The sequence below is a fragment of the Dermacentor andersoni genome, chromosome 3 (assembly GCF_023375885.2).
Source record: "Dermacentor andersoni chromosome 3, qqDerAnde1_hic_scaffold, whole genome shotgun sequence".
Taxonomy (NCBI): Eukaryota; Metazoa; Arthropoda; class Arachnida; order Ixodida; family Ixodidae; genus Dermacentor; species Dermacentor andersoni.
Window position 1 is genome coordinate 187714813 of NC_092816.1, and position 72089 is coordinate 187786901.

Genomic DNA, 72089 nt, shown 5'->3' on the forward strand with positions numbered 1-72089 from the left:
AAGCATGCACAAAATAAACATTCAAGAAAACATAGCAGTAAGGAACACACTTAGGGCTTTAGCGAGGGTGCGAGTCCGGGCTTGCCACGAGGGCGGGGACGCGTCGCAGTCTCGACGCGGCAACGCGGCGACGAGCTGGCAGAAGGAGTGGCGCCGGTCTCACCAAAGGTCGTGGCGTAGGTTGACTGACCGGGCGCCGGGAGCGCGCCAGCTCTGGCGAGGCGAGGCAACGCTGGCGGCTGGGTGGACGGCGGCGGCGTTCTGACCGGACAGAGAGCTCGGGCCCGTAGCCCGACTGCTCCCCTCTCGCCCACGGCGCGGAAGCTCGAACGCCGGCCTCGGGCAGCAGGCGGCACGGCAGACGGGGGTGGCGTTCTGGCCGGGCAGCTGTCGTAGAACTCGGGCCCGAAGCCCGACTGTTCTCGTCCTGCCCACTGGCGCAAAAGCTCACCGGCCTTGAGGAGCTGACGGCACGCTCAGGTAGACGGGCGACGCACAGGAACAGGTTGGCAGGAGGCCCCGGGCGGGTGAAGTCCTAGTGGGCTCGGGTCCGGAACCCGACGGCCCGTCTTCAACGCCCGCTCCGGTGGTTGACCTCCTCCTGCCGTCGTTTCCTGGGACTCTCCTGGCGTCTCCCCGGCGTCTCCCTGCGTGTCCTCTTGCGTGTCGCCCCCGTCTGCCAGCGCACCACGCTTTTTCTTGTGGTATGGCCGATTTGGCATTTACTGATTGGCTGCCCGACGCCCCGTGGTCTTTTCTAATTGGTTGCTTTTTTCTTTTTGTTTTTCCTGCGCCGCGCGTTCACGTGCCGGGCGCTCTTCGGCGTCGTCGTTTTCCTCCCTCCAGCTCGGCGCGCGTGCACTCGGCGTCGTCTGCTCTCGACCGTCCCGAGCCCCGCACCACGTCGCGCACCACACATCACATATAAGCCCCTTTTTAAAAAAGTTTTTCTGAAGAAAAACTGCCGCTCAGTGCGCGACATAGTTCACAACAGTACATTATTCATGGTCTGTCCACGATATTGTGCACCACACTATAGTCATGTTCTACCCACGAGATTGCGCACAACACTACAGTCATTATCTGCGCTCGAGATTGCGCTGTATGGTTTAAACGCACAGTTCACCGAGTGGCACAGTTCACTGAGCATACTACATTACAGGAAAACAATTCAAAGAAAGCATACCAAGGAAGAAAAAAAAAACCAAAGAAACTAGCATCAAACACTAACAGCGTAGCATTACGATGACATAACCTTGCTAGGGTAACAATAACATCTAGAGGCGTAGGGTTGTAGTTTCCCCTGTATCCTACTCATGTAGTCCGCCCCACGACGTTTCGCACGTTGACCTTCTTGAAGGTCATCGCCAAGCTTAATTGCTTCTGTACCCGGGCCCTCATTTGTTGTGAAGGTAGGTATAGGGGTGTCTGTCTCGCCCTCCTCCACCACGATGCATGATGCTGACTGTGGGGAACTCCCCGGTTCACGCTCTTCATAGCGCTTCAGCATGTTAATATGGAACAGTTTTGTGGTATGTCCCAAGTCCAGCCAGTAATGAAAGTTACTTTTCTTTCCTGTGACCAAGAAAGGCCCCTTCCATTGCATCGACCGTTTGTTGGCCGTCGTTGGAAGCAGGATAAGGGCACGGTCACCAACTTTCAGCTGGCGTATCTTGCTCTTAAGATACGTTCGCTGGCAAGTGTCACAACAGCGTACGTATCTTCTCTCTGCTTCTTGGACTCCTGGCCAGTAGAAGGATTCTCGAACACGATCGATCGTTCTCTTGATTCCTTGGTGTCCTGCCATCAGGCTTTCGTGCGCCCAAGTGAGCACTTGGCCACGCAATTTTTGGGGCACTACCACTTGTTGGATCGTTCTGCCCGAGGACAGCCGGCAACAACGATATAGCACTCCCTTTACTACTTCGAATGAGTAGGATGCCAATCGTTTGCCCTGGAACACTTGACCCACTTTGTTCCTGCAAGACTTTAAGGTCTTGTCTTCGTTCTGGGCCGTGGTAAGGTCCTGCCTGGTTATTTTCAAGGCGCTGATATTGATAATGGATGTTTTCGGCTGTTGGTCTCGGCCCTTGATGCCGACCAGCAAATCATCCGGGGAACGGTCTTCTCCCTTCGTTCTTTCCCCACTTACTATACCACCTTCGATGGGCTTCTTCAGTCTCTTTGTCCAGCTTTTATCTGGATCGTGAGGTTCTCGTGAGCCTGGTACATTTCCGATAATGACATCGTATAGAGGAGCTGTCATACACTTTACAATCGCTGTACCAGAAAAATAAGGTGAATTAATTTCAACCTTGGCCTCGGGAATTTCGATGCTGCTGCCATCCGCCAGGACCAGCTTAGCGGTGGTACCTGTCAGAGCCTTGTCTGGTACGAGGGAACGACGCACAACCAGCGTGTTGCTTCCCGTATCTCGCAAGACTGACGCGGTCTGTCCGAAGACGAAGCCCTTTAGCACTGGCATCTTGCGTGCCACATTCCTCGTGGGAGTCTTCACCGTGCTAACTACGTCTTGTTCAACGACTACTGCGTTTGACTCTTCCAGGCGCTCTTCTGGCGACAATAGGCAAGACGTCCTAGGTGGATCATTTTTCTTGGTGCAGGCTTTGACGTCATGCCCGGGCTTACGGCAATACCCGCAGTAAGGTTGCCTCTGCTTAGATCGGCAGTCTGATGCCCCGTGACCCAGTTTTCCACATACGAAGCATCGCATTGGAACTCTCTCAGATGGGCTTCTGGTTTTCTCCGTAGGGTTACTGCCTTCCGATTTCTGCCGGAACACTAACAAATTGGGCTGTCTCTGAGCCTCTAGGAAATTATCGGCAGCTTCGGCCATGTCATCTAGATGGCGGTAGCTCTTCTCGCGCAGGAAGAGTCCTAACCGATGATGACAGTTGTTCAGAAACTGTTCCGTCACCACTAGGTTGCGAAGTGCCAAATACTCTTTTTCGGTTTTGGACATTTCCACCCACCGATCAAAGAAACTCAGTAGCCTAGTTGCGTACTGCTTTCCAGTTTCGCCATCTTGGGGTTTGCTCTGTCGGAACTTCTCCCGATAGCCTTCTGCCGTAAAACGAAAACGCTGGAGCAACGCCAACTTGGCTTTATCGTAGTCGAGGGAGTCTTCCGGAGACAGACGTCCAAAGACTTTCAGAGCTTCTCCGCTCAAGCATAAACTTAGAGCCGTGGCCCATTTGTCTCTAGGCCATTCTTGTCCGGTGGCGACGCTCTCGAACCTTTTTAAATAGGCATCCAAGTCGTCCCGGCTTTCGTTGAATCCCGGCATCAAACTGTGAGGATTCACGCTGAATGGGGCACTCCCTCCTGGCCCTCGGTCAGCTGTCCTTGCAGCGTCCGTTGCCGCCATTTGGAGGCGCAATTGAAGCGTTCGCTCCTCCAATTCTAGCTGCCGTTGGCTCGTCTCGCCACGATTGCCCTCAGCTTCCGCGACTTTAAGTCGTAACTGTAAATTTTTCTCCTCTAATACAAGTTCCTGCCTTTTAGCCTCGCGCTCCGCTGCTCGCTCTTCTCGCGCCGCAGCCCGCTCTTCTCGCGCACGCTCTTCCTGTTCGTTGAGCCATGCCCTCAACTCCGCACCTTCTAGGCCCATGCGTTCGGCTAGCGCTAACAAGTCACTTGTGTTAGCCATAGTTCCTAACCGCTAGAAAAAAGATCCAAACGAACGGCTTTGTCCTGTCGCGGACGCCAATTTGTGACGACCCCAAATGTGGGGTGCAAAGGTTCGTGTTCTCAATGTTTTAATGGTTCTCTTAGGCGGAGCCTCCGAGAACCCAATTGAGGACAAAGCCGTTGGTTGGAACACACACACAAAGACTTTAATCAAAAATAAAAAAGGCAAAAAGCAAACGGACCGAAACAGAAAGCATGCACAAAATAAACATTCAAGAAAACATAGCAGTAAGGAACACACTTAGGGCTTTAGCGAGGGTGCGAGTCCGGGCTTGCCACGAGGGCGGGGACGCGTCGCAGTCTCGACGCGGCAACGCGGCGACGAGCTGGCAGAAGGAGTGGCGCCGGTCTCACCAAAGGTCGTGGCGTAGGTTGACTGACCGGGCGCCGGGAGCGCGCCAGCTCTGGCGAGGCGAGGCAACGCTGGCGGCTGGGTGGACGGCGGCGGCGTTCTGACCGGACAGAGAGCTCGGGCCCGTAGCCCGACTGCTCCCCTCTCGCCCACGGCGCGGAAGCTCGAACGCCGGCCTCGGGCAGCAGGCGGCACGGCAGACGGGGGTGGCGTTCTGGCCGGGCAGCTGTCGTAGAACTCGGGCCCGAAGCCCGACTGTTCTCGTCCTGCCCACTGGCGCAAAAGCTCACCGGCCTTGAGGAGCTGACGGCACGCTCAGGTAGACGGGCGACGCACAGGAACAGGTTGGCAGGAGGCCCCGGGCGGGTGAAGTCCTAGTGGGCTCGGGTCCGGAACCCGACGGCCCGTCTTCAACGCCCGCTCCGGTGATTGACCTCCTCCTGCCGTCGTTTCCTGGGACTCTCCTGGCGTCTCCCCGGCGTCTCCCCGGCGTCTCCCTGCGTGTCCTCTTGCGTGTCGCCCCCGTCTGCCAGCGCACCACGCTTTTTCTTGTGGTATGGCCGATTTGGCATTTACTGATTGGCTGCCCGACGCCCCGTGGTCTTTTCTAATTGGTTGCTTTTTTCTTTTTGTTTTTCCTGCGCCGCGCGTTCACGTGCCGGGCGCTCTTCGGCGTCGTCATTTTCCTCCCTCCAGCTCGGCGCGCGTGCACTCGGCGTCGTCTGCTCTCGACCGTCCCGAGCCCCGCACCACGTCGCGCACCACACATCACATCGCTCAAGTAGTTTTTAACGAGCTCTAGTACGACTCCACGCACACCATATCTAAACAGTTTGCGCCGTAGGATATGGTATATTATTGAGTCAAATGGTTTCTTTAAGTCGAAAAATAAACCAAGTGTTAACCTTTTACTCTCAATGTTTTTAGGTATGCTATCTTTAATACAGCACAACGCTTCTTCAGTTGATCTATTTTCTTGAAATCCATATTGGCTACAAGACAAGATTTCGTGTTTGTCAAAGAAAGAAATCAGCCTTTGGTTAATCACACTTTCAAATATTTTGGACAAAATGGGGAGCACCAATATTGGTCGGTAATTTGATAAATTATTTCTGTCACCTCCTTTAAATATAGCTCTTACTCGTGCTATCTTAAGTTTATGTGGGAAAACACCGGTTGTTAGCATGAGATTAACAATGTGGGCAATTTTCCCCGAAACAGGGTGAAATGTTCGTTCTAATTCTTTAAAGCCAATTTCGTCAATTCGAGGGGCGGCGTTACTTTTCAGCAGCCTTATGGACGCTTCCACTTCGGTAGGAGATGTTGGTTGCATGAATATTGTTTGTTCTAACATGGGTATAGCTGTAATATTAGTCTCACAATCAGTGGCATTAGGCTCTTCATAACATCCTCCATTTATGAAATTGACATTCATTGAATTAGCCAGATCCTCACCACAAGTAGTTCTACCATTTGTAGTTATTTCATTTATATCACCAAAGTGCATTTACCATTTCCCACACCTTCTTAGGGTTGTCATATATGTTCTCAAACTTTGCTGTGTAGTAATTATTTTTAGCTTTTCTTAAATCATTGTTCAGAGACGAGGAGGAGGAATAAACTTTATTAGTAGAAATGAGCCGACGGTAAAATCGTCTGAGGTGGGCGGCGTCCCTAGTCCAGGATGCCGTGGGCCTGAGCCGATAGCTTGGCCCTGCTCACCAAGGGATGCTGGTCTTCAGGGCTCGAGCTTATCAGCTGGGCCTCCCACTGCTCGACGGTTGCCGCGGTGATGGGCGGTGTCGATGGGTTTTGTTGACATTCCCATACCATGTGGTAGAAGGTATTGGGCGTAGAGCAGAAGGCGCATTTGTGAGTATAGCTCGTAGGCTACATGGCGTGTAGCAGGGTGCCGTGCGGGAATGTGCCGGTCTGTAGTTTTCGGAAGATCACCGCCTCTTCTCTTGTCAGCTTGGGATGCGGGGGTGGATAGATCGTCCTACCCAGTCTGTAGTGGCTAAGGATATCGGCGTATCTTTTCGGGACGCTATCTTGTTGGTCTACCGGTGCTCGTGAACCCGGTTGGATAGCCCGGAGAATGTGATCTCGGGCAGCGGCATTAGCCGCTACATTACCAGCCAGGAACTCGTGTCCCGGGGCCCATACAATGTACAGTTCTGGAAAATTGTCTCGTTTTTCGAGTATGCTCAGGGCTTCTTTGGAAATGCGGCCCTTTTGGTAATTTCTACGTGCTGTTTGTGAGTCGGTGATGATTGTGATTTGATCTTCCTCTCGCTGGCCCGTAGTGGCCGCCAGGGCTATCGCCGTTTCTTCCGCGCAGTCGATGTCTGGAGTGCTTACCGAGGCCGCTGCTACCTCTTATCATTGGCGGTTGATCACGTTGATAGCATGGGCCGCTCTGTTCTTGTACTTTGCCACGTCGGTGTATCAGACTTCTCCTTGTTTTGGTCCTTCGTAGGCCTTACGTAGAGCTTTCACTCTCGCTCGCCTCCTTTCTCTGTGGTATTCAGGGTGCATGTTTCTCGGGATGCTGGCCACCGTGATCTTCTCCCTCAGGGGTACACGAACCCCCTGTTTTGTGGACTCATATTCGACTGAGTAGAGCAGTCTTATTAGCGTGTCCCTACCCATGCTGGTGAGCTTGAGTCGCTCTATCTGGCTCGTCTTGTGGGCCTCTACTAGTTCCTCCCAAGTATTGTGGATGCCCAGGCTGAGTAGCTTCTCCGTCGACGTCGTCGGTGGAAACTCCAGTGCCAGCTTGTAGGTCTTTCGTATTATGGTGTTCAATTTGTCTCTCTCGCTGTTCTTGAGACCCAGGTACGGGGTGCCGCAAGTGACTCTCCTGATTAGCAGGGCTTGTATTAATCTGATTGTGTCCTGCTCTTTCAGGCCGTGCTTTTTGTTTGTCACTCTTCGCACCAAGTGCGCGACTTGGGTAACTGTCACTTGCAGCTTTTTAATGGCAGCGAGACCGGCACCGTCCTTCTGGAAAGTGAAGCCCAGAATACAGAGCGTGTCCACCTTGGGTATGTTGACTCCATGTAGTGTAAACGTTGGGTCAAGTGTCTCCGGCGGAGGCCGCCCTCTTGTCCTCTTTTTCAGGATCAGGAGCTCCGATTTTTCCGGCGCGCATGAAAGACCGCAGCGGTGTAAATAATGCTCGGTCCTGTCGATGGCTTCCTGCAGGACGTCTTGTTGTTCGCCCACCGGTCCCGTGCACGTCCACATGGTCAGGTCGTCTGCATGCATTGCGTGACGGATACCCCTGATGTTCTCCAAGAGGTTCGGCAATCCCCTCACCGCTATGTTGAACAGCAACGGGGAGATCACCGACCCCTGGGGGTTTCCTTTCTGCGGTATTTGGAACTTCTCGGTCGTGAGGTTCCCCAGGCCTATGGTCGCCGTTCTACCCATCAGGAAGTCCCGGACGGAGTTGTATGTCCGCCATCCGCAGTTGGTATGTTGTAGGCTGTTTAGCACTGCTTCGTGTGAGACGTTGTCGAAGGCTCCCTTCACGTCGAGCGCCAGGATGGCACTCTTGTGGCATGTGCTGAGGCCATCGATGATTCCTTCTTTAAGCTGAAGTAGAATGTCCTGGGTGGAGAGGTTAGGCCGGAAACCGAACATAGTGTTCGGCAGGTGCCTACCCTCTTCCACGTAGGGCGAGAGACGATTGTGGACCATGTGCTCGAAGAGTTTTCCCGAGCATGACGTGAGAGAGATCGGACGCAGGTTCTGTAAGTTGATGGGCTTGCCGGGTTTCGGGATCATCGTTACGTCCGCGTGCTTCCAGGAAGCCGGTATACTGCCTGTCTCCCAGCTTTCATTGATATACTTTAGTAAAGTCTCCCTCGCCCCGTCGTCCAAGTTACGGAGGGTCTTGTTGTTAATTTTATCCCTGCCGGGCATCGTGTTTCTTGTGAGATTTCTTAAGGCTGCCATGATCTCCGAGTTGGTGAAAGGTTGGTCTAAATCTGGATTGGGTTCCTCCTCGAACTAAGTTAACGAATACCTCGCGTGAGCTATCATTTAAGTTTCATAGAAATGATACCTGCTCCTCGGCCTTATTTTCATATCGAGTAGTTAGTTAGTCGAAAGAGTGGCAGATGGTCGCTCATATCGGAAGAAAAAACACCCGGTTTTATATAATCTGTGCTGAGGTTTGTTATACAGACATCCAACAACTTATCACTGTGTGTTGTGATTCTAGTGGGTATACGTATATATTTGGACACGTGTATGTTGACAACAGGGTCGTAAACTCTCTAGAGTACGGGTCTGAGGATTTCAGGTCGATATTTATGTCGCCAATAATGAGAAATGTGCCTCTATTGAAAGCATTGTCACATAACAGCGTCTCAAAGAAATCAAGAAAATTTTCTTTTTTTCCTAGGGGTGGCCTATAGGCAACTGTTGTTAGTATCTTGCCAACGCGTAAGGCTAAACATTCCACATCGTCAGTCATGACAGATAGGTGAGGCAGCTTCTCACGTGTAAGGGTGTCCTTAAAATATATAGCAAGGCCCCCTCCCTTTTTTACGCTACGGCACAAATGCTCAGAATGGTACCCAGCTAGACACGGTACTTCATTTCCGTGAATCCAAGTCTCTGAGAACATTATCACGTCAAATGATACAGTACAAGAGCCTAGAAAGTGGGTAATGTCATCAACTTTATTGCTGATGCTACTGCTATCGATATACAGAAAGCAAAAATTATTTTATGAGAGAGAGAATTTAGAATTAAAAGCATCAATCATGTAATAATTTATCTCATCTTCTAGCACGGCCATGACAAAATGAGGGCCAAAAATGTTCAGAACACGCTACGCTCGAAAGTAAGCCACTATGAATGCGCAGTCGTATCAGCACATATCTTACTCAGATCTGCTTGTGTGGCGACACGGATTACAGGCGAGCCTTCATCTTTTCTTACCAAAATTTTCCCGCCGTTTGTCCAGACAAATTTCCAGTTTGCAGCTTTCTATTTTTGGATTGCGGTTGAAAGCAGCGCCAAAGTGGAGTGCCTCTCGTCGTCACTAAGACGAATTGAAAAAGAAGTCGGTGTCGCTGTTCAGCTGGCCTTTAAGCATACATCTGCACATTTCACTCGTGTGTAAAAACTTCCTTTGCTCACAATATCTGAATTTTCTCAATTTCTTGCTCTGCTTTGCTGAAGGCCTAATTACTATTACTTCTTGTTGTGCTCTTTGTTTCTGTTTCCATGTACATAAATATAGCATATAAACAGATATAATATAGGCGTACACATATATTATTGTTTCAGCTACCTGACCTTAAGCGCCCATTCATTAAGAGGTGGCTCCTTTTTAGTCCAACACGAAAACATCCCGTTTACCAGTGATGCAATTGTGTTCGCTGTTTTCAATTAATGAAATCATGCAAATTAAGTGGTTTGAAATGTTGGAGTGCCAAAACATGCGACGTCACTGAGCTAAAGCAACGCAGCAATCAATTTCATCAGGCGAATTTGCTTTATGCGGAAAAAGCAGCATTGTTGGCACTAGTGGACAGCACTTATGTGCACATTCAAAGTGCGCTTATACCCAAACGCGGTTCGAAAGTGAGTGGCGGTAAGCGCGCTTAGTTCGGTGGATATATAAAAGAAATATACAATGACCTTGTATCCAGGAATTTTGCCACCGAGGGACCTTAGCATTGTTCATCGACTGTGTTTGCACTGGCTTAAAATAGGATGCACGCAGCTTCGAATTAAGCTGTGGACGCCTTAGTGCCCTGCCGTGAAGATGGGAATCCTAGAAAAAAAAAAACGTCCCACTTGTTTCATTTGTGCCGTCTTTTTTCGCGACACTGACAGCGTCACAGTCTAAGCCATATTCAGGGGCCTCGACTATTGGCGGGTGGCAGAGAATGGCACTCATTTCCTTGCACCACCTCCACTTTGTAAGTGCCGCGCCGCTCAACATTGGTAGCTCTCTTTCCTAGCGAAAAAAGTTTTTTAGCGCACAGCTCCTAGCCACCCGTTCCTGCAGCGAGCGTCGGCATCGTCCCTCGGCGTCCTCGTAAGCGAACGAACGATAACAGCGATGGATAAAATAGCAAATCAGGAGCGTGGATGAAAGACGGCGCCACAGTGTTTTTGTCTTCTTCATTGTTTATTTAATGTTTATTGTTTCCTATGACCATTCAGCCAACAGGGAGTCCCATTTAAAACACCTATGATGATACGTATCATGCATTGATACAAGGACCGGTCCACCACATTACCGGCTTCGATTAGAGTTTCCAGAAATATCCCTGTATGATTGCACTATTATATTATCTCTAGAATATTCCCAGTTTGCAGTTACTCTACTATCCGGGATCGGCCAGGTTTATTCGGAAAAGAAATCAGATGGACAGCCAGGAAACCAGGGAAGGGCGAGCAAAGGAAGCATCGCTATAAAAAACTAACGCGATAACGTTAGCGCATTAGTTGGGAGGTAAGCCTGTTTCTTTCTGCATAAGTGGTGCGAGACCTACGACAAAACATGAAACAGCTTAAGCTAAAGAAAAAGCTGATATCCTTACAAAACCTTATGCCCTACGTTTACTACCATGTGCATTATAGGTTAACCCAAGAATCGCACACACTGTAGAAAATAAACATGTCTAAAACGTAATCACTGCACTTCGGGCCACCCAAATTCGAGGTTTATTGGCCTCAAATTTCATTGTCGTGAGTAAAGCGTGCTAAACTACAGGTGTCACACAATCAACTCCGGGTGCTTTCTGCCGGTACCGATTAGTCGTAACATACTGCGCCTTCCTTTTGTTTTTCTTTGCGTGTATTGTTTACACCTTGCACAACAATGTGGTCTTGTGTGCCGAGGTTCAGTTCCGAACTAAACAACCTCATCAAAAGCTGTAAAAACATCTTCGAAGGCTGTCGATCTAAAGACTTCTATAGTGCAAGAAATCGCTAAAACAAGTTTTCTACGCACAATTTGTGCCTAAAGGGGACAAGCCCCCGTCCTCAGACAACATGCAGGATGCAGCTTCGAAAAGTAGGTCGGTATAGCGATTACTTTCTCATTTGATTGTTTTTATGCCGTTTTGAAGAAGTCTTGCCAACCTCGTACACAGCCTTCGGGAGTGTTGTTGTTATTTCTATTGGCTATCAAGTGTGTGGTTCCTACCCACGATGAGGGATTGGCCGCGGAATGGGTGGAATATTCCAAATGAATATGAAGCATAAGTTCCTGAATATTTATGGAATTGGCATTGAATAGCGCAGAATTATCTGTTAAAATAAAATCAGGAAAGTCTCTTGGTTAAGATATTTATTAAAGTCGCGTGCTGCCATTTAATTACCTTGCCACAGTATAAAATGCATTCTGGCAAAGCATCATGGCCCACAGGAATTGGGTCAGCACGGGAATCTCTAGTATATGTCCACCTGATTACTTCTCCTATCGCAGCTCACACACGGTTGCACAATACTAGGTGGGATTTTCTATTCACAAGAATGCACATAACTGCAGAAGACTGGGAAGTAAAATACCTTTAATTAATCAGTCGCCGTGTATGGCTCGCACACAGGCACATGAACACATTGGCGTTTTTATTTTCGTGTTTATTTAATAATCATAATCACGTCCTTTTCTCATCTCACGAACAATCTCCATCAGCGCCTGGTAAAAAAAATAAGGCCTGGTACAATCGCCTCCTGGGACTTAGCCAATGTTCCTGTAAAGAGAGTCAGCGTGAGTGTTTAGCAAGCAGGGTATGGAGGAGAAGAGATTGAGCCAGAACAAGCCGTAAGATCCCTGAAAAAAAAGCATTCCACGTAGAGGTTCGTTAAACCAGTGCAAACATTCAGCATCTGCCGAATTCTATCAGAACGCGGCACAGCGAGAACACTTCAGGCGCTCCTCCCAAACCCCTGATGCTGTTCTTGCATATACACATTTTTGACCGATGTTGCATTCCATGCGCAAGGATGGTAAATTTGCATTAGAACTACCGATACTGCCAAAACGAACATACTACTGCTCATGGGCACTGATATGAATAGTTAAAACAGCCTGTACACTTACCTACTACCGTTGATAGGTCAAAGACTGTTAGGAGAGAAAAAAAGGCGCCGTAGGTAACTACTGAAATTCCTTCCATTCACATGCTTTCCTAGACTCGGTAAAACATCACCACCCTGATTGTCTTACCAGGCAAATTTGCTAAGGTGTCACGAGAGATCGCCAATCCCCACAATTACCGCGGAATAAAATATGGCATGTCAATGGCCATGGTGCGCATTATTAGAACACTACAATGTCTGTAAGCGGTTATCTTGCACTTTTATTGTGCGTATATTATGTGACAACACGTTTTCCTACAACTCGTATTCACAGAATTTACACATCACAGATTCGTTTTTCGTCAAGCTCGTTCGAAAGCTTTTCGCGCTTTGCTTCGAAACTCTTTGATTTATATACAGCGGGGGGTGGGGTCACTGGTCATGCACTCTGTTGTATCTGAAACTTAAGATCAAAGTAGGATAAAAGACAGGCCAGTCTTCGCCGGCCCCGCTGTAGGTTCCGCGATAACTCCTGTGCTGAGAGCACATGCCATCGAGAAAATCGAGGCGCCACGCGAGCATTCCACATATGGGCAAAGAGCGCCAAGGCCATGCGAGAACTGTGTGGCTCTATATGGCCTGAATATATTCGTTCCATAGTGTTCACATGTGTTTATTAAAGGTATGACCATGCAAGCGTTGAGATGTTGTGATTACAAAACATTCCGCATACATTCTAAAGGCGAGGCCTCCTTTCTCGTTTTTTTTTGTTTTTGTTTTTTTAATGTGACTGCTGTCGCTGTGCAATGCATCTGCCTGTTCAGCCCCCTTATTAGATACTTGTTCTTCCAAGAAAAACAACACACGCAGCTCTTTCCAAGTGATAGCTGGCGCATGCACGCTTGGATACTGTGTGATATAACGTGGGATTGAAGTGCGGGATCTAGACATTCCCGAAACTTCGCAGTGGGTTACGAGGGACGCCGTAAGGGTGAAGGGCTCCGCATGACTTTTGACCACTTAGCGATCGCACACCCAGAGCACGGCACACGGGGCTCCTTGCATTCAATGTGGCCGCCGCAGCTGCGAGCATAAAGTGTGGCATGGCGCTCAGAAGCGCAACGCTATAAATTCTAAGCCACCGTGACGGGTGCTTCGCCAGAGCTGGCTGCTGGAACGCGTGCAGGTTGTGTTGTGCGAAGCAAACATTGCGGCACACCGAACCCAGACAGATGGTTTGGTGAGCCGGAATTCGCGTGTGTGGAAGGCCAGACGGTTTGCTAGAGCGGTTTCATCACCTCAAGGCCGGGAAACTAATTTTCCACCATTCGAAGTTCCATTGAATTAAGAAAACGTAGTGACAGCATTAAGACAGCATTAGCCTATTAACATTAAAGAACAACTGCAAACAACGCAGTATGCCTGCTGCTTATATTTTTCACTTCTTACAAAGCTTTTTTTTTTAATCGCGTGCGACACTTAGCACCGTTTCACCATTACAGAGCGATTTCTGTAAAGTGAGGAAGTAAAGTGCATGAAAAAACGCAGTGCAGAGATAAATAAACCGCGTCTCTATTTACACTCCTGAGCGTTCGCTTTATCCTACACATTGCCAAGGAAAATTTGAGCCGAGCATACAATAAAGTCATATGTGGAGAGGAGAAATAACGGAAGCACAACTTAAAAACCCACATCCCCAGATTCGCTCAAGAGAGCATTGACCCGACAGGAAAGATAATGTGTAAATACCGTAGGAAGGATTTTGGAAGTTCAGCTAGCTCGAATTTTGTGATTTCAACATGCGTCTTAAAGCCAAAGCCATTGAACATTATTGAAGAAAATAAACATTTAAAAAGATTATTGAATATTGCAATGATCTGCCTGCACGTTGCGATTTTTAGTGCGAGTAGTCTGCCCCTCTTCGGGTAATTCACGTGAACAGGCCAAACTGCGCGATATGGTTGGGGATATTTAAAAAGATGTGCGCGTTTTCGGAATAAACCAAAGCACACAGAATATACCCATGTACGTGTGTAGTCACTCATTTCTTTTACGCACTTCGCACCCCCCTCCCCCTGTATAATACCCTCTAAGGCCTTTAGGGTATCTCAAATAAATAAAGAAATAAAAGTGCCTATGTGCTTTCCAAGTGACCATGAAAAATCGTAATCTTCCCGATTTCATTTTCTTATGAAGCGCTTAAGAAGGTGTATGCCACAGTGTAGGGCTGTGGCATTTCGACCAACGGTTTTATTGCGTGCAATGTGAAGGCCACGGCCACTAAAAATAAATCACCACTCAGGCAATAGATCCACTCTAGAAGTAAGAGAGACATGACGCACTCTATCCCGCAGCTAAGCTTACTGCAGTTCCAGATTGCAGGATGGCGAAGCACCAAGCAAACGACCAACTTTAGAAGGAACTCGCTCTACGAAAACTTCAGCGTCAAGGCGCGATACCACGTTCCACAGAAGACAGGAAGACGAGGCACTCACTGTCGTCTGAGAGCAGCGTAAAGAGGACGGCGAAAAGTGTGCAACTGATGAGCAGGAGCAAGGCGCTCATCACCAGCACCATGAAGCGTTCCCGGCTGTTGGTGACCGAGCTGCGTAACCAAGGAAACGGCCACTCAGGGAGTTGCACGCCGTCGACGTAATGGCAATTCATCGTTTCAGCAGGGCATCTATTGCGAAACTTTTGTAGGATCGCTCAGCGGGTTTCCTTTATACTGAAGCAGGGTACGTCTGGCGTACGAACGAGCATAAACCCCATGGTGGGACTCTTATCCAGGTCCCAAAGCGCATCCTCATGCTCTCACCATAAAAACACGAATGCATGCATACGGGAAGTAAGAACATCACCGGAACTGTGATAGCGCAAGATATCGGTATGAACAGCTCTGCGCGTCTGTCGTGTCGTACACCAACCATTTAGCGAGCCAGCTAGCTGGCCTCCGCCTTCCACTCTGGCAGCCAGAGCTTCAAGACTACATGCGACATTGCAGTCGTCAGTAATTCCGGCCAACTATAGCGACAAAAGGGGACAAGTTTCAGGCACAAAACAATCGTTCATAACTAAAAAAACAACCACACAAAACAGCCCAAAACAAACAGTGCAGGGACGTTGAGACCACCTACAGCTGTATGAACTATATGTATACACGCCCTATACTTTAAAGTCCTGGCTGTTCGAAAATCATCCTGGATGACGTGTTCCTGTCTCGAGCGACCACCGTGGCACAAGACGGATCGGGCCGTCAGGCCGCTGTCCTTGCACAAGACGGGGTCTTTCACCGGAGACTTAAGCGGATACAACAAGTGGCGATGCAGCATACGAGGAAGAGTATACGGGGTCGTTGCCACTCTTCGAACTAGAGGGTAGCTGGACCTAGCAGTTGTGTTTTGGAAGTATAATTATTCTATTTGACGGCTCGTCAACGTAGCAACCAAAAGTAAACAAATAGGGATAATGATTTGTAATCGCGCAGCCGCCGTAGTAAATAATTCTGACTTCGCCACATACTAAACATGAGAAACAACCCAGTACTCTTGCTGTTTACATACGTCTGCACAACGCGTCACGTATGGAAATTTCTCTGCCCCACTAGGAGGTTTCTTCCCTAACCCTTGCAGCATAACGTGCGAAAGGAAGCTTTTGCACTGGAACAAGTACATGCCCAAACACATATTGATGAAGTGTAATTGTATTGACAAATTCACAGCACTTACCGTATAATACAAATATTATACCACCGACAATGTAAAAGTGACCACAGTCGTAGAGAAACGCAGCGATCGGAAATTTAAAACGAGCTAAAAAGGCTTCAAAGACAATCACAGACCTGTATTAGCAGGAAGTTATTTTAAAGCGCTGTGGTAAACTACAACCGAGTAAAAAAAAATTCCTGCAAGATTTCAGAGAACATGTGAAAGGTTTATCTAGCACAAAAACCTTTGATAGATTTTCAGTAGGCTTTGTCGGTATTAGTATATAATAGCCAGCAACCCGTCATCACTCGCAAGCACACAGGTCATCTACCAACAGATATGTCAAACATAAATAACGCCATTACACGAAGGAAGGCATATTCAAGAATACATAAGTAGAAGAAAGTAATTGCAGGCTACAAAAAAGACTCGTCACTTGTAATAAAAGATATCTCTGCAAAGAGCACTAACAATATTTATTTGCAATACATGGCTTCAAGTGACTACAACCTGAAAGTACTTCCCAAATTTTTTTTAGCTGACTCCATGACGTTACGATTTACGAAAATTAGACCTTTCCCTTTTATTCTTCTAGAAGTATATTATTTCTAGTTGCATCTGATTTCTTTCAAATGGAAACCATTAAGCATACAATTGTATTTAGAGTGAATTTCTGATCGCCTCATATAACAACTAGCAACAACACAATTAATTGCACTATGCGTGTAGGTTATTAAATAATATTCACAGCAATATAGACAGTTGCACAGCAAATAACAGAGACCTACAGTCATAGTAACTCGAAGACAAATGTCGTGGTAAGGTACAGAATGAAACACTGCGCCAGTAACGCTAATCTTCCAGCCACTACAGTCACTGTAGCACAGCTGTAAAATATGGTCAAGTGCATTATGACTGAAAGCCGGGCGAGTTGGTACGAATTCATGTTGTTACTGCTCGAAGAGAAAACGGCTACAAGGAAGGATCGAAGTACACAGCACATGCGCAGACTCGCAACTACTTCATCCTGGAAGGTTCTACAAATAAATTAGTGACGGAACTGCACGTGTCATTTAATTATATGAGGCGGAACGAGCGGGCAAACAAATTATTTTAGCCTGCCCGCTATTACAGCAAGCGGGGGCGGTTTGGGCGGGTTGCCGGATTTGCCGGGGCGTAAACGTGGGCGGCCGTAGTGTTCCTGTATATGCTCCCGCAGAGAGCAGAGTTGCGAGTAACTTTTCCGGCGCCGCTCGCACCGCCTTCCGCGGAGAGCTATCACGTGGCGCAAGATGACGTCAAATGTCCAACTGCGCCGCTGCGTAGCCAACATCACGGGCGCGATGCCGACTCGGCGTTTCCGTCAGTTCCATCGTCATTGCAATCAGCGGACCGTTGAGCGTGCGTTGCAACCATCGGCTACGGGCTGTGGGCAGGTTATTCGACGATATTAAGTCAAGGCCCTTGGTGAAGTGATACGAAACACATCCTATTGACACTTGCATTCCCGTATGACGGAGTGCAGCGCACCAAACTGCACACACCGCACGCGCGGTGCTGCTCGGACGCGCAGACGTGCGCCGGCGACCGGACGGCTGCGAATGGGAACACTATATGCGAGATGCGTTCGCCTTGTTTACAGAGGTGAGTTTTGCCTTCTTTACAATAAAGCAACATTTATCTCGAGTAACACCCGTCTTAACGTTGAGATGCGTGCGGGTGGCTTGAGATATTGTTCACTTGTTCGATTTTTGGCGTTCATGTGAAGCGCCACGCAAACTCGGGACAAAAAATGAACGACACGTCTGCATCACGCTGCACATATACGCCAAGAATGTTAACTTAGCAACTAGCCTAATTGGCTGTCTTGCCTATACGAATGTTCTGACAATGCGGGTTTCGAATTGTGTGTACAAAACAAAGTAAGTAGTAGCAGATGCAATTTACCCGCTTCACCCTTGTTTCTCCCTGCTGTTTTTTTTTTTTTTTATCGGCGTTCTAATTTTTCATGTAACGTTGATTGATGCGCTAGTGCTCATTGTTTTCTAGTAAGCGAAAAGCTAGCGCGCTCCGGCTTACGAGACAACTGCGATAGCTTCAGCATTTACCGCCCGCAATATCTTGCTTGTTCGATGGGCCTTTCCAGAAATGACGAATGTGAAAATATGCCTGTATGTTTAATAAGCGCTGTGCTGTGCATTAGCAAATAAAGAAAATGTAGTTGCCGATACCATTCGTATCTGGAAATAAGTGTTAACCGAGGCTGTCGTCGACGTTTGTAATGCTGGTATATGGTGATTAAATAAAACACGACATGAACGAGCGAAATCCTCATAAGAAATCATGTAGGATAAACAGTTTTCATGGGCTAATAGAAAGATAATGATGCAAGGTCAATGCAATCACTCAGGAACACAAGCGTGGTTAAATAGATTGTCATGTATATGCGTGATTGTTTACATCAAAGGGAAGCACCGTTCTTTTTTAACGACTAAAAGCCGCAATTAAAGTAAACTCCCACCGCAGTGATGGCGCAGGTACTGCAGAAAACTAGGTAGGGTCATCGGATCCATGTAGAGCAGCACGCACTTAATGGCGCAAACACACCGACTGCAGTTGGCTTGAAGAAAGGGTCGCTAAACACACGCATAGGGACGAATGTCAGATACCGAGTATGTTGCATATGTACTTGTCTGTGGTTGTGATGTCCGTACATTTCCTAATTACATCACACCATTACGTCAGCAAGCGGCCATCAGCCTTGCACTCTTAGAAGACGGTAAAGCTTGGTGTACTGCGGCTCCAAGAGGGCAATTCTGTCCTTTGTAACAGAATGCTTGGTACTCAACAGCTGACCCCACACTACATCAATTGGTTCCCGGAACACATGGGACCATTGGAGGGGCCGCTGAACTAACTAACCTAGTGTTCCTGTATGTGCTCCCGCAGGCAGCAGTGTTGCACATAAATTTTCCGGCAACGCTTGCACCACTATTCGCCGAGCGCTATCACGTGGTGCAAAATGACGTCAAATGTTCAACTTCGCCGCTGCGACGCCAACTTGACGAGTGCGGTGCCGACTCGTTTTCGTCAATGCCGTCGAAATTGCAATCAGGGGACCGTCGAGCGTGCGTTGCACCGATCGGCTTCGGGTTGCAGGTGCGGTATTCGACGATATTAAGTTAATGACTTTGGTGAAGTGGTACGAAACATAATTTCGGCAGTTGTATAACGGGGAGGTGGCAAAGCATTTACGCGGCAAGCATGGCAATCGCACGGGAGGTGGCAAAGCAGTTTACGCGGTGCCGTGCGGACGCACGAGACCGGCCGGCTCCGAAAGGGTCAGGATTTGCGAGGTGCGTTCGCCTTGTTCACAGAGGTGAGTTCGGCTTGTTTACACTAAAACGGGTCTTAATTATCTCGAGTAACACTCCTGTACACGCTGAAATGCGTACGGTCTGCATGAGAGGTTGTTCACTTGTGCAATGTTTGGTGTATACACCGTTTTTTCATGGGCGCCACCATGGATGGTGGTGGATGGATGTTATGAGCGTCCTCTTTAGAACGGGGCGGTGGGGTGCGCCACCAAGCTCTTCTTATTATACTGCCTAATGTCGTACCTAGGTTAAACAATGAAAAAAGAAAAAAAAACACTGAACTACCACGCGCAAATTTTCTGATCCCTTATTCTGATCCACTGTTCTTTTGTACGTCTCCGTCTTTTGTCGTTTCCCTACTTTTCTTCCACCAATCTTCCAATCGCCTCTTACTAATGCCTATTGCGGACATGTTTGCTTTACCACTGCTCCCGCTGAACCCAAGGGCTTCAAGGAGGCCAGTGCTGCCTGAATCGACCGCTGGGTAGACGTCTTCACATTCTAAAAAAACATGCTCCGTCGTATCCCTGGCTTTACCGCAGCAAGCACATGCTTCTTCTTTCTTCTTATATCTGGCTTTATAGGTGCATGTTCTAAGGCATCCCGATATCGCTTCGAAAAGTAATGAGCTTCCCTTTGAGTTATCATAAGTGGTTTCTTTCCAGATTTCGTTTTTTCCTTTTAAGTAGTTCCTCATGACAGATTTCTTTTCCATTGCCGCCACCCATGAGATTAGTTCAGCCTCTCTGACATTCCGTGTGACCTTCTTTATGCTGTGTTGCCCACCCTACAGGCCACATGCTTGCTGGTAAGCTTCCTAGTTCTTTTCCTCCACTGTGAATCAATGTTTTTCCTGTACAGATACCTGAACACTCTCCCAGCCCATTCACTTTCTTCCATATTCCTCAGCCGATCTTCATACTCAATTTTACTGCGAGCTTCCCTCACTTCAAAGCTAGTCCAGCCCATAGCACCCTGCACAGCTTCATTTGTAGTCTTCCCATGAGCGCCCAATGCGAGGCGACCCACTGACCTTTGGTTCCCGTCGAGTCCTGATTGTACCCCTGATTTAAAGCAAACAACCGCATTTCCAAAACTAAGTCCTGGAACCATTACACCTTTCCACATGCATCGGAGGACCTCGTACCTATTGTATCCCCATAGCGCTCTGTGCTTCATTATGGCTGCATTTCTCTTCCCCTTTATTGTTATGGTTTTTTCCTGTGTTTTCATATATCTATTGCCTTCGTTTATCCATATACTAAGGTATTTATATTCTGTTACCCGAGGGATTTCTTGGCCCTTTATCTCCACTGTCTGTTCACTGCTTTCATTAAATACCATAACACCTAATTTTCTAACACTAAATTTCAAACCTAAAGTGTTGCCTTCCTGTCCACAGATATTAGCCAGACGTTGTAAATCACTTTGCTTGTTACCTAGCAACACAATGTCGTCCGCATAAAATAAACCTGGGAGTTGCTGCTCTACTACTATACCCGGCTGTTTGTATGAGAGATTAAACCCGATATTACTTCCTTCTAGCGCTCTCTCCATCCTCACCATGTACATGGGCACCCCTGCCTCAGTCCCTTGTTGATATGAACTTTCTCCTCGCTCCTCATCCCTTCCTATTCAACGCAAGCGGTATTTTCTACGTAAATCACTCTCAAAAGCTGTAGACAATCGTTACCTAAGCCTTCTCCTTCCAGAATATCCCACAAAATGTTGCGGTCTACGCTGTCGTAGGCTCCTGTAATGTCTAAAAATGCCACATACAATGGTCTGCTTTTGATATTTCAATACACTGAGTAAGAAGAAACAAGTTATCATCCACACGCCTACCTATTCTCAAGCCATTCTGAAGCTCTCCCAAAATGCCATTATTCTCTGCCCATGCTTGAAGCTTTAATTTGATTGCCTGCATTGCTAGCCTGTATGCTAGCCTGTAATGGTCAACGGTCTATACGAGTGAATTCTGTCTTTCTCCCCCTTACCTTTATAAATTAAATTCATTCTACTTTGTCGCCAACTGTCTGGTATTCGTCTATCTTTTAAAGTTTTTTCCACTGTTTTCACTAGAGCTTCCTTACTTTTTGGTCCTAGTTTATTTATCAGCCTAACCTCGTCTAGCCCTTTGGCTGTGCGCTTAGAAATTTTCTCTTCCGTTTTCTTCCAGTTTAAATTTGTCAGCACCAGCTCCTTTTCCACTTGGCTCTCCTTCATGCTCTTTTTTTGCCACCATATTGCTACGCAGTGATGCCATCTATGAGCAGTCGGCATGCTGGCTTGGGCGAACGCTCCGTTTTGCATGGCAGGTATACGTTTGGCGATAGTTTCTGGCATCGCCTCGGACGACACTCTAAGGACAGAAAACGCCCAATTATCGTTAAGTTTACACCCTCTAAAACTAAAGAATCAATTCTTTCTAAAGGTTCAAAATTCAAAGGTACAGACTACAGCGTAGGTGAATACTTTTCGCGCCGCGTTCAAAACTGCCGGGAACATCTTGTCGCTTTTGCCAGGGCGACGTCCGTGCCTTTTTCCCTGAGATTTAAAACTTTGCATATTGGCCCCAAACGTTACGTCTTTGATGAACATTCAGAATCTGTAAAAGAAATATCTTAACAATCAACTCATCCTTGCCGGTCATCGCGCTATCCACCACCAGTAATCTTTACTAACATTCGCAGCTTCCTGCCGAAACGCGATACAGTATGGAACCTTGTAACTTCGTCAGGCAGCAATCTACTTATACTAACCGAAACGTGGCTGAACAACGATATCACTGACTCAGAAATTCTGTTTGACCTGCCCAACTTTAATCTTTTTCGCGCTGATCGCAAGTATTCTCGTGGGGGAGGAGTCCTAATTGCAGTCAGCGAACAATTGTTTTGTTCTGCCATTAATGTCGCGTCAGACTTAGAAATGCTGTGGATTATGTGCCGCGCCTCACCTCTGACGTTATTAATTGGTGTGTGTTATAGGCCACCTCGCAAAAGTCCCGACTTTCCCCGCAAGCTTCACAATGTTCTAAATAAACTAGTATCAAAGCACCCTAAAGCACACATCCTACTATTTGGGGACTTCAATTACCCCAATATCGACTGGAGTAACCAACCTCAGCCCATAGTTAGTCAAGAAGAGCCGAATGACTTCATTGACGTTTGCCTTAATTTTAACTTGACCCAAGCTGTATCCGAACCGACACCCGTCGCAAGGGAAGCAGCGAACACTCTGGATCTCATACTGACCACTCATCCAGACAGCCTTAATTTCATTACAGGCCTCCGAGAAATCAACGACCATAAAGTAATCCATGCCAACTTTAACTTCGAACCTGAATTAAAACAAACTTCTCTAAAAACTATTAGGCTCTACGATAAGGGAAACTACGAAGCAATCAACTCTGAAATAACGAACTTTCTATCGGTCTTTGAAACGTCCTATCTTTCCAGAAGTGTAAATGAGAACTGGACCCTTTTCAAGCATAAAGTTATCGAACTAACAAATAAATACATTCCGTCATGCAGTTTACGGAAGAGTAATCAGAAACCCTGGTTCACAAAGACACTGAAAAGGCTCGAAAACAAGAAAAAAACGCGCATTTCGTACAGCGAAACGCCACGCAAACCCCCACGCATGGGAAAAATATTATGAAGCTGAGAACACATACTTGGCCGAGATTGAAAGTGCTAAGCGTTCATTTTACGAAGTAGTACTACCAAAAATGATAGTTGATAACCCCAAGAAATTCTGGAAGGTGATAAACCCGAAGGAAGCGCGTGCTATCACCCTCACTAACAATGCTGGTGAAATCGTGGCTGATTCCGACTGTGCAGACATCTTTAACACTGCATTTTCATCTGTTTTTACCGACGAATCCGAATCACCATGTTTTACATTACCACTTATTATTACTACAGCCATGGACGCCGTAACTTTCAGCAGTAGTGGAATTTCGTGCATAATAGATAAAATAAAAAATTCATCTGCTGCCGGCATAGATGACATCAATCCAAAAATTTTGAAAAACGCTAACCCAGCCTGTTCCAGTATTTTCTGTTTATTGTTTTCACAATCACTCTCCGAAGGAACCATTCCAGACGACTGGAAAGTGGGGAAGGTCGTTCCCGTGCACAAAACAGGTAATACTGATTCTCGTCTTAATTATCGGCCCCTTTCATTAACAAGTATTCCCTGCAAAATCATGGAACACGTCATTTACTCCCAAATCATGCAATTCCTAGATTCCAATAACTTCTTTCATCCGTCACAGCATGGTTTTCGTAAGGGTTTTTCGTGCGAGACTCAACTAGCCATTTTTCTTCATGACATTCACGCCAACCTTGATATTAATCTACAAACTGACGCCATCTTCTTAGACTTCGCTAAGGCGTTCGATAAAGTACCTCATCAACGCTTGCTTCTTAAACTTTCCCAGTTAAACCTACATCCAAACATCATCGCGCGGATTAACGAATTCCTCACGCATCGCTCTCAGTCTGTCTTCATTAATAACCAATCTTCCAACCCGCTCCCAGTCACCTCCGGCGTCCCGCAGGGTTCCGTCCTCGGTCCCTTGTTATTCCTCATTTACATTAACGACTTACCCAAGCGCGTATCTTGCCATATCCGCTTGTTCGCTGATGATTGCGTTATTTATCGTTCGGTAACTAACCCTTCTGAGCAAGAATCCCTTCAGGCAAACCTAAACCTCGTGCTAAACTGGTGTTCGCAGTGGATGATGACACTCAACCCTAACAAATGTAAGTACATGTTTTTTCACCGCCGTCGCAACCCTTTTGTTTTTGAATATTCCGTTTCTAACTCCCCTGTTGACCTCGTTCAGTCTTACAAATACTTAGGTATCACCATTTCTGATTACTTATCTTGGCGACTGCACGTAACTAACCTAATATCATCAGCTAATAAAACATTAGGTTTCTTAAAACGTCACCTGAGGGAAGCCCCTCAACACGTCAGACTACAAGCATACATCTCACTTATCAGAACTAAACTGGAATACGCATCGCCCATCTGGAACCCTCATCAAGCATATTTAACAAATGCCATCGAAGCTGTACAAAACCGAGCTACCAGATTTATTCACTCTTCATACTCATACGACGTTAGCATATCATCTCTAAAATTACAATCAGGCTTGTGTGATCTTTCTGCGCGCCGTCGCATTGCCAGTCTTGTTTTGTATCACAAGTTTTTTTATTCGCCCCTAAGACAAGAACCATACATCTGCGCACCCCCACCACGCAGATCCCATCGCATCGGTCACCCTCTTCAAGTTTTGCGTCCACGAGCCCGTACTACTACCTTCATGAACTCATTTTTTTCACGAACAGCAACTGACTGGGACGGCCTTCCCCAGCATGTCGCTGCCATAACCTGTCCATCCACATTTTCGACTTCTGTGAACGCCTGCATCTTGTAAACCCCACCCCTTATGTAACACCCCGAAAGGGGTCTTTAAGGAAAATAAAGTGATGTGATGTTTGTTTTCGTGCTCGCGCGGTTTATTCAGCATGACGTACGTCTTCTACGCGCTAAACGGTTGTGCGAGACGCACTGAAGGGGTTTAAGTCGGTATGGCCGGACTTTCTGCTGGCACTGAGGCGGACGGAGCACGCAGCGCAATGTGTGCGCGCATGTATTTGAGCCTACAATCAGCCTCGGAGCTCAATTGTGTATTTCTGAACGTTCCATTCACTAATGTGACCTTATTCCAGTATTGTCCTCTAGTTCTAAGCTGAGGTTCAGCAGAAATGCAACATACGTGGCAATCGTAACTGCGTGGATACCGTTCTGCTACGATAGGAGCTGTGCTGTTATATTTCGACAGGCGTTCAAACTGTTCGCTGCAGGTTGCATTGTGGGACCACTTCGTTCGATGGATGAGGTTTCCGCCCATGAATAAAATAGTTGTGGCTAGTAATAGCAGCATACCTTATAGTCTGAATTAAGCTTGTCCAGCAAAGCGACCGTTTACGAACTGCGCGTGCGTCCCAAGCAGTGGTAAGTGCTGGATTACAGATATCTTTGTTCTATATAGCGCATGGTCCAAGCATACGACATCAGCGGTTATATATCTATAAAGGTTGTGCGGTGTGACTATACGAGGTCGTATTGCGGCGTTAGCCCATTTTCTCTAGCTTTTTCGAGAAAGAGGATGATAACCGAAGTATTTTTCGGGTGTGTTCGTTCCGTTCTCTACGACGCACTCACACGTATTACAGAAACTTTGTCCTCAAAAATAGCCATCGCATTCTTTTTATGCGATCCTTCTCGTATGTTATGGCTGTATACAGGCCAAAAAGGCAATGCCGAAGCACGAAACTTATATATGTATCCTGCTGGTTTGTCAACAGCAGTGATCGCTGTGTTGAGCAGCGCCATTGGCCTCATGCAGGAAGGCTAGCGTAGACATATAGTAATTTCAAGCATACTGAACTTGAAATGCGTGAGAATGATGCCGGTGTATCATAAATATTTGATAGGTCCTGCCGCTTAGACGTTTCGTGGTTGCTTTAAGTTGGCCGTGCTTGAGCATGCGCTCTTATGTTTTATGTTTTACTCCCTACGCCAAGCGATCAGACAGTGAGCTGATTTACCATTTCGTGCCGGTGATACAGAGACAACGGTTTTCTTTCTTGAATTAAAACCGATATAAACAAAATAGTTCACAACACCTACACACACCAGGGCTGATAAAGCGCGTCACATTTTTGCGCCCCCAAGACATATTTCCGCCTACTGTAGTTACCGATGCACCGAAAGGCTTCCCTGACGACATTATATGAACGGACATGGCGTAAATTTCACAAAGTACGCTCTAAAACATTCCGAAATCGTTCCGCAGCACACGACAGCAATACTTTCAAGCAGCGCTGCGCCGGATCGCACAAGCCAGAGAGGAGGAAATGCTCGCCGCGCGCCCTATCCTCCTTGCCCGATGAAAAGGTCTATATGAGCAGCGCACACGTACGCCAAGAATGGTAACTCACCAACTCGCCAAATTCGCTGTGTTGCTTGTACGAGTGTTCTGACTATGCGGGTCTAGAACAGTGCGTTCAAAACAAAGTAAATACGAAGTAAAAGCCGCGGTATGCTTCATGCGTGTAGTGCAGTGGCATTCCTCTTGCGCACTTCCCTAAGAACAGACGGCGCCAGCTGCCGCCGCCGCCGCGAAGCCTCCGCATGGCCTCCGAAATGTACGGCTGCGCGGGTGAGTACGAACGGACTGAAACGCGTCATGCTGGCAGCGCACTTCCAACTCCCGCACCCCTCCTAGTGTTCATGCATAGGCTCCCGAAGTGAGCAGAGTTGCGCATAACATTTCCGCCGCCACTCGCCCCGCTATTCGCCGAGAGCTATCACTTGGCGCAATATGACGTCGAATGTTCAACTGCGCCGCTGGGAAGCCAACTTCACGGGCGTGATGCCGACTCGTCGTTTCCGTCAGTTCTATCGTCATTGCAATCAGCGGACCGTTGAGCGTGCGTGGCAACCAGCGGCTCCAGGCTGTAGGCACGTTATTCGACGATATTAAGTCAAGGCCCTTGGTGAAGTGGTACGAAACACATCGCATTGACACTTGCATTCCCGTATGACGGGGTGCAGCGCACCAAACTGCACGCACCGTACGGAAGGTGGCGAAGCTTTTTATGCGGTGCCGCGCGGACTGGTAGACGTGCGCTGACGACTGCGTATCAGCCTCAACCGGCCGGCTCCGAAAGGGAACAGTATATGCGAGATGCGTTCGCCTTGTGTGCAGAGGTGAGTTCTGCCTTCTTTACAATAAAGCAACATTTATCTCTAGTGACACCCCTGTTAACGCTGAGATGCGTACGGGTTCACTTGTATGATTTTTGGCGTATATGTGAAGCGTGACGCAGACTCGGGACAAAGAATGAACGACACGTCTGCGTCGCGCCGCACAAATACGCCAAGAATATTAACTTACCAACTAGCCTAATTCGCTGTCTTGCTCGTACGGTTGTTCTGACTATGTGGGTCTCGAACAGTGTGTCCAAACAAAGTAAATACTAGCAGATACAATTTGCCCGCTTCAACCTTGTTTTTCCCTCCTGTGTTTTTTTTTTTTTGTTGGCGTTCTAATTTTCATGTAACGTTGATTGATGCACTAGTGCTCATTGTTTTCTAGTAAGCGAAAACCTAGCGTGTTCTGGCTTACGAGACAGCTGCCATAGCTTCAGCATTTATCGCCCGCAATATCTTGCTTGTTCGATCGGCCCTTGTAGAAATGGGGAATGTGAAAATATGCCTGTATGTTTAATAAGCCCTGTGCATTAGCAAATTGACCCGAGTAGAAGGTAAAGATCAAGAAAAATGTGTCATACTATAGTCTACAATGTGTGACTAATTACTTTGCAAGTTTGCCATCTTTACGTGATTAGCGCAATAAAAATAACCTGTTGTTACTATTAATACCATCTTGCCTTTCCAGTTGCTTTGAATTCTGCCCCCAAGACTAAGAGCGAGCGCTCTTGCCGTTCTGCCTGCATGCAGCCATTGGTCATCCATTCCCTTGTACGAAATAAATTTGACCTAGAGGCCCGTCCATGTTTCATCTTTTTCCACTTGAACACTTGTTTCTACGAAGCAGCTAGTAAGTCTGTGGTATGAATGAATCGTAAAAATAATCTTTACATAAAATGTGCGCATGTGAACATTTGAAATGCATTTAAATCTACGTGTCGGCAGCGCATATATCGTAAACGCGTAGCTGCTGTGAATTATGGTTAGTGATAAATGGCGCTCTGTTAGCAGCCCCTGACATAACTGCAAGCACGATAGTTCTTTTGGCAACGATCGTTAATCGGCTCGTATCAGCCGCCGAAATGCGCTCACGTAATTGTTCACCTTGCGTGTGTGACGTTTTCTTTAGGCACCCTTTAAAACATTTCTTGCCTTCCAACCTCTGTGACGAAATTTCACAGGCTTGCTGGAAAACTTTGCACCACTTTTTGTTGCAAGGTACAGCGCGTTTACATGCAAACTTTTGCGTGTTTCGAGCCACTGGCATAGTCAGGATATTATTTTGGGGGACCAAGGGGGGTCCTACCCCGCCTATATGTACGTTCGTGCGGGTGTTTGTATATGCGTGTGCACAAACAAAATTTCTGGGATTGGAACCCTGCCCCATTCCGACTACGCTAGTGGTTCGAGCGTAGCCTACATTAAAGAGTGCCACCTTGCTCAGCGCTTGCGAATAATTCGTGGATGTAGCTCGCCACTAGCACGCAAAAAAGCACATGCAACACCACGCGGCATTTGCCTACTAGGCGTGCAAGGAGTGGCTTCACTGCATAGCCGAAACATACTGGTGAACCTATGCGGAAATCTCCTCCCTGCAGGAGCATGTACAGGGACACTAAGCGGCCGGAGCAGTGCAGCCGCCTGGTGGCGTGGAGTTCAACCAAACAAACACAGAATTAAAATTGCGGTAACCCACCATATCCTGCTTCGGTGGTGGTGAAAATTTTCGGCAGTGGCGTAAATGTGAACATGGTTACGCCGCTGGTCAATAATTTACACCAGCAGCTAAGAATAATATAGTAATTGGCTATGTCGTCATGTGGTCGGGCCTTGCACCACCAGTTGGCGCCACCAACCCGGCCAGTCACGTTTACGTTCCCGCTCAACCAGCGAACCGCCTGCGCTTGCCGGAATACCGGACGCACTAAAATTCTCTATCTGTGTAGCAAGATATTTTCCTTACGTCGCCATTTGATCTATCGTGATACGCAGATACAAACACAGATCTGTGAGTGCTACTGATGTTCGGCTTATTCATTTTCTTTTGAGTTTTCTAATACAAAACGCTTCCGCTATTCCACGGTTCAGCACGGGCCCCCTTACCGTTGTGAGGGGGCCCGTGTGCTGGAAAATGTTGCGATGCATCCGCATTCCCGATACTGTACAGCCAGGTGCGATAGAGCTGCGCTTTTCAGGGACAGTTAATGTTCTCAATGGCATGTGTTGACGCGACTTCCAGTTTACTCTACGTAAGATTTTCTGCACGACAAGGGTATCAAGTAAACAATAGTACAAATGGTAACGATAACGGCCGGACTGAGGTTCCTACATTAGAAGACACGTAGGAACAAGTTTGCTTCACTTGGTATGCGCCTTGACGGGTGGAAGAGGCAGTTTCGCTCCTTTTTGCCACCTGAGTGCAGCCTTTCGAATGTTTCTTTGGGGATACGATAATACAGTTTGCACAGTCATTAGTCCGTGTGATAATAGATGCACATCTGGATAGATTCTTTTTCCCAGCTTGATCAGCTCTGCTCAGAGAACGTCCCCTATAGTCACGTTATTTTGAGTACACTTAACAGACTAATAGAAACCGTCGAGGCTAATAAGGTGCGCAAATCATCGAAAGACACAAGAAAAATATCGCTGTCATTCAGCATGTGCCCCTATTATTGCCCAGACTAAGCTATGCAACCTTGCGGTACCGAATAAAACTGTATTCTCGGCCTCAATAAATATTTCGAAGTCCTTCGCCCAGGTGGCCAAAAATGAGCGAAACTGACTCTTTCGCACGTCCAGGTGTATTACAAGTGAAGCGCACTTCTCTGTCCGTTCCTTGTAGTACGTATCTAGTTTAAGGGATACTTCTGTCGCGCTGAAATCTTTGGATGTGGCAAAGTGAAAGGAGTGTCAACACACGCCTCCGATAACGTCACCAGTCCTTGAAGTACGCAGCTCTGTCCCAGCTTGCTGAACTCTCGCCGAGTACGGATACATCCCACAATTTTTGGTAGCACGGACCCTAACATAGAAAAGAGAGCAACTGAACTGCGAGATAGTGGAATCGTTTCATATTAGAGAACTAAGAAATAATGCCTAAGTCAACTGCCAATAGTCTTCACATATCAAGATTTTTCGTGCCTCTGCAGCACGGTACGCTAAATGCCCCTACATGAAAAATATCTTTATTAAATATAGCAAATTTTTGTTAGCCCGTTAGTTCCGCCTAAGGTATTATGGCACGTCAACTTTGGTCAACTATTTATTTGTAGCTACTTTCAGAATGAAACAGTTGCGAGAATGCGCATGTGTTGTGTGTTTGCTACCTGGTCACCGTTTTTTTTTTTTCTTCACGCAATAGTAACTTGAATGCTCTTGGGAACGGGACCTGATCTCTCTAGGGCCACACGCACCTTCATTGCATTGAAAATTTAAAGGGGCAACTTAATACCTCTATATATTTAAGACTGTGCAACAAAGCTGATGATGAACCTCAGGACCAAACTAGCGGAACAAGAGGTACCTCATTGTAACAGTCTTTCAGGAAACGACGTAGATTTACTGTTTTGAAGTAATGTGAAAGTTAACTGAGTGACTAGCAGCATCAGCAAACCTATAACTGCATTGGCACTAGCAGCAGTTTTGGTTACTTAGTCTTCGATACGCGGATTATCGCGTGTAACATAAAAATGACAACAACGCAGGCTGGTTGCTACTGTCAATTGAGTTCACTTTAGTTAGGAAGTGTCACGCATAAATATATTGTTAGCAGACCATCTGGTATGTGGTCCAATACCTTCGAAGGAAGGTATTCACAGGCCGTCGACAATAATTGTCAATGTAAGCGATTAGCCCAAGCGAGCAAGCGACAGCCTCCCCTTCTCTAAAGCCCCTTAAACTTCGTAAAGTACCACCACGCTTTGAAGAATGCCGCCTCCTCCTCATGCGCTCTGGCCAAGGCCGACGCCACGTCGTTACTGGCCTAATAGCATCACGTGGGTCCTCGCGCCGTGCATCAGCGCCATTTTTGCTCGAGAAGCGTCTACGGAGTGGCGAGGAGCGCACGTTGGCGCCGTTGCTACGCTCGAGCAGTGTAGGCGGCGCCATGGTCGAGGAGGGAGCGTGAATGAGAGGAGAAACGAGGAAGAGTGAAGGCGGAGGAGGAGAGTGTCACTACTTTACGAATTTTAAGGGGTTTTACCCTTCTCCCTCCTTTCTCCGCGTTGGAGCCATCCGCGCAAATCGGTTGCGCGAAAGCACATGCCCTTTTCCTCATCGCCTTCCCTCGCCTTCCCGTAGTTCCTTCTTTACAGCCGCAAAGAGCGAACGCGTTCGCTTGTCTCTATGGTGTGCTGACGTCCACACCATCAACATTCTATGAAGCGCTCGCCTGAACTGCAGCTGCATTTATCGTGGACAAGAATCCGTCATGGATTTTCGTCCGCCCGGTCATCCACGATAGGCGGGCCACCACCCGACGGCCAGCCAGATGTTCGATAGGCGAGCGCGCAAAAACTTCCGTTCCTCCTCTCTCTGGCTCCATTACGCCACTCGCCTGCCGGGAGCACGAGCCATTTCCCTCATAGAGTTTCATGCAATACCCGCTGCAGGGACCTATGGCGCTAGTGTCTACGGGAACTGCAATGGGGGCGGTTCAGCCAACATTATAATTATGGAAAGTGCGCGGCTTTGCCCAAAATTGCTCCTCTTAACTTCGAACGGCTTCGTGGCTTTGTAAAACTCATCATTTTCAACAAATTACTGCGTAACAAATAATTGAATAATCATCGTTAAAATTGTCCGACGGCAGGATTGCAGCACAGGACCTCTAGCACAGAATCCCGATATTGAAACCGTTACGCCACGGACATTTGCATCGGCAAGCGACATAAAACGCCCTTATGAATTTATCGCGGGCCAGCTAGTGCCTCGAGACGTTTGGTGTGTTTCGATTTGGCCACCTCCACAATCTGAATCGTTTCAGCTAGTAGCGATTGTGCATGTTCGCGCCGTCTTCTGCACTTCGCATGGTATAGATTGCGGTGAAATTGACGACACTGAAGGCATATAAAGAGCAATAAACAAAACCACAACAACGCCTGAATCCACCAGCACGAAGATCAAACAGATCCATCTACCAAATGTTCCCTTGGTGGCTGAAGGATTCTAGCGCCAGAGTTTCCTCTAGTAATTGTTGTAGGAAACTCTATGCTTTCCCCCACACGCTTTCCCGCGACGAGCGAGCGACAGTGTGTCCCCCTCCCCTCCTTCGTGACCCTTCCAGCCGCGACAGCTGACGCACGACCCAACCTTCGGCCCTGCACTTTCCTCCCTCGCCCCTAAGAGCACACGCCATTTGCGTTGGCGCCTTTCCTCGCCTTCACTCCCACAAGTCTGACCTACAGAAAAGCATAGGAAAGCTATTCTCTTTAAGAACTGAAATGCCTAGGCTCACAAAAATATAGGAGAAAAAATTGTCTTGTACAAGACCTAACATAAACAGGGTGCCCCACTTAAATTTGGTCAAACGTGAAAAATCTGCAAATGCCACGTAGCTGCGCAGCACCAAGGTAATCTTGCTTGCCGCCGCTTGGAGATACTGAGATAATATTTTGCATTCCGTGTAATTACGTAATTATTCCTAATGAATCAATTTCTGAGATATTATAATTGGATTAGAGGTTTCGACGAGAAAATTGCAGAGCGACATGAAAAAGAACTCCCGATACAGCTTTCTGTTGTGCCATACGTGCTACATAAAAGTATATCTGAGCGTGAAGGAAGACCCCGAATACACGCAAAATTGCCGCGCGACTGGCCGGTCGAGGCAGTTTTCAGCTTTGTTTCAGGTTCAGGTTCCATGTTCTCGTGTTTTCCGGTTCGGTACAGGTTCAGCTACTGAGCAAAAAACCTAGCGGTTCGAAGCGGTTTCAACCGGTTCACGTGGGTTCATAACGGTTCTGAATTCCAGATAATAGAAGGTTCCAGAATAAGGTTTTCAGTATAATAAATTTATGTGTGCTAAATAGTTTATTCTTGTCCACACGTGACGCAGACCGATGTACGTATCTCTGATGTCTCTAAGATTAGGCAAGAAATGTTATATACTGTGACACGAGGCAGGCGCATGTGCAAGCGGTACTGCTTTACACCCGCGTCCCACCTCGTACGTCGAGGTTCAAGGATTACTAAAGAAGGGGCAACTTGAAGATTTGGCAACGACACAGGCCTGTGGGGCACATGTTGCCCTGACAAAGGTTCTTCTGTTCAGCCGCCAACCGAACTCTAACAGTGCGCCCGTGCAGGTTCCCGTTACTTCAACAACCTGAAACTTGTACACTGCCACGTTTTAACAGTGAAGCTGTTCGCGCGACTAGAAGCATTTGAAAACGCCATATGCCTGTTCTCACAATTTTCTACAAACATAGAACATACATTCGTATAAGGAGACATCGCACTACCAAGTAGAAAAGTACACGGACAGGAACATGAAAAAGACACACCAAACACTAGAACTAGCGTTCGGTGTGTCTTTTTCGTGTTCCTGTCCGTATCCATTTTTACGCGCTAGTGCGATGTCCCCTTATACGAATAACCACCAACTAGCCCAGCTTTCTGCCATAAATAGAACATACAGGAAGCCTATACTTTCAAGAAATTTCAAAAATGTTCGAAGGTAGGTGCTAAATCGAAACTGCCATATCTTCGTTTTCGACCTGCTGAAAGGCGATATATGAATCGCAAAATTTCCCACTTTCTTCAAGGGACAAGAACAGCAGCAATTTCGCATTCGGGAAAATAAGGGTCATGTTTTGGGTGTCGTATACCAAAAATGCTTGGAATAATATTATATGCCGTGAAAATATTTACTCGACACTCATTTTCTAATAATTTTCATAGTTTAACTGAGGCGCGCAGTCCGTTTTTTCTGTCTTCTTAGTGAACTATGGGCGGTAGATTATCTCGTTACAACAAGAATCATGGCTTACGTACAGGACGTGCTTAATCTATGAACGTTATTTACAGTATTTGCAGAAAATAATTTCTTCAAACGCTCCAGAGTATCATAGTGCCGTTATCCACAATGTCTGCCAGAGTCCTATACGCGACAACGAGTGCAAATTCTGTGAAATTTGCAAAGGAGATGGGGTATTTTTCGGTGCCATATATGCCGTAACATTACCGTTACCGGTTTAATTAACAGCATTGTAAATAATTACTGAACTTTCGTTTTATTAATACTTTCGTTCGTTAAACGAGCTTCGTATTTGGTTTTCCCCGTGCCGTCGGTAAATTAAGCAAGCCATTTGTTGATGATTGCTTAAACTAAGGGGAGTGCCATGGATATTCCCTAGGCAAAGCTCATTGCATGGGAGTTTATTTCGGCCTTTGGAATAAATAGGTATTGAAGTGCTGCGAATAGTTATAAGTGCGTTAAACGAGCAGCGCGAAATTTAGCCCGCTGCCTTCAATATTGCGCACACCATCGTCATCAAGCTTGGCAAAAATGGAGCAGCCTCTCTGGTGCGACAGTATGGGAAGTTAAACATGTGTGCACCAGGTACAGCCCTTGTAAAACAAACCCTAAGATAGGGTTCGAAGATGTCCAACGACTGTTGTGAGCAATTTTTTCCAATGTCCCGAGCGAACTCTGCTCGAAACTAGGTTTATTGAGTATTCACAGAGCACTTTGCTCAAGAGGAACTAGATGGCGCTTTCGGCCAGGAGCCTCGCGTTGCCTCAGGCGAATGTGTGAGTGCGAAAGCATTACCACTTCTACGCTGCTACAATGCGTTCAGCTGTCTGAATTCCAACTGGTTGATGGCCAACGCAGTTTCATTCATTCATGTTGCAAAATGTGGAACGGTAGAAGGGAGACGTGCAGTAGTTGGCTGCAAAAATTGTGGCTGGAATTTAAGGTACGGAATGAACACGCGTGGCCAAGTTCACGGACCGCTGCTACACGGGGACTGTTTGTGTTGCTGGCCCTTCGCGATGCACGGCTTTTCTTGACGATAAGAAAGGACGCGCATCCGCCAGGGCTGTCTTCTGTTTGTATCTCTAACATGCAAACAGAAGGCTTCAACCGGGTAACCACGGCAAGAGCAAGTGCATACCTGATGTTGCACGGTGACAAATTAGGAGATTAGCGCCGCTGCCTGGTGTAGTAAGTTTTTCGCGCGTTATCTGGACACATGCATACCAACTCACACTCAGACTTACGCCGTCTATATCGCCCGCGTAACAAAAATAACTGAATATGCGTGCTCTTCAATCAATGCGCCGATGCATGAGTGACGACTACGCCAACAGCGCCCGAATGTTCGAAGTTGAATGTTTTGTGACAGTAGACAGAGTAAGCGAGCCATAATACATTTTGTTACAAGCTGTTGTAAAGAACAAAGCATGTACTTTGCGAGCCTTGGGCACGGCAAGGACAAAGTTACCGCAACTGCACTCATCTGCGAGTGATTAGGCAGAAAATAAGTGATATATTGACGGCGCTGAGGAACGCTAGTCACAAAACAGCAAGCCGCTGCTTCATTGCGATTGGTAAATAAAGAGAGAGGAGCAACGGTCACTGATTCTGATTTCACCCAGAAGCGGAAAGTTTGGACACATTGGAATACAGTTTCAGCTCCGCTCCAAGTACACAAGTGACGTATACGCTGCTCGCACCGTTTGCACAAGGCGCAATCAGCTTAGAAAGCACTTCCATGTCCTCTGAAGCTACGGAAATATTGTCGTGTCGTCCACCCACTCACTTCCTAGAATATCCGCCGAAACAGATGCTTGCGAAGCCGCACCGGCGTCAAGCACATGCATTGTAATCAAGGAGGGAGTGGGGACAGCTAAGGCAACCAATGGACGCATAACCACGGGATCAAACATACCGGCGCTTACGGCATCGCCGTCCAAAGGCACTATATTATGTGACAATGGGTAGCATTATGAGCGCAGCGCGTAGCGAAAGATGAACGTTTATGATTCAATTAGGAGCGTTGAAAATATTCCCTGAGCTCTCGTACTGGCGGTATGTTGTTCTACGTCACACGAAGCTGTCAAGCCTAACAAGCACTTTCGCCCAAGTTACTGCACGTGAGAAGTATAATCATTCATGTTGAAAGAGTTACTTTTATTTCATTTATTTTTTATTGTTATCACGCCTAATAATGCTTATACAGTTTCCTTCATCCTATGCTATTCCTTCTCCCTATGATGTGCCTCCCTTCCCCTCCCCGCTACCTCTCTCAATCCTATTTACACTGTTCACCGCCACGTGCATCTATTCTTAGAGCTATAAAAATGCGTGAAAAAGACGAACCAATAAATTGAAGCATCTACACAGAGAGGCACGGAAATGTATGTAAGTTGCCGTCAGGATGGTTTCTACAACGTTTCGTGTTGGCACAAGAAAACCGAGCACACAGCCAGCTTCTAGTGACAATTAAGCCATTCACACTTACGTGAAATCTGGCGTCACCACACTGTCTATGTGCCTCCTGGAAAACAGAATAACAACGCAACATTTGTTGCACACACCTGACAGAGTTCCGCATCACTTTCGATACAACTTTGCACATACAGGTTTCAATGCAGTCGATGTACCCGAACCGTTACAAGAATCACAGTTGAGAGCCTGGCTAGCGCAGCATGGCAGCGGTTTGAGCGTGTTGAAGTTTCTTAGCCATAAGATTAAGCCTACTAGTGCGCACGGTTGGGGAAAACATATTGTGGTGCTGGGTGCAAAAACTACGATATGATTATGAGGCACCCGTAGTAGGAGCTCGTGATTAATTTTGACCACCTGGGGTTCTTTAACTTGCACCTAATGCGCAGTACACTGGCGTTGTTTCATTTCACCCCTGTAGAAATGACACCGCCACTGCGGGAATTTGACCTAGCAGTGTAATTTCATAGCCACTGCGCCACAACGGTGCTTCCACACGGATTGCCTAAGAAAAGGCATTTTGGCATCCAGGTAAGCCCTGGAAGTGGTTGCTCACTCACTGTGATCATCCGCACCTGACCACGAGGTGGCCGGTTTGACCGCGACGGTCACATTCAACCGGCGGTGGAATAGAAAGATGGTCGCGTATAGGTTGGAGAAGTTCGGGAGGTCCGAATTAATTAGGAGCCCCTTTATGCGGCGTCTCCGAAAGTACCGCTGTTGTTTAGGCGTTGAAATTTGTGATTCCATTGATCCACGTAAAAGACCACGGTTCGCAAGTGTTTGCAGAAATGATTGCTGTAGTGTGGACAAATTCAAGGCCATTCGGCCCTGCGAAGGTGGATGATAAGCGGAGCTGTAAACATCGTAGTAAGAAATGTTCGCAATCACCGATACATTGTTTCAAACCACGGTATTCCAAGCTGAAATTATTCCAAAGTCTGGACGTCAAATTGACGTGGCTGTTTATGCGAATGGGGGCGGGAACCCGCGACGTTTTTCAAATAGCCAAATCAGCAGCCTTCATCTTTGCCGGAAGCATCTCTTGCTTTTTTTACTCCTAAATAAGTCGTATAGCTACTTTATTTTAGATAAAAGCGCTGACAAACACAATTGTGTGCTACTGAAATCAAAATTGCTTTGTAATTATTTACGCAACAATTATTGAAGCGCACGGCCAAGTGAACGCAAGTGTTAGCATTTTTCGAGCCACAGCCTCACATGGGTCAATGCCGCGTCCAATCCAAGGTCGATCCAAATGGGTCGCGAAGCTTCGGGCGAAAAGCGGTTCAGTACAGATTGTCACCGACATCAGCAAGGGGGGTTATGGGAGCAGCGATTGAAGCGCGACTATGTTTGGAGGGAACAAACATTGGGAAAGAAAAAAGCGTTTCTTTTTAATTAAAGCGAGACAGTTAGATTCATTCGACGAAAATAAAATTCCTGGTCAATATTATATATTCGTGAAGAGTTCAGAAAATACAAGTTTATTTAATTTTATTATTATTAATGAATGCATTTCTTTTCAGCGCCCATTGTTACAGGGAGCGTTGGCGCCATTAAAACTCGCAATGCAATGCACATGTTGAAATGAGCAGAAAGGCGCACTCGTAAAGTTCACCTGTGGAAATACGTCCCCCTCACATTTTGTGCTTTCTTGCTTGTCGAAGTTTGTCTGAATTTGGTGACGCGAGTAGCTTCATCACTTCTTAATCTGGTCATTCAAAAGTAGTCAGTTACGACCGCCAGATAATTGTGTAGTTGTTTTCGTGCGACTGCGCAGGCCGACGGGCTTGGCGCGCGACGACAGGATCAGCACTCTACACCTAAAGCTTTCGTCGGCCTCCAAAGAAAGTATGTTCTGTGCAGGGGTGCGATTTCGACAACCGTACGGCTGGCCTTTTCTGCATCGCTTTCCGCGCAGAAAGCTCGAAACACCCATCAGGTCGAATGGCGGGGCATTTGAATATATAGCTCCAAAAGTAGGCCAACGAAAAAAATTTCGCACCTTCGCAAACAAAATGACGTCACTTCTGCTTTTACCGGACATGGCGTCACATTATTTTTTATTCCGCCGGAAGTGTTTCCACCACATACAGATGGCGCTAAGCCCCATGAACCGCCGATGGACCGCCATGTTTTAAACGTATGGGCTCCTATGGAAGCTTCGCTACCACGTATATTTACCTTGTCCAGTCCAGTTTCTGTGCGCACGTAACATGGCGGCTACATGAGAACAGCTGAGAGGTTCTGTGGCCCCCATTTAGTGCATTTTTGCCCTTAACACGGCCAGATTAAATGAAATCTGGGCGTCCAAGATGTCATTCCGCCCGAGAAGAACTTTGAAAGCGGCGAACATCATGGAAACTGCGAAAGCCTATAGTGTTTTGATGCCCATGCTAGAGTACCTAAAGTTGGCATACATATTTCCAACTTCCGAGAAATTGTTACAAGGCTTAGGCGGGTATTGGAAATTTGCTACTGGCAAATGAGTTGTATATTGCATAGCACGATTTGGTCGCCTTTAGATGTCTTATTAAGTGCTGTTTACGGAATTGTGATATTGTTTCTTTTTCTTTACCGAGTTCCACAGTGGCAAATATCCTCGGCAAGATTTTCCTTCCAAGATTCAGTATTGGCTATTAACATTTTCACAACCTAATTGAATTATCTTATTAGCACATTCGCGAGATATACTTTTTTTCTTTTAAAGTTAGCAAATGCAATCAAAATTGGTACAGCGGATCTGAAGCCCTTGAGCTAAATCTAAAACGTCTCTGCAAGATACGCCATTGCCGGTGCATGGTCGGGCCAAAATAAGCTGCTTTGTCTTGCACAAAATTGGAGTAAATTATTTTCTTGTGTCAATCTCGTTTGTCCTGATTTTTGTAATGCGTTAACATTAAGAGGTTCAGAGTGGAAAGAATCGTATGTGTGAAGTGTGGAAAGCCGGTGAGAGGGTATAGGTAGAGAGCTGAAAAAAGCGTGAGCATATACAGCGTGCCCCAGCTAATCTTAGCCACAATTTAAAAATATGCAGATGCCGCGTAGCCAGACAGAAGAAAGGTAATGTTGTTTGCCGTCGCTAGGAGATACTCAAACAATATTTTTCATTCCGCCTAATTCATTAATACGCTTCTCTACTATTTTATTTAGATGAAAGGTGTCAATGAGAAAATTGTAGAGCGACATGAAAAACTCTCGATGCAGCCTTCTGTTGCTGAATACGTGCTACATAAGAGTGTTTTTCTGAGCGTAAAAGAAGCTCGCAAATGCATGCAAAATTTCCACGCGACTGGCCGCTCGAGGCATTTTGCGTGTATTCGCAGGCTTCTTTCACGCTCGAAAAAACACTTTAATGTAGCACGTATTGGGCAAGCGTGCGCGCGCACGCACACACACACACACACACACACACACACACACACGCACACGCACACGCACACGCACACACACACACACACATATATATATATATATATATATATATATATATACATATATATATATATATATATATATATAGCGAATGATGACGTTCTCCTGTAGAAATCGCCGATTACGGCACTCCCTAATGTAATATTTAAGCGCAGCTGTACGCGTGTGTGTCCATTCCGCGACATATTGAGGTATCGCACCGATCTCCGCACCGATTGCCAGAGCCACAGCGTGCGGCGCTATGTATAGCGTGATCATTTTTGTTTTGTTATTTTTAAATATCGCCTGGAGCAGATCGAGCAATCATTGTTGTTGAGCTGGATTATTCCAAGAGGCCGACAATACTAGCACCGGAAATAGCAAGACTTGTTTGACTAATTAAAAAAATACTAATTAACTTGCTAATTACCTTAGGGGTCATATTGTAATCTACGAATTTTAACCGGTGAGCTTCCAAGACGTGTCCACTTTAAATAAATTTTAGAGTCACACCTGTTTCGGGATATTACTAATATTACTACTTTCGGATAATACATTGGTGTTCCAGTTGTTTGCTTCAGTGAATGAGAGACCGTTTCAGTAAACAAGTAAGCGGAACGACAGGGAATTTTTACGGCAAGTTTGATGGCGCAATCTCCGAACTGGCGTCATTCTGGAATTCCAACTGGAGACGCCTTACATACTGACCGGGTACAATGTGTGAATTGCAATACATGACGCAAAGTAATTCAGTGAAAATATAAGCAGTGTTCCTTTTTAATTCTATTATTATCTGTTTCGATTTGTCGTGCATGTAATGTCCGCCTCTTCGAATAATCCAGCACAAGAACTAGGATCATGTTATTTGCAACACCTTGTCCTTAAAAATTCAATAAAACTTGTGAAGCCTATATCGACCGGCCACACAGTTGCCGCTTTCCTGCGACAGCAGCTTATGCAACGCAATCTTTACAGGGAAACGACCCGCCGCGGTATCTTAGCGGCTACGGTGTTTCGCTGCTAAGCACGAGGGAGCGGGATCAAAGCCCGGTAGCGGCTTCCGCATTTCGATTGCAGGCGAAATGCAAAAACGCCCGTGTCTCGTGCATTGGCGGAGCGTTAAAGATCCCCCTGGTGGTCAAAATTAATCCGGAGTCCCCATCTAAGGCGTGCCTCATAATTCTATCGCCATTTTCGCACTTGAAACCCCATAATTCAATACCGGGAAATGCTTGCGAAGACGGGCTTTCTGGTTCTTTGTTTTTCTGTACCCCGCACGGCTGGTGCCGCTGCTGCCGCGCATAGATGGATGCTATGAATGCCTCCTTCAGAACGGGGCGGTGGGTTGCGCCACCAAGTTCTCCTCATTGTATTGGCTAATATGCTACCTATGTTTAAGGAAAAAGAAAAGCAGGAAAGGAGACCACAAAGAATTTACGTCACCAAGTTTCCTGAACCCCTCTTCGGAACCTTGTCTTCGTACGCGTCTCTTGTTTGTGGTTTGCCTAGTTTTCGTCCGCTAATCTTCCAGTGAATTCTTTTTAATCTCTACTGCGGGCATGTTTACCTGCCTTCCGCTCTCGCTGAACCCAAAGGCTTCAAGGAGACCAGAGGTGCCCGAATGTACCGCTGGGCAGATACCTTGTCATTCTAACAAAAAATGCTCCATCGTTTCCCCTAGCTTTACCGCAGAAGCACATGCTTCTTCTTCTTCTTTGTTGTATTTCGCGTTATAAGTGCGTGTTCTAAGGTATGCTTATCTCGCTTTCGAAAAGTAATGAACTTTGCTTTGACTTATCACAATTTTTTTCTTTCCTGAATGCGATTTTTCTTCTTAAGCAGCTACTCATAGTACGTTTCTTTTCCATTGCCACCACCCATAAGATTACCTCAGCCTCTCTGACTTTCCCCTTGACGTTTTTGCGGCCATGTGTCTCACAATACCGCTCGCGTACATGTTGCTAAGCTTCTTAGTTCGCCTCCTCCAGTGTGAAGCAGTTCTTTCTTTTTTTGTACAAATATCTAACTTGTGGATGCCACAATGTCAGTCTGGATGTCAGACCATGCAAGACTGGAGGATGCCAGACTGTCAGTCTAGATGCCAGACTATGTAATATTGGCAGATAGGCAGATGTGAGTGCAACCTGGTGATGCTTCAGGGTGGCTTCCTCCGCTTTGCTCCTCATGTTTCCGTTGCACCCTCCTCCTCAGCTTTCCTCCTCGCGCTTCTTCGCTCTCGCCGTATTTCATCCCCCGCTGCGCCCCGCGGATTCGCTCTTTCATCCTTCGCTGTACTCGTTCGCGTGGTTACGCCACCGAGACACGCCGACGCTCAACGCAGGAACGGGCGCCTAAGAGCTGCGCTCTTAAACACCTAGAAATGTGGTGAACTTGGTTAAATTTATGGATGCAGCACCTTAAAGAGATTGGACGTAATAATGCTCACGCATTTCTCTGCCATTTACCGCTAAATTGAAATTGAAGGCTTTTTTTCCTTCACCGATTTAACTCCACCGGTAATATTAATGCGAACAGCATTGTCGCCATTGTCAGACTAATTGTTGCTATGTCTATCCATTTCCTCGAAGCACTCAGAACATAAGGGAGCGGCGGTGTTCTGCAAAACTGCACGCTGATATCAAAGCTGTAAAATAATGATCGAATAAAGGGCCTGTAGGAATCCATTGCTTCTACCATTTGGGTGAAACAAAACTGTTCATAGCACAGATAATGAATTACTGGCTTCAAAAAACGCCGCTATGTGACAGTGCTAGGGGTCGCTTGAGTGCGGTTCCGTTCTGCTCGGGTCGCTGCCAGAATTCTCTATTGACTGTTTTAAACGTGGCGGCGCCATTTTGCTATTACTGTACCGTCTATCGTTCGGCGCTGTGCTGGTATGTCGAAACAGCCAACGACAACGAGCGGCACGCTTTTAACGGGATGGCGTTAAAAGCCCCATGTCACAGAAAATCCGATGTTGGTGTCCGGTGTCTCGTGAGCGAAAAATCATTTCGAACCACGCAGGCCTTCCGTGTGGCCCAGAGGCGTTACGGAATTAATTGAAGTTGTCTTAGTAAAACGCATCAGAAAAATCGTAAAGTACGACTTACACACAACCTAAAAACATGATAGCGTCGGATTGTAATTTGAATATACGAGAAAGCATAATTCGGTTCCGCATAAACTCCAACACAAACCCCTTTTCCAGCGCTTCTATAATAGCGACAGCGGCGTCCCCTGCTCTGTTCGTTGCAACACAATCCAGATGGCGCTCGCTTCCGCGCATCCGATGCAGCGGCGCGCGGAGACGAAGGAAGAGAAAGAAAGAAATAACATTAAAGCCTGCCTTCTTGCATAGCGTTCGCCGCCAGCATTTCCAGGTAAATATAACGGTAACATAATCTGCAATTGCCGGGAAGCGTGAGCAGCAGTCAGGGAACTTTGAATGCTTTCACGTTTCACGCATTGTCTGTAGCAGCCTAAATTTTCATTCGCTGCGCCCATGCGTCCGCCCAAGGAGTTTAACGTGCGGTTTAAATGGTGAGGCATCCCTACAAAGTCAAATGCCATTTGCAGTCGTGACAGCTTTGCGAAAAGGACCTTTATGGCGAATTTTTTCTTAATTCTAGACAAGATTACGTAATGGTCCAATGATATTTCTACATTCGCGAAAAGGTTCTCTAATTCATTTGTCGGCCTCAATTCTATAGCGGTAAAGCTTCACTTTTTCATGAGGGTCACGGTTTCCACAGCGGATAGATCTTGTACGGGTGTCTCGTAGTGTAAACCACACACACAATTAAAAGGGCGACATTAGTAGATGGTAGTTGGTGTTGCTTAAAAAACATTCTTTTCGTCATTTCTCGCTCTCTTCTGCCTGTTAAATGAAAAATGAGGCAACGGCATGTCTAAGCTTCTTGCAAAATACTTTCATTTTCCACCTCAGAAGCGTTGTAGATGCTGAAACCGACACCAGTCGCTGCTTGAAATTGTAATCTGGACTACATAACGATCTGATAAAAGTGAAGAAGCTCCGCTCTCGTAGCTTTCTCTTCCGTTCCGGGAAAAGTTATGTCGCCAGGTATAGAGAAAGCGCAGGTTGGATGCCCATAAAAACACTCACATGTAAGCACTGGGGCTGACCGTTTCGCTGCTGTTTCCGCCAGAGATTGGGATGCGGTTGCGAGGCGCCACCGCCACGTCGGCAGCCATGGCTGCTCGGTATGGGCCTCCTGTCCTTGTTTTGCTGCCTTCCTTCTTTCGCGGCTTCACTGCGGAACACAAGCGGCAGGTGTGGAGAGACAATGTTGTGCTTGGAAACAACATCCGCAGTTAGCAAGTTGCGTCGCACATGTCGCAGAAGTTACCGACAAAGAAATTGCGCTTCGATTGGCACTCGTGCTCCATTACAGATCGGCGAGGTAAAGATATCGCGAATTAGTATAACGACCTCTCCTCATCAACAAACAAGCAGATTCTCGCTGACTCACAATATAGCGCCTTATCCGGCATTCTAGCATAGCGCGGCGAGCTACTGAACGCAGGATGCACCGATGCTAGTGCAGTGGCGCACACCTTCGACCCGTCCACTACATGCGCACTCCAGGTATGCGTCCACTGCAGCGACTGGTGGTGATGATGATGATGATGATGATGATGATGATGATGATGATGATGATGATGATGATGATGAAGCCTCAATGGCACAAACCAACTATGGGGGATAGGCCACGAATCGGGTGGTAATACAATTCAATAAATAAAAGAAATTGGTTAATAAATAACAAGAAAGGAAAATAAATATATAATCCAAGATGAAAAATAAACTGTGAGTACATGAGATAAAGTATTGATCAATACAATATAGTAAGCCTTGCGTAGATAGAAATACTAAAAAAAGAGAAAAAATAAATAAAAAGGATATACTTAAACTTGAGTAAGTTAAATTCTGAATAATAATGGTAAGATTTAAACTGAATTTGTGCTTTTACTTTTTGAATTTTCTAAATAGAAGTAGAAGTAAATCAATTGCTGAAACTAAGAACTATTAACAAGGCATTCTTTTTGTGCCACATAGAAAATTATAAATGGCTAGGCAAACGTTCGTGTGGTATTATCCCAATACCGTTGCTCCAAAGGAGGGTATAACAGCACTGCCTAAAGGCAATCCAAAATTTTGAAGTGGAATTTCTAGACATTTTTCGATGAGTAGAAAACCACCGATATGATAATAAAAATGATCTATAGATTCCGGTTCATTGCAGAGGTAGCATAGAGGGTTTACCGCCATGCAGACCACATCTGTGCAAGTAAAAATTAAGCGTTGAAATACGGCAAGCAGCCTAGTAAATGAAACTTCGAATTTCCGGTTAGGACACCATTGCCGGTTCCAAGAATAATTTAGGTGCAAAAAATCTAGATTTTGCTAATGAAAAGGCTTTTTTGTCTTCGCTCAAAGAAAATTGCCTATATCTGGCTGCAGTGGTGTGCGCAGCTGCCGGCAGCACAGATAGCGCCGGACCTGTTAGAGAAGCTCGTGCTAAGGAATCGGCTATTTCATTTATATGAATGTCTCGGTGGCCGGGGACCCATACCATATGAACTAAACTTAAGTGAGGCGGAGCTAACGAATAAAACGTGTTCAATGCTGTCGACTTTGTAAACACAGTAAGTGCGCTGCATACAGATAGAGAATCTGTGACGACAATAACCCTTGTATGAAGGGGTAACGTCCGCAAGGCAAGAAATATTGCCAGAAGTTCGGCATGAAAAACTGATGTGTAATCTGGTAGGCGAAGTGAAAAAAACCAATCGAGGGATGGTGAGTAGATACCCACCCCTGTCTTCTCTTCACGCGAAGAAGCATCAGTCACTGTTACATTTATTTTGAAAGAGGTCAAATATTCTTGTAACCGGTCATTCAAATATGTTGTGGGCAGAAATTTCGCACTGTGTGGCAAAATGTCTGCAAATTCAATTTTGAGCGACCCCGGAGACCTATGAAGCGGAATTATTTCTCAAAGGCGAACATTTAAAGGTGCTAATTGTTCTTGCACAAATACGACTTGTGGGGTATGCAACCGTGACCACGTGTTCTCAAAAATGGATTTCGTTCACTAATAAATCCATATTGTCTACGTCGTAGCGAGGAATCATAAGCTCCTAAGTAGGTTTGAACCGTAAGCATGCGGAATCGCGTGTGAAAAGTAGGTAGGCCCGCTTCGGTATACTACATTATTAGCATCAAATTTAGGAAGACCGAAACATAGTCGAAGAGCTTCTCTTTCTAACAGAACAAGGGGTCTTAATTTATATGTTGCACTTCCAGCCAAATTCTAGAATCGATCGTACATACATACGATAGATCATAATTAGTGTTTCACTTCGCATACCAGAACGTCGGTTACTGACTCTACGTTGTAAATCTAAGGTTCGTGTCCTCTTCGTTTCAATATTTTCTATGTGAGAACGACAGTAAAGTTTTCCGTCATATATGATACCCAAGTATTTAAGCGGCTCTACCTGGGGAATGGTTCTCTGTTCAAATACTAATGATAACTGTAACGGGCCGGAAAGCAGAAAAACAAGGACTGCACTTTTGTTTACGTTTAGTGATAGATGCAGATTGTGAAGCCACGTCTGTAGAGTACAGAGGTACGTTTGCAAAGACAGGTGAAGGAAAATAATGTCTCTAGCTGTCGCGAAAAATGCAATGTCATCTGCATAGACATACAGATTCACATCGTGGTGCAGTGGCACTGAACTCATGAATAGGTTAAATAGTATAGGAGACAGAACAGCCCCCTGGGGCGCCCCTCTTGTCTGATCGTACTTTCTTGAAGAAAACCGTTTTGAAAACAATGAAATTGTCGGTTTCTTAGAAATTCAAAATCCATGCCGTTATGTATCTCGGAAAATTCTAGGACTGTAATCTGTTCAGCAGTAGAGAGTACACAACGCTGTAATAAGCTTTTGCTATGTCAAGAGTCACTAAAGCACTAACTTCTTTTCTATGCTGAGCAAGTTGGATGCGGCTTTCCAAATATGCATGCGCACACCAAATGGAGAGACCGGGCCGGAAACCTATTTGACTTGGGCTCAGTAGCGAATTTTCAGATATATTATCGATCATAAAACCATGTAAAACTCTTTCAATTAGTTTTATCATATTTGACCTAAGAGAGATAGGCCTAATGTCAAGGTTGTAGCCAGCTGGTTTTGTTAAGCAGCGGTATAATTTTAGCTGTCCTCGATTATGGTGGAATACAAGCCTTCTTTAGAGAATAATTCACTGTGTTCACAATGTCATCAGAAGACATTTCAAACATTTCTAGCATGGCATTGGAAATGTCGTCAGGACCGGCAGCTGAGGCAGGCAGAGATCTAAGGACATTGGAGAGCTCTGACACTGTAACTTCCACAAGGTCATCGGCGTTGGGAGGCCTTAGTGGCCCATTCGGCAAACGTGATGTTAAGCGTCGCGCTAAGCCCTTCCCTATGAATTCTAAAGCGACTGGCACAGTATAGAACAACGTGCGCACGTACCTTCGACAGCGCCACAAGGCGCGACGATGTGGCGTCCTAGTTCTTCGATATAACAGTACAGCGGACGGGTTAAGCAGCTGGCCGCACATCAGGGCTTCACCGTGAAAGAATTCGAAGCGCCGAGCCCTGGCCCGTGGTGCGCACGACGCGTGTCGGACGCTCACTTCTTCTGCCTCTTCTTCGATTATGCGACGGCAAGCAGCTGATTGATGATGATGATGATGATGATGATGGCCTCATGTTATGGCTCATAGCCACGCTGGGGGATTGGCCAAGAATTGCGTGCTGAAACGTTCACCTAATCTTTTGAAGTGCTACTTATTCGATGAGAAAAAAATATAACGAAAGAGAGATAAAAAAAAAATACGTACAAGAACAAACAAAATACAAGACAAAAGTTAAAAAGTTATTCGTTTTGTTGACTGAATGTAACTGCAAACGGCATCAAATACGTCCCTGTGGCTGGCCCCTGTAACTGACGCACCGAAAGATAGTATGATTTCTGGTGATAATATTAACCCTAATTTTGCGAACGGAAGTTCTAGGTGTCTTTTTCTTAACAATTTGTATCGTCGACATACCAAAAAATAATGATCTAGTGATTCTGTTTCTTGGCAGTATGGGCACAGAGGCGATAGCGTCAGACCAGTCCTGTGTAAATATAGGTTTAATGGAGGGACACGGCAGCGTAATCTCGTGATCGCTACTTCTGATTGTCTTGATGGACACCACTGGATCTTCCACGGAAATCTGAGGTGCTGATATTCTGTCCATGTCGTTATTGATTCACTGACATCTCTATGAATTGAATATTTTCTATATCTGATTGCTGTTATGTGAGCCACCAAAGGAAGAACAGGCATTATAGGTCCACTCAGGGATGCTCGCGCTAATGCGTCTGCCATTTCATTTGAATGCAAGCCACAATGTCCAGGTACCCATAATAGTTTTAGAGAAGTCAACTGTGGAGGAACTAATGTTAGAAACGTTTTTATTGGTGGCGAATTGGGTGAAGCCGTAAGCGAAGTACAGACCGAAAGGGAATCTGTTATAATAACTGCGCTTATTGAGTTCGACGGGAGTTTCCGAAGCGCTAAAAGAATTGCTACAAGCTCGGCTTCAAAAACAGGTGTGAAATCTGGCAGTCTCAAGGAGAATGACCAGCCAAGCGGAAGCGAGAAGATGCCTACGCCCGCCTTTTCGTTGCTCACTGAAGCGTCTGTAGCTATTATGTTATTTGTTTGCACGTGCGCTAGGTAATCTTGCAACAGGTTATTTAAAAAAGTGGCAGATTGATACTTAGAGTTGGGGGGGAATATGTCATCAAAATCTATCTTAATATTCTGATGTGATTCGGTTGACGGAATTACCTCTCGAATGTTCACATTCAGGCTATCTAATTCTTTTTGAACAAATATGATCTGTGGAGTGTGAAATCGAGGCCAATGAGCAAGGAAGAAGGAATTTGGATCATCAATGAATGCGTATTCAGATCGTCTAAGCTGCAAGCTGTAAAATTTCAGAAAGGCTTGAACTGTTAAGATGCGAAATCTGCAGGGCAATGTTGGAAGGCGCGCTTCTTGGTAGATAACATTAATAGCCACAAACCTGGGGAGTCCCAGACATAGGCGTAGAGCTTCACGCTCCAAAAGAACCAGAGGCTTTATTTTATAAGCAGGGCCGCCTGAGAACAAGACACACCCAAATTCCAATATGGGACGCATATACATTTTATAAATCATCAACAGTGAATCCCTACGCAGTCCATATTTTCGGTTGCTCATTCTGCGCAGAATACCTAAAGCACGTTGTGCCTTACCCGCTACACTCTCTATGTGGGGACTCCAGTTGAGGTTTCCATTATATGTGATTCCCAAATATTTTAGAGACTCAACCTGTTGAATGGGTTCGTGTTTATAAGTAATAGAAATTGAAACCGGATCCATGACCGAGAACACTAAAATGGCACTTTTGCTTACATTTAATGACATACAAATTGTCTGAAGCCATACTTCTAGCATGCTCATGTAGCTTTGTAATTTTTGGTATAATGTGTTAATGTCAGTGTCGGCAGCAAAGAATGCAATGTCATCTGCATACACGTAAACGTGCACGTCCTGACAAGTGGGGATAGAGCTCATTAATATATTAAACAATATTGGGGATAGGACAGATCCTTGGGGAACTCCGCGAGTTTGTCTGAATTTAGACGAAGAACATCCGTCCTTAAAGCAATAAAATTCTCTTGATCGCAAAAATTCTGCCACCCATGCGGTTATATAATAGGGAAAATTACGACGCAGCAGAATATCTAGCAGAATTGAATGTTCGACGCTGTCATAAGCTTTAGCTATATCTAATTTCATCAAAGCAGAATATTCTCTCGTTTTCCGGGCAAGTTGGATGCGGCTTTCTAAATCAGCATGGGCACACCATATTGAGCAATTAGCTCTAAAGCCTATTTGATTTGGACTTAATATTAAATTATCCGTCATCCAGATAGTAATGCGGCAGTGTAATACCCTCTCTATGAGTTTGACCATATTAGAAGTAAGAGAAATAGGTCTGATGTTTTCTATGTTATAACCTTGTCCTTGTTTTTTAGGTATCGGGATTACTTTAGCTACTTTCCAATCGTAAGGTATCCAGGCTTTCTGTAAGGAATAGTTTATAACGTTTAGAAGGTCTCCAGGAGATAGATCAAATAAAATTTTTATCATGTGAACGGTAATTCCATCAGGACCAGGGGCTGACAATGGTAAGGTTCGAATCACTTGAGATAATTCTGGCAATGAAACTTCAGTATACACTAAGGATGGGGCTAATTTTTGCAAATTATACGACATCGATGACGTGAATCTACTCTCCAAGCCTTTAGCAAGGAGTTCGAGAGATTTTCTCATTTCATCGGGAGACAGATTGACATAATCAATATTAGCTGGCGATGGCAGAATTTTCCGAGATCTCATATACCTAAACAGCGGTTTTTTGTTTTTAGATTTAGAAAGGAAATCATAGTGTTTCCTATCATAATCCTCTTTAGCTTTAGCAACTGTTCGCCGATGCGACTTCATCTCTCTTTAAAGAGAATTAACGGTCGCACGGTCCAGGTGTATCAACTCACACACTGTGCGATGTGCGCGTACATTTACTTCAGCACGATGATAATAAAACGTGATTGCCTGCCACACAAGCGTGCGAGCATCCAACTTGGCCGTAGCAAGGATATCAGTGAGTGAGCTACAAATCACCGTAGTTACGCACGATTGAACAGTTATTGAACCATGGCAAAGGCACTTTTCAAGCTTAACGAACAACTACGCGCGGAATACAAGCAAGAGCTCGTAAAGTGTAAAGACATGAAAGAACGCGACCTTCGTACTGAAATACTAGAGCTGCGAACTGAGCAGCGGAATATGACTAGCAGCATTGAATTTGCTCATCAAACAGTCGAGTGAAAAAGTGAAAAAGTTAAGTGCTGCAGTCTTGGCAAATGCGGAACAAGAATAACAAAATTAATGACATCGAACAAAGTGTACAGCCTTTAGACTAGAAGTGCTGATTTGGAAAGGAGACTTGCACTCGCTCAGCGGTACTCCCGAAATGTCAACCTAGAAATTGAGGGTATTGCTAGACAAGAAAATGAAAGTGCACTACATATCCTATCCATGACTGGAAGTCCCATTGATGAGCCAATTAAGGAAACCGACATACAATCATGTCATCAGGTGTCAAGGCGGAACCCTGACCGATCAAACATCATTGTACAATCCAAATAAAGAGCGAAGCACGACGCAACTCTGAGGAAAGCAAAGAAACTCGACTAACAAACAAAGATCTAGCAATGGATATTTCGCCACCAATTTACATCAATGAGCACTTTTGGCCGACCCTGAAAAGATTGCTTCGAATCGCAATAAAAAGCATGAGCACAAATAGAAGTCGGTCTGGACAGCGAACCGTAAAATGTTCGCAAGGTGGAGGGAACTTTCCACTGCCATTCAAATTTACGATGAAAGTTCTCTTTCGAAGATAAATTCCAGTTTGCGAAGAAGGCTCACTAGCAGTTAAACAAATTATTAGACTGCTATACCACGTGTTCGTATTACCTAACTTTGTTTTTATCTAACTTTTTTACCTAAATTTGTTTTGAAGTCTAGCTTCGTTAGACTTAAAAACAAATTGCTTTCAACGGTGTTGGATCTAAATGTTCGTTCTGCAGAGAATAAGAGTGACATCATAGAGTACTTGCTAAACGATTTCCGATTAAGGTTTCAAGTCATCATGATAACTGAGACTTGGCATGACGGTGCAAGTTACCGGAAAATTTTGCTGGACAAGATACTTCTTTCCTGAACCGTTCAAATAGGCGCGGTGGTGGCGCTGCTGTTCACGTAGACCAGCAACGGAAGTGTAACTTATCATCAGATTTCTGTATCACATGTTATGAATATGAAGTTTTGACGCTTAGACATAATTCAGACATAATATCTGTTGTATATGGGCCCCCAGATGGCAATATCTTGAGATTTCTAAACTTTTTTGACCAAATGCTGCATTATGTATCGTCTAATAATTTTACACTCGCTTGTGGGGGAGAGTTTAACATCAATATCATGAATAACAAAGACATCACCACCAATTTTAGAAACACACTCAACTATGCTGGATTTCACCCGCCGTGGTTGCTCAGTGGCTATGGTGTTGGGCTGCTGAGCACGAGGTCGCGGGATCGAATCCCGGCCACGGTGGCCGTATTTCGATGGGGGCGAAATGCGAAAACACCTGTGTACTTAGATTTAGGTGCACGTTAAAGAACTCCAGGTGGTAAAAATTTTTGGAGTCCTCCACTACGGCGTGCCTCATAATCAGAAAGTGCTTTTGGCACGTAAAACCCGATAATTAAATTTTTTTAGAATGAACAATTATGGAAGCCAGGTACTATAAAAATCTGCTCTTACCACTTCCTTGATAGGGTGCTCCTATCTGAATTCATCTGAAAGGAGAATTCGTCTTTCTCGGCAACCACTGCTCCAAATTTAATGAAGTTTGGTGCATTTAAAAGGAAACCATAAGATATAGTGATTCTTGGTTTTTAATTCTTGATTTGTGTCACCAATGCTTGATTAAAAATTGGTAAAAATCACAAATTTTAAGAAAACGAAACTATCACGCATACAATTTCGTAACTCAGCATAGAAAAATATTACAATTATGTGAATTGCATCTAATACTAGATCTCAAGCAGACCAAATTGATATGTTACACGTCAATCTCGAAAAAATTTGTAATATGGAAATAGAGTTTTTGCAGAACCTTTGTGCACAACGTAACGAATTGACGTAAAATATAGATTGACATGCTGAATTTGTGCGCTGTTAATCATCTAATGGATGCCGTTTACAGAACCGCGAGATCAGCTCTTGATGCAGAGCTATTAATTTGTAAACTTCGTGCTTCTATTTTTTTCGAACTTTCATATTTTGGAAAACGTTTGCAACAAAAGTGAGGCCCAAGATCGAAATTGCGCTTCCAGCAGACACTATAATTTACCTTTCTCTCTCAAATGCAACAAATTTGATTAAAATCGGTCCAGGCGTTATCTCCAAAAAGCGTTTCTGCGTTTTACATGTATTTCAATAGGCCGCGCCGGAGTTTGGCCCGAGCTAAAGCTTCCTCTTAAACACATTAGGTTAACAAATGGGCTTCTGAAGCGTACAATCGTTCCTGATATCCTGTGGGCATCTTTTTTCTCCTTTCGTACAAAACCTTCGATGGTCTTGTTATAAACTTGTCCTACTCACATTATTTTTGCATTCGTAGAACGCATCCAGTGCTGCTATTGTAAGAGTCCAGCTGGTTTTGCCTACGGTATTTCAAACAATGAAAAACCGAACAAACGAAACGGGCTGTGAACTACAGGAAGTGCAAAGGCCGAAAGCGGAAAGAGGAAACACACAGTGCCCATTGATGAAAGTTGCAAACGACGAGATTTATTCGTTTCTTGTTTTAATAAAAACTGCAGCAACCGGCCGCCAACGATCTCGAACACCTGCGAACATGGGCAGCAGGGCATTGTACAGGCTCCTGTAACGATAGCTGAAACACGGGATTAGCGAAGCACACAGGAGGACAGACATCATCGGCAGCGCTACTGACACGCAACTCTTAAAAGCCCACACAGTGCGCAGAGGCGCTCAATACGCATATTGCTACAAACCTCAACGCGCCTGCTGAATTATTTCAGCAGGCGACAGCGAGAACGCTGCAGGTGCTCATCCCGAACTCCTGCAGGCGTTCTCACTATTCGATAGCGCAATATGATGCTGCATTCTATGCGCGTAAAAGCACTATTTAGGGAAAGGCTAGTAACCGAGAAAGAAAGGCAGAAAAAAGCCAGGCGTGTGCTTACTTATTTCTGTTGCGATCAACGAGATTGTTGGATGGAAAAGACACTTCTGCATGAGCACTCAGATTCGATAAAGAAGACTCAACAACGTTATTGTTCAAAAGACAAATTAACAGGCGTGAAGCCAAAGTATTTATTGTGTTGGATCGTAGTGCTGCACTAACGCAAGGATTGGCCTCTGTGGCTTCTCCGTTATGTCCAATAGCATGCTAGCTTTTGTTCAACCAAGTTCTTACCGTACAATTCATGTTATGTTGCCGTTAGAAAAACGAAACTAAACCAGTTGTTTTTCTATACCTATAAAACCATCGACATGGCCGCAGGGGAGAATATAGAGTAGTGGCAAAGCGTGTGCTGATGTTCATTAACGAAAAACGAAAGAAGACAGTCCAGCAATTTCTCCATTTCCGAACATATTTACTGCCGCAGCAACAGGCTTTCACAGCGGTTGCACCGAGTCTTTCAACTGCTTATTTGCGATGCACGCAGCGTAGCCTTCGTTGGCTAGAATGCTGCCTGCCACATCGCCCTTCCGCTTGCATCCGCCAGTGCTTCGCAGGCAGCACTAATGAAACTCTCCAGGCACGCGGCCTGCGGGTCATGCGTTACGCATAGCCCACACTACTTGAGCAGCACGAGTTGCTTAGCATGAACACTTACTATCGCTTGCATGGCTGAAGAGTATTGAAGAAGCTTTTAAAAGTGCTACGGAAATTGACGCTTGCGTTATGTCACCTCTCTTAAACAGAAATTCTCACATAGGAAGTAAGCAGATGTCTTGGTGTGACATTCCGTTAGTGCCCAACTAGTAGACATGTCTATTTCGTCTGCTATAGACATTCTGATTGGCTCGGTTGGCGTATGCGCCAGGAGGAGCCAGGCGCACCCAGCCAATCAGCCCTGCACCATGCACCAGCAGACAAAATGGACATGTCCACTAAGTATACTCGATGAGAATATCCCACCGCTCCTCCCCCCCCCCCCCCCCCCCGAGGTTCATCATGCTTTTGTCTATCGATGGTAGAGAAGCAGGGCTAAAAACACGAACAGAAAGATGAACACAGGGCCAGCGCTGAATGCCAAGGATTGCTTTGTTGTGCGTGCACAGATATATACCTTTATAAAAACAGGGAGAAATGGGGGAGGGTCACAAAGGGGGATTAACACACCAGCAGAGTATTGGTCAAAGTAAAAAGTAACAAAAAATAGGTAACGGGCTTTTGGGCATTGTCGTGATGGCTTGAAAGCTTCATGTGCTCAATTGTATTGGTATGGACGTAGAATGTTAAGTGTCTTGAAGTACCCGTTGTACCCGTAATTGGCGCAGTTTATAGAGAAATAGCTCCCACTCTTGTTTTTAACGTTGTACGCATGTTCCCACAACCGCTCTTTGAGACATCGTCCCGTCTGGCTGCACTGGCGCTCTTCATCCATTGAGGCGGCTTACCCTCTGGTAGTTTCTGAACGAGTCTTCAACGTCCTAATTCTCTCTGCCTCCGAATGTGCGTGTGCTTCTCAATGAGGTGCACAGTAACTAGCTTGCCTTGGACGAAGGCTCTCCTCCGTGGTTTCTCCGCAACCGTCGTCCCCGTCAGAATCGCTAATGTGAGTGTCCCCTGGTATGTGTTGTCTATGTAGTTCGACATTGGGCTCTGCTAATAATGCTATTTTTCGTGGGAAAAGGACACAGGGGATTCTAAGAGGATTAGGTTCAAGAGCGTTTTCTTGTGCACATTTACGCACTTTGTTCAAGCCAAGCTGAACAAGTAGCTCACAAATGGCAAGGTCATGTGATTTGAAATCTAACTCTGCGTCATCTACGTGTACCGAATAAAGCATAGTCTTCGGTATAGATAAGAGCAAGAAATTAATATTGACGATAAAAAGGGCACAGCTGATGCCCCCGATTGCGGCACCACACTTTCTTGTGTAAATGAGCTGGACAGAGTATTGCCAACACCAATACAAAGTGTAGGTGTGATAAGTAACTTTCAACTATATTAAGCATATTGCCCCCAATACCCACTTCCGAGACGTTTCCCAACATTCCATATCGCCAAGTTGTGTCATATACCTTTTCGATGTCTAACAGAATGAAAGAACTGCTTATGGATGAAGGCCTCGGGAATGTTTGCCTCAATGCGCCCGAGATGGTGAGTAGTCGACAGACCCTCTCTGACGCCACAGTGATAAGGGTCAGGCATTTTCTTTGATTCAAGGAAATGCAAAAGACGACGATTTGTCATTTTCTCGAAGATTTGCATAAGCTACTTGTGAGTACTAATGGATGGTAATTTGAAATGTCGGATGGTTTTTTGCCCTGTTCCGACCGGGACTACAATAGCTTCTTTTCATGAGGATGGAAGGTATCAGGCCGTCTAAATAGAGCTGGAAAGTGCCAGAAGTGCTATCTGTGTGTCGGTGTGTAGCTTTTTAATCATGTCATACGTGATTCTGTGAATGTGAACTCCCGGTGCAGAGTTCATACATACGCTCAAGGCAGCTCGAAGCTCTGCAATATTGAAAGGACAGTTGTACGGAGCTCAACAATATTAAAAGGACAGTTGTACAGTAGATTTGGTCTGCATTTGCGGTCTATTCGCTTAAGTTCGGCTACTTGCCTGCATTTAAGGAATGATTCTCAGTAGTATATGGAGTTTATACACGCATGAAATGTATGGCAAGGGCGTCGGCCTGGTTTTCTATGGTATTCCCTTGGTCATCGATCAAAGGTTCATCTGCTACTCTTTGAGCATCCTCAGCGCATTCCGTACTTTAGCTTGCTGGGTGTAGAAATGGATGCCTCAGAGAAACCTCTTCCAGTCTGCTCTCCTAGCCTTGCGTCTCGTGCGCCATCCTTGTGACTTCATATATTTAAATGCAATGAGATTTCCCGGAGTTCGATATCGGTGCAGTCGACGCCATGACTCATTTTTTCTATTTCACATATGTCTACAGATTTCATGCCACCAAAGAACGCATGCCTTACGTGGACGGCCGTTTGTTCATGTGATGACCTTTTCGGCTGTATCAATAATCAAAGCGGTAAAATATGCTAAGGTGTCATCTATGTTAATATCGCGTATAAGATCTTGTGATGAGTAAATACATTCCTTAAAACGCTTCCAATCAGGAGAGTGAAGTTTCCCGCAAGGATCATGGGGAGGAACGTGGTCTTGTTTTAATAAGTTCAGAGTCACTGGGAAGTGGTCACTCCCAGACGGATTTTCTATTACATTCCATTCTAACCAAAAAAAAAAAACGTATGGAAGATCCAAGCACTAAATCTATCGAGGAATGTGAATTATGCGCAATATGTAGTAGGTAGATTTTTTCCTATTAAACAGGCGCACACCAGACGTCACACGAAAGGTTTCAATCAGTTCACCCTTCGAATCAGGTCGGGACTGTCCCGATAGACTGTTTAATCATTAAGGTCCCCGACAATAAGAAACGGTTCTGGAAGTTCGTTAATACGGCCGTAGAATTAAGTTTTGCTCAGTTGATACTTTGTAGGTATGTACAGGCGCCGATAAAAGTTGTACAATCCACGCAGCGGGATCCGGAGCAGCGGCACACTCCATCGCGATGCCATCTACAGGCGGCATCTGGGATGGCCAATGCCTGCAGATAATGAAGGGCGCCCATTGGCTGTCTCGATCCCAGATGCTGCCTGTAGATGGCGTTGGGATGCATTTTGCCGTTGCTCCAGCTCCCGCTGCGTGGAGTATACCACTTTTGTCGGCGCCTGTACATGCCGCAGGCGGCCACCAATTTATTTTAAAAGCTGTTAGCACTGCAACTGACTCGAGCGGTGTCCGAAGGGGCAAATGTTTTCAAAAAACAGTGTTGTCGACAACTATGGCTACACCGCTGGATGAGGTGTTAGCCTCGTCACGGTCTTTGCGAAAAATACCATATGACTGGAGAAAGTTGGTCTATGTGCCCGTAGGTTCTAAATGTGGTTCGTGAACACACAGTACTTTTGGATTACGTACGTTTAAGGGTTATGTTTTGTCATCAAGATTGTGGAGAAGAGTTCTCATATGTCAGTGTATAGTTTGCACATCCATTTTGAAAGAGTTTGATGCTGTGCGTTCTGGAAAGGAAAGGGTAGGTCACAGGACTCTTTCCGGACTCTTGATACGCGGTTTGCTTTCAGAGCGGTCGGGCGAATTGCGGCATCCTGGGGCACTGCCTGCGCCGGCTGGCTTGCATTTGCGTCCATAGACTTCTGGGAGCCACGGGACTTCCGCTCAGTGGAGCGGGTTGTTTTCAGGGTAGGCGCCTGGCCTCGAAAAAAACGGGTAAAACCCAGAAGTCGATGGGCCCTCCTTCGGAGATGGCGCTGCAGCGCTGGCTGCTATCGCTTAGGGGGGCTGGTGGCTCTGCCATGGCCACACTCTTTGTCGTCCAGGCCGATGCCGGACTCTGAAGCGCGGCGTTGCGGTCTTATGTGCCGCAAGAGCATGCTCTTCATTATTTACGCAGGAAATGCCCTTTCGCGCTTCCTGAAAGGAAACGTTTTCCTTTAGTTTGAGGGTGATATTATTCTCTTTTTTCCATGTGGGCAAAGCTCGCGAGTTAGCTGCGTGTCCGCCTTCATGGTTCGGACAGCAGAGTTCGCCATTACACTCATCTGAGGGATGATCGTGCACACCGCACTTCACCCAGGTTTGTCGGCCCCGGAAGCTTTGTGAACCATGTCCATACTTCCGATAGTTGAAATATCTCCCAGGGTACGGGATGTGTGGTCGGATTCGAACTTTAGTGTGTCTTCTTTCTAATACTTCTGGCAGCAGACTGGGCGCAAAGGTGACAATCACATATTTAGTTGGAAATTTCCTGTTTTCCCGTTTGATTATGATTCTTTCCTATAGCAACGTTCTGTTCCTTCCATCTTTCTAGGAGCTCTCCCTTGCTCAGATTCGACAGGTGATCGTCGGAAATCACTCCTTTCCTTATGGATCGATGTGGAGTCACTGTGATGTTCGCATTACCTAATGAGACCCCATTCAGGAGCCTGCCGCGTTGTTGCTTATCGCGGACCTCAAGCAGGAGGTTGCCGCTAGCCATCTTTGCGAGTTTGTAGCCTGGGCAAATTGTTTCGGAGAGTCATTCGCAACTGTGAGAGGGGATATCATTTAGTCTTTACAGAGTTTTCTCTCTTAACTACTTAAATTTGCGGGAAGGTTCTTTTTTTTTTCGTTGACCAGAAAACTACTTTTGTCCGGTGCGCCCTCTTTCGGTAAGAGTGCGATCAGGCAGACGGGGGAAGGACGATATATCCGTACTTATTTATTTTATTTCAGCGGTTATGCCAGCCATCCACCACCGAGCCCAACAAGGGGACACTAAAAACCCGAAGCAGACGCAGAAGCCAGCTGCACATAGCCACTATAGCCAAATATAATAGACCCGAGGTTGGCATAACTACACCAGGCTAACCCACGCTGCATCGAAAATTGAAAGTAAAAAGAAGTGAGTAGAAGGCAGGAAAGATTGAAAGTAAGAGAGAAAGACCGAAATTGGAGAAAAGAACAGGAAAACATAACTACTGATTTCCCCATGTGGGTCAGTCTGGAGGTGCCGTTGACGTGAAGTCGAGGCCAAACGGTTGTGTTGCCTCTATCAAGAGGCCAAAGATTCAGTTCAGCATCAGTTCAATCCCCAAAATTCCCTTTTCCCTGTATACTACTAAGGCGTGCACGGTTAGACGCGGGAGGGTCCAACCCTCGTGGGCTCGTGTATGTGGTGTCACAACAAACAAAACGCCTGCTGACGCAGACACCCCTGCGTGACTGTCTACCACTGTTTCCGCACATACGGATTTTTGGAATGAGTCATGATACGCCAGAGCAATAGTTAATGGAAGTACTGTTAATGACGGAGGATGACGGAGGATACCCAAGCGCCAGTTGTGCCCTACGCCTTCCCCATTTCTAAAAATACTGACAAGGAAAACTGTCAACAAAAGCGTCACGAATTTATGCCTCAATACGTATCAAATGGTTAGTGGTGGATTGCCTCTCGCGAAACCCGCACTGGTATGAGTCAAGCAGTTCGTTAGATTCTAGGAAATGTAGTTGGCGGCGTTTTATCACTTTTTGCAGGCTTTGCACGTGCAGCTCGTTAGTGCTATAGGCCGGTAACTCGAAACAGACGACGGATCCTTGCCCTCTTTCAGAATAGGAATTATAATGACCTCTTTCCACGCAGACAGGATTCCGCCGGAAGACCACACAGCTTTGTAGAGGGAAAGGAGGTTTCTTGCATTTCACAGGCAGATGCGTCAACATTTCATATATTACACGGTCGGCTCTTGGGGTAGATTTATTGCTGCAGTTTAGTGATACCTGTCGCTCAGCTGAAAGAATTGCTCAATATATGCCTGGTATTTTTTTTTTAATTTTCGTTCCAGTTTCTGCCCCTCTGTTCTGTCTCTTTATCGTTTAAATGTTTCAGGATAGTGCCATGAGCTAGACACAAGTTCAACATGTGCGCCCAGGAAGTTCTCTTGGTATTCAAAGCTGTCGCCCGGTATGTTTGCCAAAGGGAGTGAATATGTTTGTCGCCCTCTTATCTTATTACTCGTGTTCCAGACTTTAGGCTCCTCTGTATACGAGTTGATACCTAATAAAAACTTCCCCCTACTCTCTCTTCGAACCTGTCGGCGTGTTCACATGCCTCAGTACTTTACCTTCTTAAAATTGATTAAATTCTCCGCAGTGGGTGAAGTTCGTAGCAACCACCACGCTTTCTTCTGTTTCCTACGAGCTTTCCCACATTCCTCGTTCCACCACGGGACACGGCGTTTGCATGCCACACCACTTACTTCAGATATGCATTTAGATCAGGCAGCAATTACGAAGGTAGTAAAATACTCTACAGCAGAATCAATTCCTAACGAAGACAAGCCAGCCCGTGTGATACTAAATGAGAGTATGAAATTTCTCCCAATCGGCTGTATCAACCTTTATCCGAGGAGCCTGTCGTGGGGATTTGTTTTCTTAGAATGTTCTTAATAGTATAGGGAAGTGGCCACTCCCATAAAGATTTTTGGTAAGCTCTCATTTAAGGTTACGTATTATAGACGGGGAAGCTATGGTCAGATCAATAGAAGAAAATGTTCTCTTTGCGAGAGAGCAATATGTAGGTTGCTTCTAATTCAGGAGATGCGCACCAGTGGAGAAAAGAAATTGTTTAACAAGACAACCTCGCGCATAGATACGAGAGTAGAGCCAGACTTCTGTACGCATTGAAATCGCCAAGAACGAGATAAAGTTCCGGCAAATAATTTATAACAGACTGAAATTCACCTTTGGGTAAATGGTAATGCGTGGGTCTGTAAAGCCAACTGGTGATGAGTTTGTCTAGGAGCACTCGACCTGTCATTGCTTCATGGGGCGTTTGTAGCCGTAAACATTGACACGCTATGCTTTTACTAATTACAATGGCAACACCACGTGATGATGCGAGGGCATCATCGCGATATTTACGAAACGTAACAAACTGTCGCAGAAAGTTGTGTTTCGATTTTAGGTGCGTTTCCTGTACACACAGCAATTTTGGATTGTGTTTATGGAGAAGTTCTCGCACATCATCGAGGTTTCTAATAAGGCCGCCGACATTCCATTGTATAATTTCTGTGTACATTCTGAAAGTAAATTGGTGCTGTGTGTACAAAAAAGGATGTGCAAAAAAGGATTACAGAGCCGTTTCGAGGCCTTGTTACGCGGTGTTTGTCCTTCCTGGAGCAGTCGAGGGAGCCTCGCCGCTCTTTAGGCGCTTGGTGCGCCGTGAGGATAGGTGTAGTGTCCACTGCCTCTTGTGAGGCACCAGACAGGCGTTCTTGCGAGCGAGAAGTTCCGCGAGAGAGTCCCGCCTCGGGGGCCAAGACCACTGCGCCCACCAGCCCGGAGGTCAATGGGGCTGCCTTTGTATCTGAGCTGCGCTGGCTTTTGTCAGCGCTGGAAGGGGCGGGGGAGGTTGAGGCATCCTTGACTGCTCCCACCTTCGGGGCCGCTATCGGTCCTGCGGGATCGCTACGCGTAGCGCCGGTTACCGCAGATAACCTTTTTGGGGCCGGCAACCCACGGATAGCCTGGCCTGTTTGCTGGTTGGGTGGAGTAGGCTTACCTCCTTCTACCCGGGAGGCAGGAGTCAAACGTGCCAGCTCGCTGCGCGCGGGCTGGGCACTTGGCATTGGCCGGAGCGATGCTGCCCCCCGACGCGCCGCATTAGCATAAGGTGTGCTTTGGAAATATAAGCACCTCTTACGGGCTTCTTTAAAAAGAAATATTTCCCGTGACTTTTAGGGTGATTGTCTTTATTTTTTTCCACTTTGGGCAGACACATGAGAAGGATGCGTGGTCACCATCGCAGATTACACAGTGAGGTGTGCCACCACAATTGTTGGAGGGTGGCCGCGGACTCCACACTTTGCACAGGTTATTGGACCACGCCAACTCTGCGAGCTATGGCCGAACCTTTGGCATTGGAAACACCGTCTAGGGTTTAGGATATATCATCGGACAGTTAACTTAACGTATCCTGTTTCAATGGTTTAATCCAGAACGCTAAATGCAAATGTTAGGACAAGATGTTTGGTGAAGACTTCTTTTTGTCCCGTCTAATAATAATACGTGTTACATTGGTGACATTTTGATCTTTCCCCCTCCCAGGAGCTCAGCTTCCCGCAATTCTAGGAGATCTCCTTCTGATACGACTCCGCGTGAGCTCATTGACCCGGGTGATGATGCAGAAAATGGGATATTACGAAACGTCACATGATTGCCAAGCTTCTCGTCCTGATGTTTCTGAGGGATTTCAAGAAGGTCCCCGCTATCCATTTTACTCACTTTATAACCTGACCGTAAGACTTCGGTAAAAGATTTAGCAACTAGGAATGGAGAAATGAATCTGGCCGGTTTTTCAAAGTTCTCACTGTTACGACATGGACTTTCGTATAGGTCTCTCTTGGTCCGTTGAATCATGTTTAGTTTATCGGTGCGTCCCCTCTATTGAGGGTGACAACCAAGTATGCGGCGAAATGCTGGTGTTCCCATAGTAGTTCGGTTTCTTTTCGGCAACAATGGCGGCCACCCACCATGGAGCCCTATTGGGGATTCTGCAGCGCCTAACGCGTCAAGCTGGCTGATGGCGCCAAGCGTACATTGCCGCTATAACCTAATATATTATACCCAAGGGAGAGCACGTACACAAGGTTAACCCAGGTCACCTATAAAAATTAGGAAGTGGCGGAAGATAAGAGACGATAGGAAAGTAAAAAAAGGAGATAGGAAAGAAAAAGATTAAAGATTGCGCAGAAAAAGCAGACTGCCGAATAGTGTCATTCGGCGCGAGCTCGCCGGACGCGGCACCTTGGCGAATAGCCAATCAAGAATGCACGCGAGTTGTGGAAGAGGGAGGAGAAGAAGAGAAGAAAGAAAATGGGAGTTTTTTTTCTGTTGAGAAGAAACGCAGTGTGCTAGGCTGATGAAGCAAGGCTGTGGGGCTGCCAGTCTGAACCTCAAGATTTCAGGAGCACCGGGCTGAGGAAGCGAGGCTGTCGAGCTCCGGGTCCGAATCTCAAGACGTCAGGAGCGTCGGGCGGAGAAGCGAAGCTGGCGGGCTACAGGCCCTAAATTCAGGACTTCAGCGACGGTCCGGACTCGGTCCTACCTCCAGCCTGCGGTGTTCGCGGATCCTGGTGACATAATGCGGAAGGCAAGAACTTTTGACCACTCCTCTGCTTGTCTCCTTGGCCGAGCTGCGTCTGATCCTAAAGAAGCAACCGACGCCTCATGAGCGGCGACTGACGCGAGCGACGCCTTGCAGCTGCACCGCACCGCAACGCATGTCAAGTAATTCTGACCGCTCACGGACCTTACGGTTTTAAATAATTGTTAGTTGCGTGATATCTTATAGAGCTGCATGAACGTTTTTGTTATGGCATCGAGTTTACTTGGTTTGTCGGTGTTATAGTGTGTTTTAATTATATACATGTTTCGTTAAAAATCGGCTTCATTGTTTCTCTTCTTCACTGTAGATGCGTCTCAGTGGTGACCAGAACAATTAGAATCGTGCAAATGTGAATGCACTACCGGGCAAACAACTCCGCTATAATTTCAGCAAACCAAATCATAACAGCATCCAAGCAATTACTATATGAGCCACTTTTTCACAAAAAAAGAATCTGTTTCGAGTTGGCGTTTTCGTTGTCCGTCTGTTCTTTCTTGCAGGTTGCTTGTTGCGTCAGAGAAATTCAGAATTTTCCACCAAGCAGCCCAGACTATTTGTTAGAGTCTGCTCGAAGTAGAATATATAAACACGTGGTAAACATCGAATATTGTTGATGAAGACTACTCCGCGGTCTTACGCAACACCGATCTATGTACTCTATCTCGGGTATTTTCCATAAACAGGGCAGCAGCAGACCGGAATGGAGCCGCAACTGTGGTCTACAAGAGACTGCGTAGATATCGAGCTATCGCGGAGGGTAATATTAACAACCTAATTGTTCTAAACGGATTCCGCACTGCTACAACCATCGCAGCCTAGTGCGCCGTCGTGTCACGTGGTAGAGCAAAGGCGCTAATAATTTGTGCCCACTTACGGTCATCTGAGAGCAGCGTGATGAGAATGGCGAACAGCGAGGCGCTGATGAGAAGCAGCAGTGCGCTGAATGTCATCACCACGAAGCGCTCGCGGCTGTTGGTGACCGTGCTGCGAAGAACAAACGAGACACGTGCCAGAAAGGTTTCGAACGTCGTTGACCAGCCGATCGTTCACCGTTTCATTTTACAATTCGCGCACAAGTGCAGAAACAGTTCTCCATTCACTATGCTTTACTAAAGCTAAGCTAAGCGCCCGTAAAAAAAACATTATTTGCTTCGTCGGATTGCCAACTGGTGTCCATGATACCTATTTTCGTTTAATTCAATCTAAAATATGCGGTTGTGAGCAACAGTGTGGGGACCACAAATACTGCGTAAAAAATATTTCCTTCACAGTATAGCTATAGGCATGCATTTTCCAATTAAGTGGTATAACCTATGTGTGCAAGTTCAGCTGCTTTAATTCATTGTGACAGTTCCGCGTAGAGTGGCTGTGCCAGAAGAAATGATTATTTTTGTCTAAAGCCATAATCTGTGTACCCATATACAAGGTGTCCCAGCTAACTTTTGCCAGATTTTAAAAATATGCGAATGCCACGTAGCTGGACAGAACAAATGTAATTTCCTTACTTCGGCTGAGCGCGGTCACGCGTGCTTTATCTTGAAAGCGAGCTGCTCTGAGGGCACAGTCGAGGTATGCCGACGGCTCATAACGTTGCGCGCGCTGTGCTCGCAGCGCTCAGTTCGCTTTAAAGTGACAGACAGCAGGAAGATCACTTCGCTCACAACGGCGAATTCTTCACGCTAGCGTTTTGATAGCGTGAGTCCGCGGTCCTCGCGTGTAAAGTGTTCATGTTTGTCTCTGTGTGCTGACACCATGCTGTGTAATTTAGATATAAGCAAATGGGGCCTTCTACTCCGGCGGCTGCTGCGTATGGCGCGGCTGCGCGATCCCTGTCGTGATTGCGATCTGCGATTCGGACAGTTTAGGCGTCAAGGCGCACCGAGGGCTGACACAGTCGAGTGTGCAATAGCGCCCATACGCTTGCCCGTCACCCGCGTTCACTAAGTGGAAGGTAACTAAGTTTTTTCTATTGGGTGTATACGCTGGCGTAACGTCCCTAGACCAAAAGCTTCCGAGGTGGCGCCATTCTTTCGGCTTGCCACCGTCCTCCCCATAGCTACTCTCTCCTTTCTCCATTTTCACAGCTGTGAGTGGTGCATAGCTGGCGCTTGATAGTCCAAACGGCTGGCGACTTTATTTCATATTCTGCGGAATGTCCCAATCTAGCGCAGATGCTCCAGTGATGCGATCCGATATTAGTCAAAACAAAGTACGTAGTCGTAGCCCAGACCAACATCCAGCGGCCGTCCCCAGACATAGTACAGTGGCTAGTGTGCCGTGCAGCGGCTCTCTTCAAGGAGAGAAGGTGACGCCGTTTCCGATGGATGCCTCACAAAGCCACAAAGGGGCATCGTTTGTAGCGTTCCAGTCGCTTTCGCATGCGTAAATGTTTCCAACCGTCCTCGTTGTTGCGAGGGTGCATCGCTTGCAGCGTTCTAGCCGCTTCTGCTTCCCGTCCTGTCGATACCTGCTCCTCTGGTGCCAGAATAATCCACGTTTACATGCATGCTATAGTAGGCGTTCGTTTCATTAGCAGTATGCTTTCTCAGCAGTTGCTTGCGGCCTGCTTAGCCAACAGCAGAGGCGAACGCCTCTCATATGTTCATCCGTGCCGCATCGTCTGCTCGACGTGTACTCTGCGTTTGCTCGTCACCGTCACCACGCACTGCAGAAGAGCAGCGCAGAGTAGTGAACTCTAAACGGAGTCATTTATTAGGTTTTAAGAGCGTGCCACAATTCGTCAGGGCATCATCTGCTAAGTTAAAATCAAGCCACTTCTAAGGCTCGGCATCGCGCATGCCTGTAGGCATAACAGCGTCAAAACAAATAAATGACCTGAATAATAACAAACCATGCCTAAAACATTGTCATCGGCAGGAGTTGAAAGCAAGCAATGGCTCATTTCGCCATTTGTTTCTTGCTGTCCCGGCGGAGAGCAAGCAACAGGCGTAAATATGAATCGAGGTGGGCGCATGCCAGGCGCCACGCCTGGGATGTTAGACAGTCCTGACGAGTTATGAACCTTCTAAGTAGCGCGTCAGTACAGCGATGGGGAGGAAGATGGAGAAAGAAATTAGCCGGAAAGGAGGAACGGTGCTACTTTGAAGACTTGTTTTACCTAGGGACCTCTTACGAGAGACGTGCCGCAGAAATGGCGAGCCAACGTAAAGAAGCAAGCAACTGCGAGTAGTGCTGATGACGAGCCAGATGCGACTCCGTTGCCTCAACAGAAGTCCGGGCTTACTTCAAGCACCGTACAAAGCCACCACTGCAACGCGGAAACGGACCCAACGTCCGACAACCTTCTCGGGATCTGCCTAGGGCTGGAAGACACACGCCGGCGTCACACGGGTGCGGTGCGCTCTTTCAAAGTGTAAATCGGCCCGCCTGCAGGGACGGTTCGTTCCTCAGTGGAGCCGCTATGGTCCTTCGCTTATGAAACAGGCATCCGCCGGGAGGTGTGGAGTACCCTCCCTACTAATCTTTCGCAAGCCAAGCCCATGTACAAGTTCTTAGAATAAACATGCTCCTTCATTCGTCTAGTGACATAACGCTGGCGTGAAGATGAGTGCCGCCAGCGGCGTTGCAGGAGCCGCTCCCCCCCCCCCAACCCCGCTGGTGTACGAGACGCAACCGAAGCAAAAGCGTCGAAGTGTTTGCCAGCTTCAAATGAAAGGATCAGAAAGGTTTAGCTTGAGGTTAGCTGTGCGTTCCCTTCAGTGTATGCTCCGCGGTGTGCTATGCACACAGCTGCTGATCAGTAACTCTGCCTTGGTGTAGCATGACGCTGCGTCGCTTATGCAGCCAAACGCAGTGCGTGTACCTGGAGACCTTATAACCTTCCTTGCGTGTCGATACGGTGACCGTAAGAGCGGACCACTCCGAGAAATCTGGCCTCGGGAGCTACGTCGCGGCTACGTAACGAACTAGTGCTCTCACCAAACGCCAGAGGACGCAGGAGCAAAAAAAGAAAATGTTGTAATTAATTCTCCTCAATCGTTTTACAAAATATTAAATATACGCCCAAATTTGACGTGTTTCTTATGCATAAAAACAGAATTTATCCAAGACACTTTCCGTGCTTTTTTGTTCTTCATTCGTACTGCTATCAACACCAATCACCATTCGTCCATCGAGAAGAAATCAACGATTGGTGTATCAGCGGCGTGCCAGCGGGAAGGTGTCGTGAACGTCGGCTGCGGCGGTGTTTTCGTGTGTGAGACAGGTGAGTCACGTTTTCAAGCGAAGCTTGGAGTAACTGACTTGTGAGGGCGACGAGGTTCGCTAAAAAACCAGTTTGTGGCTCTGTATGATATGGCTAGACGCGAACAATGCGAAAAGCATGCCCCCTCAAGAAACGCGTAGAGAGAGGGCTGTACCATGTGCTTTTTTGCTACCCCCACCGAGAATGGAATATTCTTTGTTGGTTGCCTTCCGTGAAAATCATCAAACAACGCGAAGCTGCCATTAACTTCGACCGGTTCACGGCTGTGCACTGCGACTCGCAGCTTGTCAGACGCCATCGAGACGCTGCGTCTCGATTTGCGAGGGTAAAACGTTCTTGCCCAGTGCTGTTTGCGATAACCACGGTATCGCTGCTCCATTGGAATAGTTCGTGTTGGCGGACTACAAAGGATCTGCTGGCCAAGGCTTAAGGTCAATATCAGGAATTGCACATTTCAGGAAAATTCCAGTTTCGAGAAAATTGAATTCGTAATCCGCGTTTACATGATCGCGTGACGGTTGACAGTCCTTTTGTTGGCCCGTTCTAGAGGCTGACGAACGCTGGAAAGAACATAAAAGACGCCACGCCGATTTAGACCGAAAACGGCGTTCCGGGGACGGGCGCTACCTAAAGAAAATCAGGACGTTAGGCACGCTGTAGCCAAGCTTTGCTTGCTCGTTTCCCCTATAGAGTAAGGGCTCCTGAATATTTTAATGATACTGCTTGCAAACACTGGCTTGTGACATAAACCGCGAGCGTAGCTTATAATGTTTTGTACTCCAGCGAGGTGTGTATCTACGGCGCACGGACGGACGGTGGTGTATACATCCGTGCGGCTTGTTTATACAAAAAAATAACGGTGGGGAAAAGTCCCCAATGACTATTGCATGTACTTGGGAAGTACTGCGCATTCTAGTTACTTGCGGTTCCTTATCATTTTCTCGTGGCGGAATACATTGCACAACGTATTCTCGCGTAGGCGCGGCGTGGCGCGCATTTGAACAAAGGCCTCGTATTTGCACGTTTCGAATTCATCTTAACCACGCTTATGTGAACTGCTATTTTGCCTAGCAATGTACTCCTTATACTGAGTACGTACAGGGGTGTCCAAAAGTTCACTAGCCGTGATGCCATGTGATTACATAGGTTTGCGGCCTGGGAACTTTTCAACACCCCTGTACGGGGTCTTAACATTTATCCTTGTAAGTCCGAGTTTTATTTGTCCGAGGTCAGAATGTGTCGGTGGTTTTATATTGTGCATCGGTTCGCCATTCATTCAAAGCGGTTTCCTGGTTCAGTTGTGACGTGTACATATGTTTTTGGTAATTAACGAAGCGTGCACTTTTTGACATTTTCAGACCGTGTTGATGCCATGCCGTCCGGCGGTCCAAGCTACGACAGCTACTGCTGTGTGTCGTGGTGCTTTAACAACGGCAGAACCCAGAAGAAGCCTATCTTGCCTTGGAATAAAAACATTGCGGAAACTCTGTCTCTTTGATACATATGACCGCTTGTACCAAAACACAGAAGAAAAGCGCGATTGATAAAGCCGTAGTGAATTATTACTTCTATCTCCATCTGTTATAACTTAATCGAAATAAAAATTGCGTCATGACCTCAATTCACACCAAACATTGAACTCGACAAAATAGGGAATCGCTAAACCAAAACGACAAAAATAAAGGTTGCCATTTGGGTGAAGAAAAGTGGTCTGAAATGACAAGCTTCCGCTACAGTCTAGCGTCTGTTACGCGGAGTAATCCAAACTTCGCGCCAGCGAAAACGAAACAGGAAGTGCAGGCCAGTTGCTCTCATCAACCGCCAGGCGCGCTAGGGTCGATTGGGCCGCTGGGGTGTCTGGGAGTGTGCACTCTTGACTTTTTTTTCTTTCTCTATGGTGACAGCACGATGGCGCTGGCGCCAACGATGGTTATTTTGGGAAGATTTAGAGGCGACGGCGCAAAAGATCCTAGAACGTCCGTACAATTGCGCAATGAAGAAATTGGCGCCAATTCATGCTGTGAAGGCGGTTGGCTGGCGAAGCTTTGATGTCGCCTGATCCAATAGACCGATGTGGCGCTTGCGCTGAGCCTCTTGGACACAAACTACTGGGGTCTGCCGAGCCTGAGCATGACGCCGTTATGCATATTCATATTGCTGTTCCCTTTGTCGCTCGTAGTGTTCACGCTGCTTTTAAGGCATCATAACTGAGCGTGGCTTGCTTTGGGTAGGAACCGCTGCGTCTTTCCTATCCTGACCACGACGACATAGTGCACATTCATATGGCTGCTTCTTTCATCGGTCATTGTATTCACGCTGCTCTTCGGCAGATCTAAATATGCGTGGCCTTCCCACAGCGCTATCACAACAGAAATGAAATCAGTCATATAGGTAGATTCTCCTTTTATATATGAATGTTTAGTGACGTCACTCCTTGCTTCGTATGCTACAGGGGCCCCTTCCCGGCAAGTGCAGCTTATGCAACCGTAATTTTTACACGGAAAGGCATGCAGTGAACGATACGTGCTTCGCATTGTTCGAACGCGCCTTATCATTTATCATATGATTTTGACACTTGTTCGTGCTTTTCTCTATTGAAAGGAATACTGGGGTGTGTCTTGAATGCGTAATTCCTACGGAGATAGGTATTTTTTGCTTCAATTCGTTGAATGGTTTTCTGTAGACTCTTCCGTCGACGGAGACGAAGAAATACCGGGATCAGGTCACATACAACTTCGCTATAAAAGACTGCTCTGATTACAAGAAGAGAAGCTATGGTTACGCGTGCTATCGAAACGCTGAGGTTGATGGCCGGTGAATAACTGCAAAAACGCTGACAAGAAATATTTAAAAAATGGGAGGATGCCTAAGGTTCGTCTTTAAGAGTGGAACGCGATAGCACTCAAAGATCCCTGGCTACTTCTGACGCCTCCCGGCAACTACAGCTTATGCAACCGTAGTTCTCCTGGAAACGCTGGCGGCGAACGCAGTGCATGAGGCGAGCTTTCTGGTGCTTTTTTAGCGGTGTTGCAAGGAACTGAGCGGGCCTCGCCGGCCCTACTAAGACCAGCCTCAAACGGCAGCTGGAAAAGGGGTTTGTGTTTGAGTTTCCGCATAAAATGATTATGTTTTCCCGTATATTCAAATTAAAATCTCACGGCATCATGTCTGTCAGTGTGTAAGTCGTACTTGACCAATTTTCCGACGCATTGTACTTTTAGAAATTCAATTAGTTCTGTAACGCGTCTGCGCCGCGCGGTGGGCTTGCGTGGTTCGGGGTGATTTTCTCGGCCGCGGACGCCCACGCCGACATCAACGCCGGATTTCCTGCGAGACGGAGCCCTTAGCGCTGTCGCGTTAAACAAGCACAGTGTACCTGTTATGCGCCGGTATGTACACTTCGAGACGTTAAATAGGTCCCCAAGTTGAAAGCGCGCAACGCTTTTATCGTCTGTTGATTGAAGCACTGATCGGAATCAATATCACAGAGCAAAGGTGCGAGGCTGTGAAACAAATCGCAGTGGAGAGTTCCGGATGAATTTTTACCTCGTGGGTTCCGGGTTTGCAGGTTGCACCCGAAGATGCCACGTGAACAACTTTCCCCTGTTGCTCGCCTAGGTGTGCTACTGCCGTTGTGGAAATTTAACTCACACACTAGCATGCAGCAGCAGAATGCAGTGGCGCCTATGCCACCTGCGTGGGCTTTACCTACTCCGAGCGCAAACGCGAGCGGTTCACCTCGCGTTACGTGGTGCCTTACAGGTACTGTCAATCGGCTGTCCGCTTCGCGAGTTGAACACACAGACGTGGCGTTGGCACTTACGTGTCCTCTGGCGTGATGGACTCGACGTCCCTCCTGGAAGAAAAACCAAACAGCAGAGGACTCGTTGCGGCTGCAAAAATAAATGTCCGGAGACTTCCGCTACCTGTTTTCCCCAGGAACTACAATCACTTCATGCATTGCCGAACATGCGCAAGACTTCCTCGTGTGGCTCAACTAAAGCGAATGACGAGGAATTCATATTGCTTAGAGAAAGACTAAAAAGCCACGTTAAAGAGGTTTATCAGTGGTTCCGCGTGTTCCAAAGCAGAAATTTAGTTTAGATATTCGTTACTAAGCAATTCAGAACAACTTTCCCGCGCGCAGTGTGCTTGTAATAGATCCATCTATGCGAGCCACCTATGTACACAGTAGCAAGAACTGTGAATCGCGAAACTAACATTTTATTGGGCGAGTTTGCGCCGAGAAATTATAGTGACAATCAAAGCAAAACAATAGGAGCCAGCAAAGTCGGTCAT

At 46.4% G+C, this 72089-nt stretch overlaps 1 protein-coding gene across 2 annotated transcripts; it reads right to left on the reverse strand.

Moving 5' to 3' along the window:
* Positions 1 to 11656: 11656 nt before the first annotated feature.
* LOC129382939 (uncharacterized) lies at positions 11657 to 44137 on the reverse strand. Of its 2 annotated transcripts, none has more exons than XM_055067155.2 (4): positions 43991 to 44137; positions 36467 to 36502; positions 14617 to 14726; positions 11657 to 11793 (listed from the first exon to the last, which is right to left on the reverse strand). In XM_055067155.2, exons 1-4 carry the CDS (start codon positions 44077 to 44079, stop codon positions 11732 to 11734), a joined length of 297 nt encoding a protein of 98 aa, XP_054923130.1. In that variant the 5' UTR covers positions 44080 to 44137; the 3' UTR covers positions 11657 to 11731. The 2 variants fall into 2 exon arrangements, with proteins under 2 accessions (XP_054923130.1, XP_054923129.1); XM_055067154.2 differs by having other exon boundaries at positions 11657 to 12167.
* Between the last annotated feature and the right edge of the window lie 27952 nt (positions 44138 to 72089).

Bases quoted from the DNA above. Each gene is read 5' to 3' on its own strand.
- LOC129382939 (XM_055067154.2), bottom strand. From the start codon at position 44,079: ATGGCTGCCGACGTGGCGGTGGCGCCTCGCAACCGCATCCCAATCTCT. The intron at 36,503-43,990 runs GTGAGTGTTTTT...TCTGTTTTCCAG, and splicing joins GTCAGCCCCAGTGCTTACAT to GAGGCACATAGACAGTGTGG. The intron at 12,168-14,616 runs GTGAGTGCCTCG...CTCTCCTAACAG, and splicing joins TACGCTGCTCTCAGACGACA to TCTTTGACCTATCAACGGTA.